We start from the raw sequence: 72,089 nt of genomic DNA on the forward strand, positions 1-72,089 counted from the left end.
CGATCTTCCTGGCATCCGATGCTGCTTCAAGGTCGGAGGCCTCGATGTACAAGAGGAACTTTTGCTTGAAGATTTTCCAATTGGCGCCGAGGTTGCCGGAGATGCGGAGTTGCGAAGGAGGCTGGATGTTTTCCATTTCGCTGGATGGCTGCTTGCTGGTCGATGCTGATTCACTCGAGGTAGGTCCGTCAAGATCAGTATCACTCTGGTACCATGATGTGTTAGGCAGGTAGGTTCGATGTGGACTGCACTCAATGCAGGGAAGCTAGAAACAGACATCTAACACTGGAGAAGATCCAACACTGTTTTATTCAACTAGATGAACTGCTGTACATATTCAGCTGTGGGTCGACACTATATTGAACTGACTGGAGACCTTGTAGTAGCCTGACCAGACTTACTAGCTACCGCATGGTGTTTGTGCATGCTAGCTCGTGGACTCTGACTGTCTCAGTGGCTGGGTCCCGAGAGAGCGGGAAACCTAGTGCCCACTGGCTTTATAGTGGTAGTGTCCTGTCTGGTGATTGGCTGTGTTGTGTTGTGTGCTTACTGGTCATCCTGTGTGTCAATCACTGCCTGTCTGCATCTCATTATATACATGAGTGGATATTATGACAAACACCAGGGCTTGTGGAGTACCTGGCTAGTGAGAACGACGAGGCACCATCAGCAGTGCCCCTAAGTTAGTGTTCTTGCAAAAGGATCCTCCATCCACTCCCACCCCTCCCCCTCCCCACTATCCACTTCCTGACCATGGCTATATTTGCTGCCTGGTAATAGTTCAGCAAATTTGGCAGGACCAGCCCCCCCCCCCCCCCCCCCTCCACTCCCCCCCTTCCACATCAGCGCTCTAGCCGCACCTTCTTCACTTGTGAAGCTTTCCCCACCCACACAAACCCCAAGACCAATGCATTAATTTTCCTAAAAAAAGCCTTTGGAATAAAAATCGGAGAATTCTGGAACAGAATAATTTCCCTGGTGGTCTAATGGTTAGGGTTCGATTCCCGGTCAGGGAATAACATTTTATTGGGCAGCATGGTAACACAGTGATTAGCACTGTCGCTTCACAGCTCCAGGGTCCCAGGTTCGATTCCCAGCTTGGGTCGCTGTCTGTGCGGAGTCTGTACATTCTCCCTGTGTCTGCGTGGGTTTCCTCCGGGTGCTCCAGTTTCCTCCCTCAAGTCCTGAAAGACGTGCTGTTAGGTAATTTGGACATTCTGAATTCTCCCTCTGTGTACCCGAACAGGTGCCGGAATGTGGCGACTAGGGGCTTTTCACAGTAGCTTCATTGCACTGTTAATGTAAGCCAACTTGTGACAATAAAGATTATTATTATTATTACATGAATAAAAAACCTCGGGAGTACCGTCATTTTCACAGACAGCACCCATCCCGCCAACGACAGTGGGAGAACGTCCCACCTCTTTAAATCCCCCTTCATCTGCTCCACCAACTGTGCCAAATTCAATTTATGTAGCTCTTCCCATCTCCACGCCATCTAAATGCCCACCTGAAACCTGCCCCCACCTCCTTAAATGGCAGCTCACCCAGCCTTCTCTCCTGTCCCCTCACCTCGAGCGGGAAGACCTCGCTCTTCTCCATGTTTAACTTATGCCCAGAGAACCGGCCAAATTCCTTCGAAATGCCCATGATACCCCCAATACTTTCCAATGGGTCCTATATGTAAACAGTAAATCGTCCGCATACAGCAAGACCATGTGACCCCCCCCCCCCCCCCCCCCCGCGCTATCCCCTGCCAACCCCTTGACGCTCTAAGCTCCATTGCCAATGGCTCTATCGCCAAGGCAAACTGCAATGGGGAGAGTGGGCATCCTTGCCTCGTCCCATGATGCAGCCTGAAAGACCCCAAACTCCCCCGGTTTGTCCTTACACTCGTTGCAGGCGCCTGATACAACAACTGGACCCAATCCACAAATCCGACCGGCCCCAGTACCTTCCACAAACATTCCCATTCTACCCGTTCAAAGGCCTTTTCCGTGTCCATAGTGACCGCGCACCTCTCCACATTCCATTCCTCCGAGGGCATCATTATAACCTTTAACAAATGCCTAACATTAGCCGACAGCTGCCTCCCCTTTCCAAACACCGTCTGGTCTTCCCTATCACCCCCGACACACAGTCCTCAATCTGTGAGACCAAGATTTTTGCCAACAACTTGGCATCTACATTCAGCAGTGATCTTGGATTGTAGGGCCCACACCCTTGCTTGGATCAGAAAAACCTTGTTCTTCCCCATATTCAGTTTGTACCCCGAGAACCGGCCAAAGTCCTCCAATATACTCATACCGCCCCAGCATCTCACACAAAAAGTCCCACTCCACCCGGTGGAAGTCCTTCTCCGCATCCATGGCGACCTCCACACTTCGTCCCTCCAGCGGCATCATTATAACATTCAACAGCCTCCTGATGTTGGCCGACAGATGCCCCCCCTTAACAAACCCCGCCTGGTCCTCCCCTATCACCCCGACACATAGTCCTAAATCTTTGAGGCCAAGGTCCTGGCCAGTAATTTGGCATCCACATTTGTTTTTAATTATATTAAAACTGCTCACATCAGGGTCTATTTGCTCTCGGCATTTCCTTGGTACATTTCGAATGAGCCTGAATGGCATTTGTTGACAAGAACCTATTTCCTACTTGACCCAATTAAGGATTGTTGTGTTTCACTCTCCTTGTCATCTGTTCCACATGTTATTCTTTCATTAAAGACGTTTCTCCTACATTTCCTTCGATTGTAAATTTTACCTAATGAGCTTACATTATGTACAAGGCCAGTTAGCTCACTTGGATCCAAAATATCCAAACCGACTATCATTTTAAATGCCACTCTCATAGCCCCTTTCAATGTTCCTTTTACAGGCGAGAACATTGAAAGGATTGTCAATCTTTCCTCATAAACTGTTCCCTTGTTTTCTGGGTTCAACTGTACAGCCCATGAGTCCATATCCCACCAGAAGGAATGGGGCGGGGAGGGGGGGGGGGGGGGGTTCTAATCAAGGTGTACAAAATTATGAGGGACATAGATAGGAATAAACATTTCCCATTAGTAGAAGGAATAGTAACAAGGAGGAATAGATTTAAGGTAAGGAGCAGGAGATTTAGAGGGGAATTGAGGAAAGCCCTTTTCACTCAGAGGGTGGTGCAATCCGGAATTCATTGCCTATAAGTTTGGTAGAGGTGGGAAACCTCACAACATTTAAAAAGCATTTAAACACCATAGAATACAAGGCTATGGACCAACTGCTGGAACATGGGATTAGAGTAGATAGCTAGAGGGGCAGCACGGTAGCATAGTGGTTAGCACTGTGGCTTCACAGCACCAGTGTCCCAGGTTCGATTCACTGCTGGGTCACTGTCTGTGTGGAATCTGCACGTTCTCCCCGTGTCTGCGTGGGTTTCCTCTGGGTGCTCCAGTTTCCTCCCACAGTCCAAAGATGTGCTGGTTAGGTGGATTGGTGATAATAAACTGCCCTTCGTGTCCACAAAAAAAAGTTTAGGAGGGGTTATTGGGTTAGGGTGGAAATGAGGGCTTAAGTGAGTTGGTGCAGACTCGATGGGCCGAATGGTCTCTTTCTGCGCTGTATGTTATATGTACAGGGACAGGTAGTATTGAGGAAGCAGGGGGGCTGCCAAAGGACTTAGACAGGCTAGGAGGGTGGGCAAAGAAGTGGCAGATGGAGTACAATATGGAAAAGTGTGAGGTTATGCACTTTGGAAGGAGGAATGGAGGCAAAGACTATTTTCTAAATGGGGAAATGCTTAGGAAATCAGAAGCACAAAGGGACTTGGGAGTCCTTGTTCACGATTCTCTTCAGGTTAACGTGCAGGTTCAGTCGGCAGTTAGGAAGGCAAATGCAATGTTAGTATTCTTGTCGAGAGGGCTAGAGTACAAGACCAGGGATGTACTTCTGAGGCTCTATAAAGGCTCAGGTCAGACCCCATTTGGAGTATTGTGAGCAGTTTTGGGCCCCGTATCTAAGGAAGGATGTGCTGGCCTTGGAAATGATCCAGAGAATGTTCACAAAAATGATCAATGGAATGAAGAGCTAGACGTATGAGGAACGGTTGAGGACTCTGGGTCTGTACTCGTTGGAGTTTAGAAGGATGAGAGGGAATCTTAGTGAAACTTACAGGATACTGCGAGGCCTGGATAGAGTGGACGTGGAGAGGATGTTTCCACTAGTTGGAAAAACTAGAACCAGAGGTCACAATCTCAGACTAAAGGGACGATCCTCTAAAACTGAGATGAGGAGAAATTTCTTCTGCCAGAGGGTGGTGAATCTGTGGAACTCTTTGCCGCAGAAGACTGTGGAGGTCAAATCACTGAGTGCCTTTAAGACAGATAGATAGGTTCTTGATTAATAAGGGGATCAAGGGTTATGGGGAAAAGGCAGGAGAATGGGGATGAGAAAAATATCAGCCATGATTGGAATGGTGGAGCAGACTCGATGGGCCGAGTGGCCTAATTCTGCTCCTATGTCTTATGGTCTTATGGTTTTATGACCAGCACAGACATAAGGGGCCAAAGGGCCTCTTTCTGTGCTGTAAACTCTATGACTCTAAAAATTCTTACAGGGCTCAACAGGGTAGATGCAGGAAGGACGTTTCCCCTGGCTGGGGGTTCCAGAACCAGGGGACACAGTCTCAGAATAGGAGGCAGGTAATTTAGGGTTTCCTTCGGGTGTTCTGGTTTCCTCCCACAGTCCAAAGGTGTGCAGTTAGGTGGACTGGCCATGTTAAATTTCCCCTTCGTGTCCAGGTTAGGTGGGGTTATGGGGATAGGACAGGAAGGTGGGACTAGGTAGGGTTCTTGTTTGGACGGTCAGTGCAGGCTCGATGGGCTGAAACTGCACTGTAGCGATTCAATGACTTAGGATTGAGATTAGGATGTATTTCTTCACTCAGAGGGTGGTGGATCTTTGGCTTTCTCTGCCTCAGAGGGCAGTGGAGACTCAGTCATCGAGTATGTTCAAAGTAGGGATCGATAGATTTCTAGATACCAATTGTATCATGGGATATGGGGATAGTACAGGAAGATAGCGCTGAGGTAGATCAGCCATAATCTACTTAAATGGCAGAGTGGGCTCAAGGGGCCAAATGGCCTACTCCTGCTCTTAGGTTCCTATCACATCCTTTTTAAATGGAGACTAAAATTGCATCAGCAACAATATTGTGCTGATGACTTTAGTGACCTGCCAACTAAAACAGCCAAATGTCTCTCCTACTTATGTCCTCAGGTATATTCCTTGTTTAGAACATAACTCACATCAATCTCCCCACTTCTAAAGCTCATCATTTTATACCTTCCTATATTTAAATTAGGAGATTGGTTAGCTCAGTTGGCTGGGTGATTGGTTTGTGGTGCAGAGTATTGCCAATAGCATGGGTTCAATTCCTGTACCAGCTGAGGTTATCTATGAAGGCCCTGCCTTCTCAGCCTTCTTGCCTGAGGTGTGGTGACCCTGAAGTATGGTGAGCCTATGGTCCTCTGGGACTATGGCGACTTTCATTCTAAATTACTATCTCTCCAACCACTGATCGAGCTTGTTTAGATCCTTGTGAGTTTGTGTGTATTGAACTTTGCACTCACCTTAAATTTGAGTTCACCAAAAATCTGCTGCCCATCTCCTAATTTGCATGCAATTCTGTTCAGGCTTGCCGACCTACATGGGCGTCTGGTCTGGCAACTTCTCAATTATAAAATTCTCACCCTTGTTTTGAAATCCCTCCATTGACCCATTCCTCCTTATCTCCTTTGAGACAACTGAGCCCCCTCCAAAACTAGCCTCTTGTGTATCCCCGATTGTCAAGGTTCCACCATTGGCAACTATTGATCAGACATTAACAATCTGACATTTGCATGCACTTTCTTTTTATAAAATAAATTCAGAGTACCCAATTCACAATTTAGCGTGACCAATCCACCTACCCTGCACATCTTTTTGGGTTGTGGTGAGAAATTAATAAATTCTTTACCCGTCAGTCTGGCCTCAATAAAACTCGAGATGGATTTGTAGGCATAGCATTAGTTATTTTTATTTGACTTGCAAGTCTGACTCGTTTCACACAAACCCAGAACGCAAGCTGCCCCCTGATGTAGGCAGAACAAAGAAATCTCTACCAACACATTCAAATGGCATCAAGTTTAACATACACGATTCCCATAGGTCATCCTATACCCCTCCTGACCTGGCCATACATCCTAATTGGCTCACTTCTCATCCCTTCCCCTGGCCTCTTATTACCCAGCATCCTTTTCTCCTCATACTCTAAACACCCCATCCCCCCCTCCTTTGCCATGCTCTCTGAAATCCTTTGTCTGTGAACTAACATGAATTAAACCGGCCTATATCTACATTACAGTAACTAATATCTTTAAAGTAACTATTTTATATCACATTCGTCATTGGGGGCAAAACCCACACAAACATGGGGAGAATGTGCAAACTCCACACGGACAGTGACCCAGAGCTGGGATTGAACCTGGGACCTCGGCGCCATGAGGCAGCAGTGCTACTGTCTCACTGCGCCACCATGCTGCCCTTGCATGCACTTTCAATTTTCCATTCTAAAATCCTATGACAAGAGTCTTGAAGAGGCTGGCTAGATAAATATGTCACACTATGTATTTCTAGCCCAACCTTTCTATTAACACCATCCTGGCAGATAACATCACAATTTAACATGCACAGTTCTATTCCTGTGGAAATAGGTAGGTAATTACCATAGATACACAAAGGACCATAGGCATTTCTTTCAATTTGAGAGACACAATTGGTTATATAGCATGAGGGCACTACATCAAACATGAGGCAAACTAAGGAGGCAGGCTTCCATGAGCTATCACAACTGGTATGGGAATTGTTGATATTATATTCTGCTCTAGCCATCCAGCTAAAGGAGCTAACCAACCTACTTCCTGCATCCATAGGAGCTTGAAATATAAAATAGCATATGGTTTTAAAACAGATTTTTACATTTATTTTTTTTTGCAGAATATGGGCATTCTCAGACCCATGCTCCTCGTGTGCGATGTGGGAGCTCAGGGACACGTCCACTGTCCCTGGCTCCTTCACGTGCAAGAAGTGTGTCCAGTTGCAGCTCCTGTTAGACTGCTTGACGGCTCTGGAGCTGCGGATGGACTCTCTTTGGAGCATCCGCGATGCTGAGGACGTCGTGGATAGCACGTTTAGCGAATTGGTCACACCGCAGGTGAAAGGTACTGAGGGAGGTAGAAAATGGGTGACCAAAAGACAGAGCAAGAGTAGGAAGGCAGTGCAGGTGTCCTCTGCGGTCATCTCCCTGCAAAACAGATATACCGCTTTGGATACTGTTGAGGGAGATGGCTCACCAGGGGAAGGCAGCAGCAGCCAGGTTCATGGCACCGTGGCTGGCTCTGCTGCGCAGCTGGGCAGGAAGAAGAATGGCAGGGCTATAGTGATAGGGGGCTCAATTGTAAGGGGAATAGACAGGCGGTTCTGCGGACGCAATCGAGACTCCAGGATCGTAAAAAAGGAGGTAGGCAGAAAGCGGGTAATTATAGGCCAGTGAGCTTAACTTTGGTAGTAGGGAAGATGCTGGAATCTATCATCAAGGAAGAAATAGCGAGGCATCTGGATGGAAATTGTCCCATTGGGCAGACGCAGCATGGGTTCATAAAGGGCAGGTCATGCCTAACTAATTTAGTGGAATTTTTTGAGGACATTACCAGTGCGGTAGATAACGGGGAGCCAATGGATGTGGTATTGCAGGGGTTGGTTTAGGACACTGGGCTAAATCGCTGGCTTTTAAAGCAGCCCAAGGCAGGCCAGCAGCACGGTTCAATTCCCATACCAGGCGCCAGAATGTGGCGACTAAGGGCTTTTCACAGTAACTTCATTTGAAGCCTACTTGTGACAATAAGCGATTTTCATTCATTTTTCATTTCATATCTGGATTTCCAGAAAGGCTTTGACAAGGTGCCACACAAAAGGTTGCTGCATAAGATAAAGATGCATGGCATTAAGGGGAAAGTAGTAGCATGGATAGAGGATTGGTTAATTAATAGAAAGCAAAGAGTGGGGATTAATGGGTGTTTCTCTGGTTGGCAATCAGTAGCTAGTGGTGTCCCTCAGGGATCAGTGTTGGGTCCACAATTGTTCACAATTTGCATAGATGATTTGGAGTTGGGGGCCAAGGGCAATGTGTCCAAGTTTGCAGATGACACTAAGATAAGTGGTAAAGCAAAAGTGCGGAGGATACTGGAAGTCTGCAGAAGGATTTGGGTAGGCTAAGTGAATGGGCTAGGGTCTGGCAGATGGAATACAATGTTGACAAATGTGAGGTTATCCATTTTGGTAGGAATAACAGCACAAGGGATTATTATTTAAATGATAAAATATTAAAACATGCTGCTGTGCAGAGAGAACTGGGTGTGCTAGTGCATGAGTCGCAAAAAGTTGGTTTACAGGTGCAACAGGTGATTAAGAAGGCAAATGGAATTTTGTCCTTCATTGCTAGAGGGACGGAGTTTCAGACTAGGGAGGTTATGTTGAAACTGTATAAGGTGTTAATGAGGCCACACCAGGAGTATTGTGTTCAGTTTTGGTCTCCTTACTTGAGAAAGGACGTACTGGCACTGGAGGGTGTGCAGAGGAGATTCACTAGGTTAATCCCAGAGCTGAAGGTGTTGGATTACGAAGAGAGGTTGAGTAGACTGGGACTGTACTCGTTGGAATTTAGAAGGATGAGGGGGGATCTTATAGAAACATATAAAATTATGAAGGGAATAGATAGGATAGATGTGGGCAGGTTGTTTCCACTGGCGGGTGAAAGCAGAACTAGGGGGCATAGCCTCAAAATAAGGGGAAGTAGATTTAGGACTGCGTTTAGGAGGAACGTCTTCACCCAATGGGTTGTGAATCTATGGAATTCCTTGCCCAGTGAAGCAGTAGAGGCTCCTTCATTAAATGTTTTTAAGATAAAGATAGATAGTTTTTTGAAGAATAAAGGGATTAAGGGTTATGGTGTTCGGGCCGGAAAGTGGAGCTGAGTCCACAAAAGATCAGCCAAGATCTCATTGAATGGTGGAGCAGGCTCGAGGGGCCAGATGGCCTACTCCTGCTTCTAGTTCTTATGTTCTTATATTTACTGCCTATCCCTAATTGTTCTTTAGAAAATGATAATAGGCCACTTTCTTGAATTGTTGCAGTCCATGTGGTGAATTTACAGTGTGCCATTAGGTAGAAGTCCCAGGTATTTGACTCAGCGATGATGAAGAAATTGTGATGTATTTCCAAATCAGGATAATGTGTTACTTTGAGGGGAACTTGAAGGTTGTGGTGTTCCCATTTGCCTGCTAGCCTTGTTCTTCTAGATGATAGAGGTTGTGGGTAGGGGAAGTGCTGTTGAAGAAACCATGGCAAGTTGCTGCAGAGCATTTTGCAGATGGTACATGCTGTAACCACCTAGTGTTAGTGGTGGAGGGAATGACGCTGGTGGTTTGGATGTCAAATGGACTGTTTTGTCCTTGATGGTGTCATGCTTATTGTGTTGCTGGAGCTTCATTCATTCAGGCAAGTGGAGAGTATTCCGTCACACTGACTTGTGGCTTATATCAGATGGAAAAGTTTTGCAGAATCAGGTGAGTTATTTGCCACAGACTACTCAGCCATTGACCTGCTTTAATTGCTGAATTATTTATATGGCTGCCCCAGTTAAGTTTCTGGACAATTGCGACTAATAGGTTGTTGATAGTGGGTGATTTCATGAAGGAAATGTTATTTAGTGTTAAGAGGAAATGGTTAGATACTCTCTTGTTGGAAATAGTCTGAATGTTGACGAACATTGTACAGTCATTAATGAACATTCCCATTTCTGACCTTAGGATGGAGGGAAGGTAATTAATGAAACAGCTGAAGATGTTTGAGACGATGAGAATGACCCTAAGAAACTCCTACAGTAATGTTCTGGAACTGAGATGTATGGCTGCAGCAACCACGACTATCTTCCTTTATGCTAGATATGATTCCAACCAGTGGAAAGATTCCCCCAGTTATCATTGATTTGAATTTTACTATGGTTCTTGTGTTCCACACTTGGTCAAATGTTGCCTTGATATCAAGGTTATGACACTCTCATCACATCAGGAGTTCAGCCATTTTGTTAATTTTTGTACCAAGGCTGCAAGAAAGGCTGGGATTTTCTGGTCCTCCCACAGCAGGTTTTGATACTTTGGATACAGCAAGCAATTGGCCACTAGTGGGATCTTTTGGTCCTGCCCATGTCCATTAGCATGGCTTGCCTGCCCCACTGCCGGGAACGCGATAGGTTGACTTCAGCGGGACCAGAAGATCCTGCCGGCGAGAGGGGCTGGAATGTCCTGCCCAAATCATGGAGCCTTTAATTTCCCACTACTGTTCATGCCTGGATGTGGCAGCTTTGACCTGATCGCATAATCAGTTCGCTGAAAAGACTTGCATTTCTACAGCACCTTTCACAACCTCAGAATGAAGTACATTTTGAAGTACTGTCACTGTTGTAATGTACCCATAGCATTCTGTATCTGTTTAGCATGCATGTAGTCCTGTATTGTGGTTTCACCAAGTTGGCACCTTAGATTCAGGAAGAGCTGATGGTGCTCACTTTTACACTCATCATTAAAGTAGGGTCAGCCATCTGGCTGTATGATGAACAACTTGTATTTATCTAGCACCTTTAAATGTAGTAAAATGTTCCAAGGCACTTCACAAGTGTTAAAAAGCAAAACTTGACACCAAGCCATGCAAGACAATGTTCAGTCAGAAAGACAAAAGCATAGTTCAGAGATAGTTTTTAAACAGCCCATAAGGGAGAAAGGAGAGGTAGGCCGAGAGATTAGAGTGAATTCCAAAGTTTGGGACTTAGGTGACTGAAAAAATGAATACCAATTGTGGAGCAATTAACATCAGGTATGCTCAAGAAACCAGAATTAGATGAGCACAGACATCTTGGAGGGTTGCGGGGATGAAAGTGATTAGAGATGGGGAGGGCTAAGAGGAGGGAATTGAAAACAAGGATTTTAGATTGTGATGTTACTTACCTGGGAGCATGTAGATCAATGACCACTGTTATAAAGTAATAGTAGAGTGAGAGGTGTGTCAAGCATCTTGGGCGTCATTCTCCGACCCCCCGCCGGGTTGGAGAATCGCCGGGGGCTCCCGTGAATCCCGCCCCCGCTGGTTGCCGAAGTCTCCAGTACCGGATATTCGGCAGGGGCGGGAATTGGGCCGTGCCGGTTGGCGGGCCCTCCCCGCTCGAATCTCCGGCCTGGATGGGCCGAAGTCCCGCCGATAAATTGCCTGTCCCACCGACGTAAATTAAAGCACCTATTTACCGGCGGGACAAGGCGGTGTGGGCGGGCTCCGGGGTCCTGGGCGGGGCGCGGGGCGGTCTGACCCCGGGGGGTGCCCCCACGGTGGCCTGGCCCGCGATCTGGGCCCACCGATCCGCGGGCCTGTGCCATGGGGGCACTCTTTCCCTTCCGCCTCCGCCACGGTCTCCACCATGGCGGAGGCGGAAGAGACTCCCTCCACTGCGCATGCGCGGGAAACTTTCAGCAGCTGCTGACGCTCCCGCGCATGCGCCGCCCCGGCATATCATTTCCGCGCCAGCTGGGCAACAAAGGCCGTTTCCGCCAGCTGGCGGGGCGGAAATTCTTCCGGCGTCGGCCTAGCCCCTCAATGTTGGGGCTCGGCCCCCAAAGATGCGGAGCATTCCGCACCTTTGGGGCAGCGCGATGCCAGTCTGATTGGCGCCGTTTTGGGCGCCAGTCGGCGGACATCGCGCCGTTTCGGGAGAATTTTGCCCGAGGTTACAGATTGTGGTGGAATACAATTCTGACGGTCCATTGTGCTTCAGATAACCAGTTTTTAAAATGGAATTTACAGTGCAGAAGGAGGCCATTTGGCCCATCGACTCTGCACTGGCCCTTGGAAGGAGCACCCTACTTAAGCCCACGTCTCCACCCTATCCCAGTAATCCCACCTAAGCTTTTGGACACTCAGGGACAATTTATCATGGCCAATCCACCTAACCTGCACATCTTTGGACTGTGGGAGGAAACCCACGCAGACACGGGGAGAAAGTACAAACTCCAGAGTCACCCAAGGCCCAAATTGAACCTGGGACCCAGGAGCTATGAGGCAGCAGTGCTAACCACTGTGCCACTGTGCCTGTATTCTGAATCTATTCCATTTAACATTACCTAATGATGTAGCACGATTGCAAAGGTTTGACAGTGGATAAGGTCAGCAGATTTCCTTCCCTAAAGGACATTAGTGAATCAATTGAGTTTTTAAAACCCAATAACTTCATGCTCACCATTATATTACCAGCCTTTTACTCCAGAGTTATTTAATTAATTGTATTCAAATTCACAAACATGAACTCACACCTCCAGATTATTAACCCAAGCATCAGGGCAGCATGGTGGTGCAGTGGTTCGCATTGCTGCCTCGCGGCGCTGAGGTCCCAGGTTCAATCCTGGCTCTGGGTCACTGTCCATGTGGAGTTTACACGTTCTCCCTGGGTTTCGCCCCCACAACCCAAAGATGTGCAGGGTAGGTGGATTGGCCACGCTAAATTGGCCTTAATTTGAAAAAATGAATTGGGTACTCTAAATTTTTTTTTAAAAAATTAATCCATGCACCTGGATTTCTAGTCCAGCAACATACCACCACAGTGCACCACCTTATTCAGATAATTGTTAAGGTTAAAGGTGACCGTTTGCCCATCTGGGTATTTACATGCAACAAAAACTCACAATTTTACATCAGCATGCCCTTTGCCCCCATCATTGCTGTATTCAGGCCAGTAAATTTTTAAAATTAAACATTTGCTATTGGCCCCTTTACACAGGGGCTGAAGAGTCAAACTCTATTGTGTCTGTGTGGTGCCCTCAATACTTACCCAATAGTTTCAAGCGTGGATATCACTTAGCTCATGTGAACAAAATGACTTCCTGATGAACCCACAAACTCTGATAGGATTAGTTCCAGTGGATGTTGGCAGGTCTGATTCCTAGTTACACTAGAAATATGTCCTGCAAGTTTTAAACGCCATTGTATTCATACAGGTTCAAAAGATGAAGACCAAAGGTGGCTATAATGCTGATAAGCTAGCTTTCATGTTGTTTCTCTAGTGACTGTAAATAAGCAATTTGTTGGCCAATCTTGGTAGTTGCCAAACGCATCACATCGATTGTGCTGGGAAGTCTGTTTCTTTTGGCTATGAATAGGTAGATGTTAACATGTCAAGTCATGTTTCTAATTGCAGACAACTAAGTCATGCAAAAGCTTTGAGATGGTTTAAATGCAGGAAAGTAGTGGTTAGACATTAGTTTAGACGTTGCATTGGCACCATGGTCACACCGTTGTCCTTGAGTCAAAAGTTGTGGGTTCAAGCCTCACTCCAGAGACTGCAGGTTGATAGTACTATACTGAGGGGATGCTGCACTGCCAGAGGTCACATTTTCTGATGGTGCCATCTACTCATGTCATCTAAAGGTCATACAGCAATATTCAAAGAACAGCAGGGCAATTCTCCCAGTATCCTGGCCAATCAACATCTCTAAACCAGATTACCTGAACAGTAAATTAATTACTTCATTGTTATTTGTGGTATGTTGCTGTGCAAAAAATGGCTGCTGCATTTCCCTACCTTGCAGCAGCAATTACGACAATCCAAAGTACTTTCGTGGCAGTGAAATTCTGAGGATATCTGGCGTATCACTACACAAATGCAAGTTCTTTATTTAACTTTGGTCGAGCAAAGCAACTTGTGTATGTGCAGATATCTTCATTATTTATTACTTCGATATGTAACACCGAATAAGCGAACTTGATCATTGAAATGGTTATACATGGTTTTTTTTTAAAACGCATTTTATTCAAACCTGTATCAAAGTAGGTTACAGCAAATAAACACCCCGGGAAACATTCTTCCCAACAATCAACTATACAGTTTGTACAGATTTTCCTCCTTTTTCACCGCTCCCCCCCATCACCCTGCGACGAACAGCTCCTCAAACACGGTCACAAACATCCCCCACCTTTTCTCGAACTCCCCTGCTGAGCCCCTTAACTCATACTTTATCTTCTCTAACCACAGGAAATCGTACAGGTCACCTAACCATGCTGCTACCCCCGGTGGCGATGCCGACCGCCACGCCAGCAAAATTTGTCGCCGTGCAATCAGAGGCGAAGGCCATGAACTCGGCCTTCCTTCTCTCCATGAGCTCCGGCTTCTCTGAAACCCCAAATATCGCCACCAAAGGGTCCGGGTCCACTCCCTCCTCTACTGTCCTGGCTAAGACCGCAAACACTCCCGTCCAGAATCTTCCCAATTTTTCACAACCCCAAAACATGTGCTCATGATTCGCTGGCCCCCGCCCACACCTCTCACACTCATCTGCTGCCCCCTGAAAGAACCCACTCATTCTCGCCCGAGTCATATGGACCCTGCGCATCACCTTAAACTGTATCAGGCTCATCCTTGCACAAGAGGTCCCGTTTACCCTTCGCAGTGCCTCAATCCATACTCCCCAACTGATCTCCACACCCAACTCTGCTTCCTATTTGTCCTTGATCTTCACCACCCGCTCGCCTCCCTGCTCCCCCAGCCACTTATATATATATCCCCAATTCTTTCCTCCCCTTCCATATCCGGTAGCAGCAGTCGCTCCAGTAGGGTGTATCCCGGCAATCTAGGGAACCCCTTCCAGACCTTTCGTGCAAAGTCCCGAACCTATAGATACCTGAACTTACTATCCCTCGGCAGCTCTACCCCCTCCCTTAGCTCCTCCAGACTGGCGAACCCTTCCCCCAAATACAAATCCCTCACCTTGACCAGCCTCACTTCCCTCCACCTCATGTATACACTATCCATCCTCCCCAGCTCAAACCCATGATTCTCGCACAGTGGCGTTAGCAGCAACATCCCTTCCACCCTAAAATGCCTCCTCAGCTGATTCCATATCTTCGCCGTGGACTGCAGCACTGGGCTCCCTGAATACCTACTCGGAGCCATTGGCAATGCTGCCATCACCATAGCCCTCAAACTAGACCCGTTACAAGATTCCTCCTCCATCCTAACCCACTCTACCCCTTCTCCTTCCCACCACCGCCGCACCATATCCACATTCGCCGCCCAATAATAATGAAGCAAGTTTGGCAACGCCATCCCCTCCTGCTGCCTTTGTAGCAGGGTCCTCCCGGACACTCTCGGCACCTTCCCAGTCTATACAAAGTCAGAGATGATTGTGCCCACTTTCCGAAAAAAAGGCCTTTGGTATAAAGATCGGGAGAGCTTGAAAGATAAACAAGAACCTCAGCAGAACATTCATTTTCACCACTTGGACCCTCCCTGCCAACGTTAAGTGCAGTGTATCCCACCTCTTAAGATCCTCCCTGGCCTCCTCCACCAGCTTAGTTAAGTTCCACTTATGGAGCCCGGTCCATTCCCTCGTTACCTGAATCCCCAAGTACCTAAACCTATCCCTCGCTACCGTAAATGGCATCCTCCCTAAATTAGCCCGCTGGTGGTTATACATGGTTAAGACGACTTACAACACCAGGTTAAAGTCCAACAGGTTTGTTTCAAATCACTAGCTTTAGGAGCACTGCTCCTTCTTCAGGTGAATGAAGAGGTAGGTTCCAGAAACATATATATATAGCCAAAGATGCAAGACGATACTTTGAATGCGAGCATTTGCAGGTAATTAAGTCTTTCCAGATCCAGAGAGAGGGGTAACCCCAGGTTAAAGAGGTGTGAATTGTCTCAAGCCAGAACAGTTGGTAGGATTTCTCAAGCCCAGGCCAGATGGTGGGGGGTGAATGTAATGCGACATGAATCCAAGGTCCCAATTGAGGTCGTACTCATGTGTGCGGAACTTGGCTATAAATTTCTGCTCGCTGATTCTGCGTTGTCGCGCGTCCTGAAGGCTGCCTTGGAGAACGCTTATCTGAAGATCAGAGGCCGAATGCCCTTGACTGCTGAAGTGTTCCCCAACTGGAAGGGAACATTCCCGCCTGACGACTGTCACGTGATACCCGTTCATCTGTTGTCGCAGTCAATGTACCATGCTTCGGGACATCCTTTCCTGCAATGTATAAGGTAGACAACATTGTCTGAGTCGCACGAGTATGTACTGCGCACCTGGTGGGTGGTGCTCTCACGTGTAATGATGGTACCCATGTTGATGATCTGGCACGCCTTGCAGATTACCATGGCAGGGTTGTGTGGTGTCGTGGTCGCTGTTCTGATGTGGTGTCATGGTCGCTGTTCTGAAGGTTGGGGAGTTTGCTGCAAACAATTGTTTGTTTGAGGTTGCGCGGTTGTTTGAAGGCAAGTAGTGAGGGTGACCTTGGCAAGATGTTCATCTTATCATAGATTATCATATCATAGAATTTACAGTGCAGAAGGAGGCCATTCGGCCCATCGAGTCTGCACCGGCTCTTGGAAAGAGCACCCTACCCAAGGTCCAAACCTCCACCCTATCCCCATAACCCAGTAACCCCACCCTACACTAAGGGCAATTTTGTACACTATGGGCAATTTAGCACGGCCAATCCACCTAACCCGCACATCTTTGGACTGTGGGAGGAAACCGGAGCACCCGGAGGAAACCCACGCACACACGGGGAGGATGTGCAGACTCCGCACAGACAGTGACCCAAGCCGGAATCGAACCTGGGACCCTGGAGCTGTGAAGCATTTGTGCTATCCACAATGCTACCGTGCTGCCCATGCTTCATCGATGACATGTTGAAGGCTGCGAAGATGTTGTAGTTTCCCCGTTTGTACGAGGGCATCTTTCATCTGTAAATGTCAGTTACGCTCCACCTCGTCCAAGCAGATCCTGTGTATACAGCTTTCTGTGTATTTCTGGAACCTACCTCTTCATTTACCTGAGGAAGGAGCAGTGCTCCAAAAGCTAGTGATTTGAAACAAACCTGTTGAACTTTAACCTGGTGTTGTAAGACTGTGCTCACCCCAGTCCAATGCTGGCGTCTCCACATCATAGTTATACATGGAATAAGGCAGTTTAATAATTCATATCACAAACTGTTGATCGCCCTGCAAAGTAATTGAACAGGCATGCATGGATAGTGATCAAGTTATGGGCAGCACGGTAGCACAGTGGTTAGCACAGTGGTTTCACACCGCCAGGGTCCCAGGTTCGATTCCCAGCTGGGTCACTGTGTGGAGTCTGGACGTTCTCCCTGTGTCTGCGTGGGTTTCCTCCAGTTTCCACCCACAAGTCCCGAAAGATGTGCCATTAGGCAATTTGGACATTCTGAATTCTCCCACTTGTGAACCCGAAAGGTGGCAGAATGTGGCAACTGGGGGCTTTTCACAGTAACTTCATTGCAATATTAATGTAAGCCTACTTGTGGCAATAAAGATTATTATTATTAGTTCAGATCACAAGGAGGGGAGCATTCCAACCCTGGGTTTTGCGTCTAGGCGGCGACCTGCTTCCCCTGAGTTCCATCGCTGGAATCTTTCATTGTTTGGAACCTTGGCCCTGGCTCGGAGTCTGCGCACTTGCTGCCGTGCCCTCTTCGAGCCGGCTTCCCCACTCGGACTGCCAGAGAGACAGTGAGCGCGCGAGTGAGCGGCGGGGCCGTGCAGCGCCGTCTCGCCCAGGACAGCGACACAAAGAGCCAGGCCGGGTGGCGCGCGGTCTCGTGCGATTGGGCGGCTAGCGATCACGTGCCGGCGAGCAGCAGCAGCAGCGGCGGGCGGCCGGCCGCTGCCCGGATTCCCCCCCTCCCCCTCCCCCTCCCTCCCTCACTCACTCTCCGTCCTGCGCCGACCGCCATTTTGTAGCCAAGCAGGAGCAGCAGTCGCGGCGGCGCCAGCTCGGCCGGTTCCCAAGCAAGCAGCCCTCCAACATCCGTATCTCAAAAGTGACCCACCCTTCCCCCTCCGACCGACCGCCCGCCCGCCGGAGGAGAGGAACCGATGGACCCTCAGTACAGTTACAACGCGCCTTCCGCCGGCCTGATGGAGCAGAGCATGGCGGCGACCGACGAGTTCCCCGAAGGAGCTAAAATAAACGCCAGCAAAAACGAGGAGGACGAAGGGTAAGTGAGCAGGAGGTGGCGCCCACCTTTCCCCTCGGCCGCGGAGACAAAGGACTGGCTGGGTGCGGGGCAGGAGGGCGGCTTCCTCCGGCCGGAGAAGCCCTGGGGGGGGGGCGCGTGCTCGGGATACCGGAGCCGGAGCGCGTGCTGACGGCCAAGCCCCGCCCACCCCCGGTTCTGTCTGCTTTCTCTGGCTTTGTGTGTAAATGTGAATAGCACTGGGATTGCCCAGCCGCCCCCGCCTTTAAACACCGTCTCATTCCGCCACTTCCCTTTCCCTCTGCTTTTGTTTGGCTCAGTAACGTGGCGCCGTGACTCGGCTCCGAGCTGCTTGTGACCCACTTTCAGTCTCTTTTCTCCCGCTCTCTCCCTCCCCACCCGTGGCTGTTGCCTCTTTTGCCGTCAGCCCCCCCCCCCCCCCCCCTCCATTCTGGTGCTACATAAAGAATATCAATCAGCCAATATGGCATCGACGCTTCATTCTGAGATCGGGCGCGTCTATTTAATTTTTTTAAAATAAAAGCCAGAAAATGCTACCGATACTCAGCGGGTCAGACAACATCTGGGGCAGGGAGAAACCCAGTTAACGTTTCCGACCTGTGGCCTTTCGTCAGAACTAGGAAAAGTTACAAATGTAATAGGTTTTAGGGAAGGAGGAGAAGAACAAAAGGGAAGGTGGAGCGCAGGGGGGATTGAACAAGAAAAGGTTTAATTGATGCAAGGTGAAAGGAAATGCTGATGGAACAAGTGAAGAAGCAAAATGTATGTCTACAGGAGGTGTGAATATAGGATAGCTGATGTCCAAATGCAAATTAAAGAAATCAACAGGGACAACAAAATGGGGCGGCACAGTGGTTAGTACTGCTGCCTCACAGTGCCAAGGACCCGGGTTCAATTCCAGCCTCTGGTGACTGCATGTGTGGAGTTTGCATTTTCCCCCATGTCTGCGAGGGTTTCCTCCAGGTGCTCCTGGTTCCTCCCACAGTCCAAAGATGTGCGGGTTAGGTGCATTGGCCATGATAAATTGCCCCTTAGTGCCTAAAATGTTAAGTGGGGTTACGGGGATAGGGTGGAGGCTTGGGTTTAAGAAGGGCGTTCTTTCCAAGGGCTGGTGCAGACTCGATGGGCCAAATGGCCCCCATCTGCAATAGATTCTATGAGAGAAGAAATATAGTATATGATACATCGTAGTCATGATCTAAAATTGTTGAAATCAACGGTGTGCCCTGTCGAGCTGAGGCATTGTTTCTCAAGTTTACATTGAGCGTCATCTGCATGTTGGAGCATGGCAAGGGTCAGAGTGGGAGCACCGCAGAGAATTAAAATGACAGGGCGGGGGTATGTTTGGAGGTGCTGGCAATGCCAGCTGAATATAGAGGCAGGTGGGGTGAGCGATGAGGACCAGTGGAACCCTATTGTCTTTTTATAGGTCGCACCACTGTAATTTGATGTTACTTTTTTTTTGTTGATTTTATGACCTGCACGCTTATCTACGCGTGCAGGAGTAGGCCAGCGTCCGCCACTGACATTGGTGTGATGCTGGGTGTGAAAAAACCAAGCAAAAAGAACAGAAAGTAACTGATGGATAAAGCAAAGTGGGGAGTGCCCCAAAACGGCGAGTGGAGCACAGCTCAAAAAGAATGAGAAAAGGAACAAAAACTTATCTAAACCCGTCAAATTAAAGTGTGAAAATTGGGGTCGGTAAGGCAATCCAACCCCTGCGGTGCCCACCGAGCACGGAAGGCCTCGAGTGTGGAACCCTATTGTGGATCTGGGAGGGAGAGGCAGCGGTGAGAAGTTTGGGGTTGTGCTTGTGGACTGAACTGAGGTGTTCCACAGGGCATTGGTCTCCCCAGTTGTACAGGAGATCATATTGAGAGCAGCAAACTTGGTGTACTAACTTAAAAGTACAAGTAAATTGTTGTCTCCTGAAAGGAGCCTTGGACCGTGAGAAGGGAAGAGGTCATTTCCTGCACTTAAATGGAAAGGTACCAAAAGAAAAATTGAGGGGGTGTTTGAATGGACAAGGGTGTTGTGGAGAGAATGGTCCCTTGGGAATACTGTAAAGGGCGGGGGTTTGTTTGGAAGTGGTGGCAATGGCATCCGAATATAGAGGCTGGTGGGGTGAGCGATGAGGACCAGTGGAATCCTATTGTGGATCTGGGAGGGAGAGGAAGCGGTGAGAACAAGTGTGTGTAAAAGAATGGACATGGTCAAGTAAAGTCACCATAGTCCCAGATAACCATAGGCTGCTTTCCTCTTTGAGGGGGGAGAGCTGACTGGTGGTGATTTAATCTGAGGATCGCCACACCTCAGACGAGAGGCACGGTTGAGAAGGTGGGGCCTTCATGAATAACTTCTACTGTTACAGGATTTAAAACCACCCTGTTGGCCTTGTTCTGCATCACAAACCAGCTGTCCAACCAACTGAGCTAAACTGGACATGGTAGGGCCCTGGCAAACACGGTTGAGGGAAATTTTCAGTTGAGGGAGTAAACATATCAGAAGCACCCATATGGAAGGTTGCATTACCTGAACAGATGTGATGGAGGTGGAGAAACAGGGTGAATGGAATAGCGTCCTTGCTGGAAATTGGATTTGAGGAAATGTTATAAAGGTTGCTGTGTGGATCCTTGAATATCGGTCGCTAGCTTATCCACTGAAATGGAGGGAAGCATAAGAGTTGGAGATGAGCATGTGCGGATGATAGAAGGAAGCAAATTCAATGACATTTTCCAGGTCACAGCAAGACAAGGAGGCGGCAGCAATACAGTAGCAGAAAAAAAGCAAGGGAGTAGGACCGAAACAAAGAATGTCCTGTACATCCCACAAGAAGGCAGGCAGAGCTAAGGCCCATGATTCTATTTGGCAGAAGGGAGCAGGGTTAAAGGAGAACTTGTTCAATGTGAGAGCACGTTCAACCAGGTAGAGGAACATGGCAATGGAATGCAACTGGTTGAGCCTCCATTCAAAGAAAAAGCAGTGATATCTCAGACTTTCTTGATGGGGGATGGAGGTGAAGAGAGATTGAATGTCCATGATACAGAGGCAATTAGGAAGAAACATGCAAATTAAAAAAATATATATATCTTTTTATTCAAACAAAATTTTCAATATTACAAAAATAACCCCAACACAACCCATCCAAATCCAGTTTTATACCAAGACAGCTTCCCCCCGTCCCAACATCCCAAGGTGTTCTTTCTTCCCCTCCCCCCAAAGTAGACCCTAATAGACTGACCAACCCCTGCCCCTAAACAGCTGACGGTAACCAGCTCCCTTAAAAAAGACAGTGAACAGCTGACACCTTGAGTAAAACCTGTCCACTGACCCCTTCAACACATACTTGGTCTTCTTAAGGTACAGAAATTGCATCTCTCTCTGTCCTCTTTCTCCCCCCCCCCCCCCCCCCCCCAAAAAGAACCCACTCAGACACGCCCTGGTCAGGTGTGCCCTTGAACTGTATCAGACTTAACCTTAACCTTGCAAACAATGTGAAGGTAACCTTATGAAATGCCTCACTCCGCACATACAAACCCCCCCCCCCCCCCCCCCCCCCCCAAGACCAAACCCAGTTGTCCTCCCATTTCCTCTTCCAGTGATGACTGTTCCATCGCCAACATCTACCCATAAATGTCACAGATCCTTCCCTCCGCTAGCTCGTCCAAGGACAGGACCCTATCCAAAAGTGAGGGCGTCGGTACCAGGGGAAATGAAGGAAGCTCCTTGTGTACAGAATTGTGCACCTGAAAGTACCTGAATACATTCCCTCTAGGGAGCTGGAACTTCTCCAAAATCTCATCTAGACTGGCAAACCTTTAAAAAAAAAAAAAAAAATTTTTTTAGAGTACCCAATTCATTTTTTCCAATTAAGTGGTAATTTAGAGTGGCCAATTCACCTACCCTGCACATCTTTTGGGTTGTGGGGGAGAAACCCACGCAAACACTGGGTGAATGTGCAAACTCCACACGGACAGTGAGCCGGAGCCGGGAGCGAACCTGGGACCTTAGCACCGTGAGGCAGCAGCACTAACCACTGCGCCACCGTGCTGCCCTAGACTGGCAAACCTACCCTTCAGAAACATATCCCTAAACCTCTCCAACCCCTCCCTCTCCCATGCCCTGAACATTGAATCTAAACCAGATGGCGCAAACCTGCGGTTCCTGCAAATCAGCTTCAAAAGCAGCATAGAGACTAATTTAAAGTGTTGTCTAAATTGACTCCGTAAAGAGGCTCAACAAAAATTTTACTTGGGAGAACAGGAATGGACCGGTAAAAAGGGACCTCTGGGCGGCATGTGGCACAGTGGTTAGCAATGCAGCCTACGGCGCTGAGGACCTGGGTTCGAATCCCGGCCCTGGGTCACTGTCCGTGTGGGGTTTGCACATTCTCCCCGTGTCTGCGTGGTTTCACCCCCACAACCCAAAGATGTGCAGGCTAGGTGGATTGGCCATGCTAAATTGCCCCTTAATTGGGAAAAAAAAATAATTGCGTACTCTAAATGTATTTTGTTTAAAAAGGACCTACCGAATCAATCCTATGCACAAAGCCTCTTCCCTCCGCCACCGTATAGAGTCCGGATCCTTAAACCACCCCGCACCTTCTCAATGTTTGCTACCCAGTAATAACACAGCAGCTTAGGTAGTACCAACCCCCTGATTGTCTATTAAAGCAAATTACTACAAATGCTGTCATCTGAAACAGAAAATACTGGACAACCTCAGCAGATATGGCAGCATCTGTGGAGATAGGAGGGAGCTAACGTTTTGAGTCTAAATGACTCTTTGTCAAAGCTGGAAACTAGTCCTTGCCGGACAAAACAGTAACCTCCCCAGATCCACTCCACTCCATGTTGGGTTCAACGAAAAACATTCTCTCTTAACCAAGTTTAGCTTATGCCCTGAAAAGGAGCCAAACACCCTGAGCACCTCCATTGTGTCCCCCACATTGGAGAGTGGGTCCATGACTATAACAGTAAATCATCCGCACGTAAGGACACCCTCTATTCCCGTCCAACTAGTAGGTGATGTCAACACAATGGCTAGTGGCTCAATAGCTAAGGCAAACAACATCAGAGATAATGGGCAAGCCTGCCTTGTACCCCTGTTCAGTTGAATTTTATAAACTGTTTTTGAATATAAATTTAAAGTACCCACCAATTCTTCTTTTCCCAATTAAAGGGCAATTTAGTGTGGCCAATCCATTTACCCTGCACAGCACATCTTTTGAGTTGTGCGGGTGAGACCCACACAAACACAGGGAGAATGTGCAAATGTCACACGGACAGTGACCCAGGATCGAGCCCGAGTTCTCAGCGTCGTGAGGCAGCAGTGCTAACCACTGCGCAACCATGCTACCCTGCACTATTCAGTTGAAAGTACCTCAAGCTCACGGCATTAGTACAGACACTCGCAGAGGGGACCCTATACAAAAGATATAAATTTTGGCCCAAAACCAAACCGCCCCAAAATCTCAGAGAGATACCCCCAATCGACACTGTTGAAAGCTTTTTCTGTATCCATTGAATTACTCACTTCTGGCTCATTCACGGTGGAGGGCGACAACACCACATTCAACAAGTAATGGGGAGAGTGGGCACCCCTGCCCCCCCCCCCCCCCCCCCCCCCCCCCCCGATGCAGCCTGAAGTACCCCAAACTCACTAGGTTTGTCCGCAAATGAAATGAAAATCGCTTATTGTCACAAGTAGGCTTCAAATGAAGTTACTGTGAAAAGCCCCTAGTCGCCACATTCCGGCACCTGTTCGGGGAGGCTGGTACGGGAATTGAACCATGCTACTGGCCTGCCCTGGTCTGCTTTAAAAGCCAGCTATTTAGCCCTGTGCTAAATCATGTGCCCTCACCATCGTTGTTCCCCTGCAAATAAAAACATTTCCTGCTCTGCCTCGCACATCGAAGGATCTTCTCCTTGTCTAGAAAGCAGTGCAATCGTACCACCATTGCCCTCGGCTCACCTGCCTGCGGCCTCCTCATCAGCGCCCTGTGCGCTCGGTCAACCTCCAGGGCAGGTCAAAGGCCCTCTTTCCCCCCCCCCCATCAATTTCTCCAACATTTTTGCCACGTTCACCTCTGCACCTTCGATGACTTATCCCGACAATCCTGAGATTTTGCTTTCTGGAGTGATTCTCTAAATCCTCCATCTTCTCCCTCAGCTCTTTCTGGCTCTCCTGCATTGCTGCCATCTCAATCACCAACTGCTCCTCGTGCTCCCCCACCGCCTCCTCCACGTTCTGGATCGCATGGCCTTGGGACTTCAGCCTCTGCTCCACTCGCTCAATCCCAGATTTAAGCGCTTCCACCACTTTGGCTAGGTCTTCCAGGGCCTCTTCCCTCTCCTACTGAAACTTGGAGTTTCCGGATCAACAGATCTCCGGGTAAGCGTTCTCCAAGGCGGCCTTCAGGACCCGCGACAACGCAGAATCGCCGAGCAGAAACTTATAGCCAAGTTCCGCACACATGAGTGCGGCCTCAACCGGGACCTGGGATTCATGTCGCATTACATTCATCCCCCACCATCTGGCCTGCAAAATCCTACCAACTGTCCTGGCTTGATACAATTCACACCTCTTTAACCTGGGGTTACCCCATCTCTGGATCTGTAAAGATTTAATCACCTGCTAATGCTCACATTCCGAGCATTGTCTGGCATCTTTGAATTTGTCTATATATGTGTTTCTGGAACAGACCTCTGCATTCACCTGAGGAAGGAGCAGCGCTCCGAAAGCTAGTGACATCGAAACAAACCTGTTGGACTTTAACCTGGTGTTGTAAGACTTCGTACTCTACTGAAACTTGTCATTGAGGAACACTGTCAACTGCCCCATCGACCACTGGGCAGACTGCGCAATCCCCTTGCCCTCCATCTTATCCTGTGGCGCACCACGAAGACGCTCCTGATCCAGCAGTTCTTTCCTTCTTGCACCACTCATTGTCAGTGGACTCATCCACCTTCCCCAGACATTCCTGCACCTCTTGCTCTCAAATACTTTGCCCTTCGGGTGGGGGAAAGACCAAAAACATCCACCTTGAGCGGGAGCCACCAAATGTGCAACTGCTCACTCCATGGTCGCATCCGGAAGTCTTGATACTTGATTTTAGGGAACATATTTGGCAGTGAAACCCAATTTTGAAATAATATATTAAGTGTTAATATATAACATTTAAATTTGAAAAAAATATGCATCCAAAAAACTTAGAAACAAGATATGACTACTGTTGAAAATAACCTTGGACAACTTATTTTTAACTTTTATTACGTATTACTAATTGTTTAATTATAAACAGTGCATTACAATATACCAGAATTGTCAGGATCACTTTATAAATATTATTTTTCACAGAAAAATGTTCATTGGGGGTCTTAGCTGGGATACGAGCAAGAAGGATTTGACAGATTACTTGTCCAGGTTCGGTGAAGTACTGGATTGTACCATAAAGATGGATGCAGTGACAGGGCGGTCAAGAGGATTTGGTTTTGTACTATTCAGAGAATCTGCAAGCGTGGACAGGGTAAATCAGCTATCAATATTATTACAAATTACATCAAAATATGTGTGTGCTCTTGCGTGTGCCTTTGAATAAAAGTTGCATTGAGGAATGTTAATAGCTTGTTACAAATAGATATCTGTAAATAATCAACGGTGACTTTCAGAACACAAATTTAACAAAGCTGTAGAACTTTATTTTCCTCATATGATTCCAATGTTTAGTGAAATCAGTAGTTTATTTTATTAAGTATTTTGATGTCCTAGTTCAGATGTGCTGCTCGTCTGGTATTTGATTCAAGCCCTTGTATATGTAACCTCAATAATGTTAATCCATTCTGTGGAAGGGGAGGGGGAGCTTTATTTGTTCCTGGGCTAGCCCATAATCATGGTGGGATGGGGGATGTTCTTGGACAACTTTACATTTTAGAAATCACTTTATGAGTTTTTGGTAGTGACTTTGCAAGAATTAGCTTGCAGAAAGCTGTCTCTGGATATTCATTGGGAGTATGCTACTTCAAATGAGTGCCAGAATGCAGTGATTATACCTAAATTCTTTCCATTATATGCATTATGAACTATAGATTAATTGTGAGAATTATGTACAAAACCCAATCCATTTTTGAAGATATTTGTTGTCAGCAGGGAATGATACCAAGAAGCGTGTAGTTTGTGTTTTTGTGGCACTGACCTCTGCTTTTCACCCCAGGTCATGACTCTAATTGGCAGGAAGCTAGGTGAGTAAAGAGCGGATGTGATCATTTTAAGTACACAAATGTGCTTTTTGTTGTTGATCCCCGCTGGGAAAAATATATTGGATTGAGGTAGGAGCTTGTCCTATGCATCTAAATTAGACCATTGCAGAAGTTTGTACATCTTTATGGTAGAAATTTAATTAAACAAGGGGATTATTTTGATTGCTATTTGACATGATTGTGTAACTGTGAATTTACCAGAAAGTATTATTTGGTCAATCAAGAGGTAGTAAAATGTAAAATTTCAAAGGAACCTTTATTATTACAGAAATGCTTATCGAGCCAGGAGTAGCAGGGGCAGTATTTCTGCTTGTGTTGTAGAGAAGTGAGCACTGAACTCAAGAACTGGGACTTAAAACAGAATGGTTGAACTTCAGAGGTCACAAATTCATTTTCCCTCTCCACGTGTTACTTTATTATCACAAATACTAGAAAACATTCTCTGAAAGTTTTAAAATAAGGTTCAGAGTCGGTTATTATTTTGATATCGAACAAGTATGTATTGTCTCTGAAAATTGTAGTTCTGGTACAGAAACTGTTCGTAAATTCTTGTAGGTTTTGGAACTGAAGGAACACAAGCTGGATGGAAGGCTCATTGACCCTAAAAGAGCAAAGGCTATAAAAGGCAAAGAACCAGCTAAGAAAGTTTTTGTTGGTGGCCTAAGTCCTGATGTACCAGAAGAAATGGTTAAGGATTACTTTGGAGCATATGGAGAGGCAAGTTGTACTTAACCTCAGTGGCTGTAAGATTTTGATGTAAACAGCCACCACTAGTACTAAATATAGCTAGTTTCTATTTTTATGGCCTGTTATAAACCTACACTGTAACTTAGATACTACTTTGCTGACATTCACAGACATACCATGCTTCTTTGCACTTGCATTAATGCATTGAGAAGATGTTTACCCAAGTTTTTCTTCAACATAAATGTTGAAGCTTTACTCAAAAATCAAGACAGTAAGTAAAAGTAATGTGGATACAAAATACATGCTCTACACAGGACTATTATATTACAGATCTATTTTGTTTTGTATGGGTAATGTTACTGGCCTGCAATACAAAACATGCCAGTAGGTCAGCATTTGAAAACAACACAAACATACTGTTTCATTTAAGTTTGAAATGAAAATTCAAAAAGGGTACCCAATTTTATTGTGGAATTGGGAGGAAATATTCCCTTGTAAAGTCACAGCTAAAATTATTTGATCATTCAACCATTTTACAGCACTAAATTACCACTTTATGCTGCTTAATTAAAAAATTTGTGTTAGAAAAAAACATAACATTTTTAGTAGGTTGTAGTTTCTTTAAATAGTGAACTGAACAAGACTGCACAAAATGTGACGTTTGCCTGAACTGTTGGTTTTGTTTATAGATCGAAGGCATTGAACTTCCGATTGACAACAAGACGAACGAACGGAGAGGTTTCTGCTTCATCACGTTTAAGGAGGAAGAACCAGTAAAAAGGCTATTAGAAAACAAGTATCACAACATAGGATCCAGCAAGGTACGTCTAGAAAAGGCATCAATACAATTCAAGGTTTGGAACATTTGGGGGTAGAACCATTTTTTCCAATTAGTGCCCTGTATTTATATAAACGTTTGAATGTGGAGCAAGTTCCAGAATACTTCAGAGAAGTCACCTGCGAGAGCAACAGATTTGGAGACATAGGACGAAATGTTAGAAGAGTGACCAAAACTTGGATCAGAGATTTATTTTAGAGAGGGTGTTCGGAAAGATAGGAAGATGAAAAGAAAAAGAGGGCTTTAGACAGGAAGTTCCAGAGAATGTGGTGGCCGAGTGCACAGTTGCTAATGGTGGAGCAAAGGGAACGGGGTGTGCATCATAATCTGGTCAGGAACTGGCATCTTTAATTTTTCCTTGGGTTGTGAGTGTCACTGGCAAAGCCAGCTTTGTTTCCCATCCTTAATTAGCCTTGAACTGAGTAGCTTTCTAGGCCATTGCAGAGGGCAGCGAAGAGTCAACCACATTGCTATGGGTCTGGAGTCACATGTAGGTGAGACTGGATAAGGACGGCAAATATCCTGCCTTAAAGAACATTAGTGTTCACCATTACTGAGACCAGCTTTAAATTCCAAATTCATTAATTGAATTTAAATTCCATAAATTGGTGAGGTGGGATTTGAACTCGTGTCCCCAGAACATTAATCAGGACCTCTGGATTACTAATCCAGTGAAGTTACCGTCTACTGTCTCTAAAGTTTGGGTGAATGCTGTAGGAGGGTAGAAAAATGGTGGTAGATGAGACAATGGAAGGATTTGAAGAGAGGACAAGAATTTTAAGTAGTTAAAGGGGGAAAGGAAATTGTGTTTTTAGTGTGTATACGATTTGTATGTTGGCTTTCTTAAAAAATGGGTAAGAAGGAAGGAATCACTGCTGGATCTAATAATGGGAAAAGAACCATTGCAAATCACAGAATCACGCAGTGCAGAAGAATTCCTTCGGCCCATCGAGCCTGCACCGACATGTGAAAAACACCTGACTTACCTACCTAATCCCATTCATGGAGAGACAACCTGCCTTCAACCCCCTCTCAGGCAGTGCATTCCAGTTAAGGGAAGTGAGAGGGAAATATTGAAGCAATAAGTCACCACAAAATAAGGCTTAAGCTCACTATTGGGAAGGACATAAGATAAATACCAAAGTACTAGTTTGGAAAAAATCTAATTTTAAAAGGATAAGAATGGCTCTAGGGAAATAAACAGGAAAAGAATATTGACGCCGAGAAAGAACTGAGTCGGAAATATTTAAAATTGTGATCAATAGTGTTCAGAAAATGTATTTTGATCAAAAACAAGGCAAAAGAATCAACTAACCAATAATGTGACACTTTGCGCTGAGGTCAAAATTGAACTTTAAGCAAAGGGCATCCACTAAGTAAAAAGGAAGTCTTGCATTTATATAGTACTTTTCATGACCACTAGAAGACTTAAAATCGCTTTACCCTTTTTGAAGTGCAGTCACAGTTGTAATGTAAGAAATGTGGAAGCTAATTTGCACTCAGCAAATTCACACTTTGGTAGGAAGAATGGAGTCATAAACTATTTTTTAAATGGGAAAGGGCTTAGAAAATCAGAAGCATAAAGGGATTTAGGAGTACTAGTTCAAGATTCTCCATGCAGGTTCAGTCGGCAGTTAGGAAGGTAAATGCAATGTTAGCATTCATGTCGAGAGGGCTAGAGTACAAGGGTAGGGATGTAATTCTGAAGCTGTATAAGGCTTTGGTCAGACCCCATTTGGAGTATTGCAAGCAGTTTGGGCCCCGTATCTAAGGAAGGATGTGCTGACCTTGGAAAGGGTCTAGAGGAGGTTCACAAGAATGATCCCCGGAATGAAGAGCTTGTCATAGGAGCGGTTGAAGACTCTGGGTCTGTACTTGTTGGAGTTTAGAAGGATGAGGGAGGATCTTAATGATACTTCCAAGATACTCCGAGGCTTAGATAGAGTGGACGTGGAGAGGATGTTTCCACTCGTAGAAAAAATTCGCACCCGAGGGCACAGTCTCAGACTGATGGGACGATTCTGTAAAACTGAAGATGATGAGGAATTTGTTCAGCTAGAGGGTGGTGAATGGGTGGAACACTTTACCGCAGAAGGCTGTCGAGGCCAAATCAAGGAGTGTCATTAAGACAGAGATCGATAGGTTCTTGATTCATAAGGGGATCAGGGGTTATGGGGAGAAGGCAGAAGAATGGGATGAGAAACAAATCAGCCATGATTGAATGGGCAGCACGGTAGCACAAGTGGATAGCACTGTGGCTTCACAGCGCCAGGGTCCCAGGTTCGATTCCCCGCTGGGTCACTCACGTTCTCCCCATGTCTGGTTGGGTTTCCTCTGGGTGCTCCGGTTTCCTCCCACAGTCCAAAGACGTACAGGTTAGGTGAATTGGCCATGATAAATTGTCCTTGGAGACAAAAATGGTTAGGAGGGGTTATTGAGTTACGGGGATAGGGTGGAAGTGAGGGCTTAAGTGGGTCGGTGCAGGCTCGATGGGCCGAATGGCCTCCTTCTGCACTCTATGTTCTATGAATGGCGGAGAAGACTCGATGGGCCGAGTGGCCTAATTCTGCTCCTGTGTCTTATGGTCTTAAACAGCAAGGTGATAATGAGCAGATAATCATAGAATCTCTACAGTGCAGAAGGAGGCCATTCGGCCCATTGGGTCTGCACCTACCCTCCGAAAGATCACTCCACCCAAGCCCACTCCCCATCCTATCCCAATAACTTCTTCACTTAACCTACACATCTTTGGACTGTGGGAGGAAACCCATACAGACACTGGGAGAATGTGCAAACTCCACACTCACCCAAGGCTGGTGTTGATCCTGGGTCCCTGGTGCTGTGAGGCTGTTTTTTTTATCTTGATTGAGGCATAAAAAATTTACAGAACACTTGGATAACTCCCCAGCTCTTCTTTGAAAGAGTGGCATGGGCTATTTTTAAATTCATCTTGGTTTGATGTCTCAACTAAGACAGTATCTCTGATACTGTGTACTCTTTCACTACTGCACCGGAGCGTCAGCCTTCAATTTTGTTGTGAAACCTTGCAATGGGACATGAACCTGGATTCTTGTGAGTCAATGGTTAGAGTGTTTTCAACTGAGTCACGCTGGCACTAAATACATGAACAGCAAAAGCAATACAAAATAGTTAAGAAAGAAGTTAAAAAAACAACATTTGAAAGGCAAAGAACCATGAAATTAAACCATAAATGAATATGAAAATATTGTTCTACATGTAAATAATTTGAAAAAAAGAATACATCCACTAAAGAATGTACAGTAAATTCACTTGTGAACCTTATTGAATTCTTGAAGTAAGAGTGAGAGATTTTCAAAAGGCCTTCAATAGGGTACCTCATAGCGGACTCATGGCTTAATGTCAGAGCATACAGAATCCGGACAGACATCAAGATGGATAGCAAGCTGGCTACAAAACAGTGGAGGCTAGAGGTAGCTCCTCAGCCTGACAAAGATAAAAAGTAGTGCTCCATTGAGATTGGTGCTAAGACAAATTTTCACCATTGTCATGGACTTGGAAATTGTTACTCTGTTTACTTGCTATAAAAATGGCGGCTAATAAGGTCGCCTTTCTTAATCCTAATTATGAGTATACTTTCAGAGTCGCCAGGTATCTCTCGATACCGCCACAAGGTTCAACCTGAATACCGATCAAAGAGCCAATACACCAGTTAGTTAGTTCAAAGTCAATGGTATTTATTTACACAGTATGATTTACTCGTGCACAATAACACTACAAGCTAAACTACCTCTATCACTAACACCTATACTTAACTTCGGGTACCCACTTAGGTCAGAGGAACAATGGCCGTTGGGTTCGAAGAGGTAACAGGTGTACAGCTAAGGTCGTCCGTCTGGTAGCGAGCGTTGACCTTGAATTTACTTGCTTCTGGTGATGCTGGTGGAAGGGTCTCTCCGCTTGAGAGCTGAATCCAAGAGAGTGAACCTTTGGCGGGGGTTCCTTTTTATACTTGGAGGGGCTTTGTGCGCTTTTAGGCAGGCCTTAACTTGGTCCAAATTAATTGGGCAGCTTCTTGATCATTGTCATCGATCTAAACCAATAAAGGGGCAGGTGCCTTGATGACTGGGCGTGTCCAAGGTGGCCGTTGGCCTTGCTTTGTGTGGGTCTTTTGGTTGGGATAGTGGCGCCGGAGTGTCTGAGACCGTATCGGCTACCTGAGCAATAGTCCTTTGTTCCTCGGAGATGGGCCATCAATATGTAAATCGACCCAGAGTTTCGATTCCGTCTGCAAACTGCCTTCCAAATATACATTCAGGCTCTGTGCCTGCTTGTTGCTTTGCATTGCCCATATTTCCCTATAGGCTCTGTGAGTATCCATTTTATACACTGAAAGTGGCCATCCAGATGGCTACATTCCCTCCTTGTGCTCCTCAACGCGAAGCGTGAAGGATCATATTGCTGAATTTTCTTCGTTCTCTGCCTAAGTCGAGCACCGCAATCAAGAACAGGTTCTGCTCTACTCTGGCCTATGGAGTGGAATCTTTACCTAAATTGCTTTATGTACATCACATTATTATAAAATCCTAAGGGGCGCAATGACATTCAGGCATGCATTACATTTATTTTTCATTTAAAACAAGGGAACCTCGTACTATTCTTCTCTAAACTATCCTTCGTCAATTAAAAGAATTTACAACAGTATAAACTATACAATAGCAGTATTACATGTCTCTGTATCTTGGCGGTCAAGTACAGAATTTTATTCACATCTTTTATTAGAACAAACAGAAAATTAGTCGACGCACTTTATTTACTTAGAGGGAGTGGGGGATTTGCTGAAGTCCGAAAATAGGAGGTCTGAGGGTATATACCGGAGTGCGGGAGGCTTTCCTTCGCCATTTTCGAAGTCTCAGTGTCTGGATGACACTACAGAGTATCGCTATGACTAACAGTGCTTCCATCATGTATGACGGGGAATACCATTTGATAAATTTGTAACACCAGGTTGGTGTATCAGTGGCTGTCTCTGGGTGTGGTGTATGGCAGGGATGGGAAACATTCACGGCCTGTGGGGTAGGGCTCAGGGGGGGTCGCATCCGCGCGTAACTGTAGTGATCACACGAAGATCCAAATGTAGATCATGATGTCTGTCTTCATGTTGTCTTTTTCCTTCTTGGTCTTCCTTTGTCTTCTGTTGTTCTGGATTTCCTGTGGACACAAGCATAATATCTGTTGTTACCTTGTTTAAGATCTCGTATGTCTGTCTATCCTTTTATTATCAATTGCCCATTAGAATTGTCACCATATGTGACTCCTTCATTTTTTTTTAATAAACCAAATATTTTGGGGACAAGACATGCAAAAGAAAATACTGTCACAGCACGAGCAGTCTCGCAGCTTGTGTGAGCGATGCAGTGAGTGGGCGGACAATCTCTCCGCCCAGCAGTCAAGTGTTCCATCCAAGTGCTTGAGGGTGTAAATAGCATATGGGAGAGCGACCTAAGCGTCGCCGGAAAACAAACAAAACTTGTGGCAAAGAACATTCTTTAAACCACAGACTAAAAGAACAGTAAAAGAGTTTCGAACCAAAAGCTCCGAATGGGGTGCGTGTGGGCCGCGGCGGGGCAAGAATGGGTGGAAACCCCTGGTAGGGCGGTGACCAGTGCCGTAGGTGCATTACCCGAGTGTAGCTGACCAGATGGGAGTCCTCGGGCAGGGCGGGGGTCAGTGCCGTTACTCCACTGCCTGAGCGACTGGACAAGAACAGAAAGAATTTGTGTTCATCGTGGATACTGCCTCTTATGATTACCTTTGAATCAGAAGAGTAGCTATGAATGGGTGTCTGCCGACAAACTTGTTCCTTTAACTGCCACTTGGCGTTAAAAGATTGGTTATGATTATTTCAAGATGTGGCGTGGGGCCATGAATAAACTTTTAAGTGCACAAACAAACATTCAACATTTAAAATTAACAAACTAAAATAACAAAATCGGGCAGGCTCCATCAGAAAGAAGGAGTCGAATGAATCCTGTTCGGAGTCGCTGGGAGTGGGGCCTGGTGCAGAATTGAAATTGTGTGGCGGGTCCATGGGGTCTAATGTATCCGTGCTGTCGCTGTCTGTGCTGGTCGAATGAAGGGAGAGGCAGAGTCATGCCTCTAGAGGTGGAGTGGAAGTGGTGTCTGAGGATGGGCTGGACTGGTTGGGGGAGGGTAGGAATAGGTCGTCCATGGGCGGGGCGTGTTCGTCTGCTGCAGCGAGTGAGATGTGGTGGGAGTGGTTGCTCTGTGTGCCATAAGCCTTAAGCTGGTTTATGTGAAACCATCCTGACTTGCCATTAGGATAAGTGATCTTATATACGGAGGGGCTGACTTTATCTGAAATGGAGTAGGGTCCTGCGAATTTGGGGAAAGAAATGAACTGGGGTTGTACAGGGAGAGCATGACCTGCTGCCCTACTGTGGCGTGTACCATTTTGTCAAAACAAACTTTACTTTGCTTCTTTCGTGTACCAAACCTAACAGCTGCGGTGAGCTGGTCTGCTCTAACGTTATCGACAATCTGCTGAACTGCTTTCTCATGGGTGAGGGCGGTGACTGTGGGGGTGGCCCACAGTTCAAGCCCTAACAAGTATTCTGTTCCCTTCATGGGTCATCCGGTCATGAGGGTGTGGGGGGTGTATCCTGTCGAAGTGGATACCGTGTTCCTTATGAACATTAGTGCAAAGGGGAGAACTGTGTCCCATGTGGTATTGTGCTGTTGCACCATTTTCCTGAGGGTTGCCTTGAGCGTTCTATTCATTCGCTCTACGATTCCGCTTGATTGGGGGTGATAGGCAATATGGAATTTTTGTCGGATGCCGAAAATTGTGAGGCCATTTTTCATGACGCTTCCTGTAAAATGTGAGTCTTGGTCTGACTCTATACTATGGGGAAGTCCCCATCTTGTAAAGATGTGCTGCGTTAGGATCTTGGCTGTTGTTTTAGCCATATTAGTTAGATGGAAAAACTTCCACCCATTTCGCGAAGGTGTCGATTACTACCAACACATACTTAAAACCATTCTTGCAGGGGGAGTAGGGGTCTTCTGTAATCAATCTAAATTCGTCCAGAAGCCATTAACAGGGCAGGTGTGACTGAGCTAACCTTCCTTGCATATCTGTCTGGATTGTTCTGGGTGCAGATTAAACAATTTTCAATGTAATACGTCACATTGGATTTCAAATCGGGCCAGCAGAAGAGAGGTCTGAAGGTGGGCAAGGGTTGCTTCTATCCCTTGGTGTCCATGGTTGTCATGGAATTGGCAGATAATTTGTTTTCTGTCTTGGGTGGGGACCACATAAATACCATCCTTTAAAATGATGTCGTCATGTGTCGTTAAAGTGTTTCTGTACTTATCGTAGGGGGCTGGGAAGTTACTTTTCAAAACCTCCCTGAGCTGTGCGTCTTCCTTTTGGGCCTGAGCTAAATCTTGAATATTGGTCTGTGAGATCTGGACCGCGTGTGCTGGGGCACACTCGGGGGGGGGGGGGAAGAGTGATGATTCCAAAAGTGACCGTGTCTGGAACCTGCCTTTGCTAGGGCGTCTGCCTTAACGTTACTAGGGGGGGGAAGAACGATGGTGGCTACGAACTTTAATGATACCGTATTTACGGTCTTCAGCTGTCCTGAGAATATGCTGGAGTAATGGGGCTGAGGGTAGGGGCTTTCCATCCGTGGAAGCAAAACCTCTTGATTCCCACAGGGGTAGGAATTCCGTTAAACTATTGCAGACATATAGGCTGTCGGAGTATACGTCGGCTGGGGTCGGAAATGAGTCGGGGTGCTCTACAATATATGCTACGGCTACTAATTCTGCGGCCTGCGAACCTAGGTGTCCAGGCAATTTCAGTGATATCTCCTCTAACGCACGTCACTGCGTGTCCTCTACATAAATGCCACAACCAGTAATTCATTTACCGTTCAAAACTGTGGAGGAGCAATCCACATAAATCTTACGGGGTGTGTCTGTGTCTGGGGTCTCTGGGTGTAGTACCTGGTTTCAGGGGAGCTGATTTGGGTACAAAGGGTCCTGTATTGTGCCTGGTGGTGGTGATTTCACACTCGTGTGGGGTGCCTGCGTAATGTAAATTATCTGCGAGGAATGTGTGTGTTTTAGTCCATTTTACTGTAATGTCCCGTCCTTGTAAGAGTAGGGTCCATCGTGCGGTGCAAATTTGTCTTACTGCCTTCCTTTTAGTCTACCGCCTAGTAGAAGTTGGGTTGGGGTGTGCTCCGTTAAAATGGTGACGGGGTTGAGTCCTGTTATGTCGGCGAAGTACTGAACAGCCCAAAAAACTGCGAGCAGGTGCCTTTCGCAGGCAGAAAATTCTTGCTCAACTGTGTCGAGAACTCATGAGTATGCTACGGGGCCTAAACGATCATGTCTTTCCTGGAGGAGCACGGCTGAAAGTGTTTGGTCGGTGGTTGCAACCTCAATTGCGTACGGGGAGAGTGGATCTGGGACCTGTAATGCGGCAGCTGTGCTGAGGGCTCGTTTTAATGCATCCACGGCATCCGTGTGCTATGGAAGCCATTCTCATGGGACTTGCTTTTTTAGGAGTTCGGAAAGAGGGGCTGCCTTTGTGACAAAACCGTCTGTAATTCCTGCAGTAGTCAACCAGTCCTAGAAATGACCGGAGGGCTGTGACATTATGGGGCAAGGGTAGTTTGACAATGGAGTCGATGCGTTTCTGCTTGATATCGCGTTTGCCGTGGGTGATGACTGTGCCTAAATAAATTACCTTTTCTTGTAGAATCTGGGCCTTTTTGGGGTTTACCTCACATCCAATTTCGTGAAGGAGTCCTAATAATTCGGTGAGAAGCGAAATGTGCTCTCCCTTAGTGTCCGTCTGTAGAAGTAAGTCGTCTACATACTGGACAAGGCAATCGGGTCGGGAAAATTTCGCTACTCCATTCGCCAGCTGTCGGTGGAAAATGGAGGGGGTGTTGTGGAAGCCTTGTGGTAGGCACGTCCACGGGTATTGCTGTCCCTGGAAGGTGAAAGCAAATTTATATTGGCACACTTTATCCAATGGAATGGACCAAAAGCTGTTGCTGATGTCCAAAACCGGAAAAAAAATTTGACTGGAGTCCCTGTTTTAGCATTGTCTCGGGACCCGTGGCTACGGTGGGGGCTGCTACTGGGGTTACTTTGTTTAGTTCCCTATAATCGATGGTCAGTCGCCATGAGCCATCAGGTTTCCTGACGGGCCAAATTGGGGCATTGTTCGTTGAGGCTACTGAATGAATGCCTTGGTCAAGCAAACTTTGGATGACCGTTGCAATTTCTCCCGCTGTTTGTTGGGGGAAACCGTACTGTTTTCGGGGTTTGGGGTCGGGTCCTGTAATGTTGACTAAACCTGCTATCTTACCGCTGTCGTGCTTGTGCTGGGCAAAAGAAGTTTTGTGTCGCTGCAAAACGTCTCTAACATCTTTGTCCTGACTAATGGCTCGTGGATCGAACCAGAAGTCTCCTACTGCGCTAATCCGGTGTGCGTAGTCTTCAACTGTGAGCGTGGCGGGGGCTCATGCTGCCTTTGTCATTCTCCAAACACATTTGTTTACGGGGTCGAACAAAAGATTATGGGAGCTCATAAAGTCTATCCCCAAAATGTGTTTGGCTGTCTGGGGTAGATCTACTAAAACAACAGGGTTTGGTTTTAATGTTTCCTATCTGAATCGCAACAGGGGCTGTAATGTGTCCCTGCTGCAAGTGTCCTGTGAAACCGCTGAGGGTAATGGTGTCTGTGGTGGGCCATGTATCCCGTTGGAACATTGTGGAGGAATTGAGTGTGGTGCGGGAACCTCCTGTGTCCCAAAGAAATTCTACGGGGTGTCCCCGGACTGTGCCTGCCACTACCGGGACCGGACTTGTCCCAAAGTGTGTCGCAGACCCAAGCTGGGGAGTCCGAACACCGTCAATGGTGCCGTTCATGTCTGCGTTCTTGGAACGGGCGCTAACACTATGAATGGGCTTGGCTCTACTCTTATTCAGGGTATTTGCCTGCTGGTTTCGCTGTTGTTTCTGGGGGGCATTGCACTCTCGGACGTAATGTCCTAATTGTCCACAATTGTAGCACTCGTGGGATTTAGGCTGCTGTGGGCTATCTCTTCCCTCGTTTACCCATGCGGGATTCTGCCTGCTCTTCCTCTGCTTTGTTCCCAAGCTCGGGATAATCTCTTTAGTACCCATTTCTCATTGTGGATCTCATCTGAGGGGGCATAATTGGCGCAAGCCCTCTGACCAGTTTCGGTCTCGTGAGAGACTAGGATTCAAGTCCATTTGGCCATATTGTCTGGTGTCAAATGGGCGCGGGCTAACTCTCCGAATACTGCTGTGAAATGAATCCAAAGGCGTCCAGCAAACGCTGTTGGGTGCTCGGTCTTTTTTTGCTTACGTTTATTGAGGCCTTCTACGGGGTCTCCCTTATTGTAGCCGATCGCACCTAGGATCGCTGCATGCATTTCTTGGAGGGTGCCTCCGACATTTTGTGGGTTGGGAAGGGCTGCCACGACTGAGGGGTCGAGGCTCAAAACTGTGAGCTTAACTTGCTCTTTTTCATCCAGGCCGTACATGGTCTGTTGTTTAACCATTGCAAAATAATGGTGTGGGTCCGATGTGGGTAGGAACGGTGTTATTTTGTTGCACGCGTCCCTTAATTTAGTGACGGTAAATGGGGTGGTGTACAGAAAATCGGGATCTCTGTTTGTTGTGGCTCTGCGCTGTGGTGACAGGGTTCATGGGATTGTGCTCTGCCTGTGCGGTCGGGTGTGGGGGTGCTTTCCTTTTCTGAGTTTTGTCTGGAGTACATGTTCCATGTACATAGCGGTGGGCAGTTTCATTTAACTCCTGCCAATCGGGGCCATTTTCCTGATCTAACTGGGGTCCAAATGTATCTTGGAAACCGTTTTGTATAGAAAGCAGGGATTGCAGGTCTGCAATTTGCTCTCGGCATTTGGCGTAGTCTACCGAACTCTGCCTTTGTTCCATCGTGGAACTGTGGAGTGCTCGTAGGGCTGCTTTTAAATCGTTACATTGTTTCTTTAATTGCTCGACTTGGTGTTCTGTCTCTTCTCGTACCAACACCGCGTGTTGCGTGTCTTGGTAGGCCTTATCATACTGTGACTGAAAGCTGCTTAGGTGAGCGAGACAAGATTGGTGTGCCCGTTTGACAACAGCCATCTCCTTGTCCTTCGCCGCTAACTGCTCTCTAAGTTGCCTGTTAACCTTTTCCGTACTCGCTAACTATTCTTCACTCTGTCTTCAATCTCTCCGCGGAGCATCCTCACGACTTCCTCTGTGCCTTGCAATTGTGCCAAGCAGGACACGATTGCCATTGGCTTACTAGCTTTTCTTATGAATCTCGGTCAGGTTCTCCCACCAACTATGTCCTATACTTTTGGACCTGTTTTGTCATTTGCACAAAATTCGCTCCCTTTTAGATATTTCTGAATTTCTTCTTCCCATATGGGACACTGCCCTGCTCTATTGGTCGCTGCGACCTCAAATTCCTGGGGGTTCATAAGGCGTTCCATTGCCTTCATTGCCATCTCTACTGTTATCTATGGGTTTCTACCGAATTTGAAACAGGGGGAAATAAAGTGGTGATGTAAACACAGGTACGTCGTACGCTATTTTCCAGCCTACAACACTCCCGACAGTTTTACGCAACAAAGTCTATCAAGTTTACCTTGTATCCCTTGTTAGTACGCATGCAAATAACACTCTTCCGAATCTTGGAGGTTTGATCGATAGTGGTCTTACGCTAGTGGTTTTTACTTTTTCCAATTGGATTTCTAATTCAAATTTGGGTTCTCTCGGAGTGACAAAGCCACTTCTAGGTAGAGTCCCGTCAGATGTCGCCAGTAATGTTGCTCTGTTTACTTGCTATAAATATGGCGGTTAATAAGGTCACCTTTCTTAATCCTAATTATGAGTATACTTTCAGAGTCGCCAGGTATCTCTCGATACCGCCACAAGGTTCAACCCGAATACCGATCAAAGAGCCAATACACCAGTTAGTTAGTTCAAAGTCAATGGTATTTATTTACACAGTATGATTTACTCGTGCACAATAACACTACAAGCTAAACTACCTCTATCACTAACACCTATACTTAACTTCGGGTGCCCATTACGGTCAGGGGAACAATGGCCGTTGTTCGGATCTGAGGCTGTTGGGTTTGAAGAGGTAACAGGAGTACAGCTAAGGTCGTCCGTCTGGTAGCGAGCGTTGACCTTGAACTTACTTGCTTCTGGTGATGCTGGTGGAAGGGTCTCTCCGTTTGAGAGCCGAATCCAAGAGAGTGAACCTTTGGCGGGGGTTCCTTTTTATACTTGGAGGGGCTTTGTGCGCTTTTAGGCGGGCCTTAACTTGGTCCCAATTAATTGGGCCGCTTCTTGATCATTGTCATCGATCTAAACCAATAAAGGGGCGGGTGCCTTGATGGCTGGGCGTGTCCAAAGTGGCTGTTGGCCTTGCTTTGTTTGTGTCTTTTGGTTGGGGTAGTGGCGCCGGAATGTCTGAGACAGTATCGGCTACGTGAGTATTAGTCCTTTGTTCCTCGGAGATGGGCCATCAATATGTAAATCGACCCAGAGTTTTGATTCCGTCTGCAAACTGCCTTCCAAATATCCAGTCAGGCTCTGTGCCTGCTTGTTGTTTTGCATTGTCCATATTTCCCTATAGGCTCTGCGAGTGTCCATTTTATACACTGAAAGTGGCCATCCCAGATGTCTACAAAATCAGAAAACAAATTTTAAAAATTTGGGAACATCAAATTAAGAGGTATAGTTGATACTGAAGAAGACCGACATATATATTTGCAGACTAGGAGTATAATTAACAAATTAATTTCAATATAGATAAGTGTGAGGTCATTGAGGTAGTAGGTTTTGGCAGCCAAGAATGTGGAAACAATCTTCTTCGAAAATAAGTATAATCTGGGTAGAGGTGGGAAGGGAGCTAAACATCATGTTCATAAGATCATATAAATTGTAAACCAAGCACTGGGCTTATTTTCTACAAGGATAGAATTGAAAAACTGAAGTTATGTTAAACTTATGTAGGACCATGGCGGACTCTGCACAGTTCTTTTGTAATAGAAAAAAGTATAAAGGAACCAGAGAAACTGCAAAAACAATTTCAAGAATGATACCGGAAGAAACTATATCTATCAGGAATAGGATGGAGTTCTTTTTGTCAGAAAAGAGAAAACAAGGGTAACCTGGTAGAGTCTTACAGTTATGTAAGCGTTAAATGGCGTGGACTTCTTTCCACCCTTGGAGAGTCAAAACTAGGGATAATAAATAAAGATGGCCGCCAATAAATCCAGTATGAAATTCAGGAAGGACTTCTTTCTCAGTTAGAATGTGGAGCTAATCGAGGCAGGGAGCATAAATACATCTCTTGGAAGGCCATATGAAATGCACAGGAAGAATGGTATAGAAGATTAATAATTGAATGGGAAGGAACTCGTGAAGCATGTAACCGCAGTCCAAATAGCCTATTTCTGTGCTGTACATTCTGTAATTTTATAATTGGGGCTTTGGGAGGGTTGGAAACTAATCTAACAATGCAGATTAGAAAGGATAGAGACGGCTAGGATGGTGCAGGAAAGGATAGAGACAACAACAATTTTGGATGAGCTGAAGTTTATGGAGTCTGCAAAGTTTGAGCATGTCTTGAGTTTTTAATATACCATTCTTTGTTGAAACTCTCCTTTCAGGATCCTTTTCACTTATGTTTTGCAGAGTGCTCCTAAACACAATTAGCAATATTCATTGAGGGTTTTTCAGAAGCTTTTGTTTACTTCCTTCCCCATATAGTTATTTTATACATTTTGAAGAATCTCTTTTCAAGGCTGAAAGGCCTAAAATTCTGTGCCGGCTAAAGGCACCTCTGGGGGAAAAAAATAACAATTCCAGTTTCAAATGGGGAGAGAAATAATGAGGAAAGCCTTTGTTGGGCTTAATCCTGTATCTCCTTGCACATTCTCCCCGTGCCTGTGTTGGTCTCACCCCCACAACCCAAAGATGTGCAGGTTGGGTGGATTGGCCACGCTAAGTTGCCCCTTAATTGGAAAAAAAATAATTGGGTACTCCAAAAAATTTTTTAAATCCAGTATCTCCTGTGTTACTTGCACATCTCCAACTAAATTGCCAGATGCAAGACCAAAATCGCGTTAGCACTATTTGTTAGTAAACACACATTCCTGGTGATGAACCAGTTGTGTCTGAAATTACTGTTTTTGATATTTTTAATTGCAAATCGATCCAGTCACGAGATAAAAGATAGATGAATATTCAGCCTATTTTAGTTCATACATCCAGAGACTCTCAGTCCTTCTATTGTAGCACCCAGTTTCTTAAATTATTCTTAAATTATTTTCAACATCCCATGTGTTGATCACGTCATGTGAAGAGTCGATTCCTTGTAAGAGTTTATTTTACTCGTTTTGTACTCGTGTAACTTGGTTTGAAGTAACTTTAGGATTTGCATTAGTAACACATTACTATCTTGTATAGCACAGATGACTATCTTTTGGTCATCTCTTGCATTTTACCAGTCTTTCTATATAGAATCCTTACTGTGCAGGATAAGGCCATTCGGCCCCATCGAGTCTGCACCAACTCTCCGAAAGAGTACTCTACCTAAACCCACTCCCCTGCCTTATCCCTGTAATCCAGTGCATCGATCATGCTCAATCCACCTAACTGCACATCTTTGGATTTTGGGAGGAAACTGAAGCACCCGGGGGAAATCCACATAGACACCGAGAGAACATGCAAACTCCACACAGTCACCCAAGCCTGGAATCGACCCGGGTCCCTGGCGCTGTGAGGCAGCAGTGCCAACTGTAGTGATATGTATAATGTAGGGAGTGTAAAGGGTTAACAAGATGATGTTCATGTATCTCAACACTAGATGGCACCGCAGAGTAGACATATAAATATACTGTGACTTCTGGGAGAAGGTGTTAATGGCAGGTAAAGATAGGTTGTTCATTATATTAGAGAGAGATTAGACAGCATAGTTGGATATTATAGATTTCTGTAACATTTGTAATAGTTATTTTCTTAGTTATTACTTAGTAAGCTGTGTGAATCATTTAAAGTAATTTAAATAAACAAGCTTTGTTTGAAATACATAGCTTGATGTTCTTTGCCAGCACTACGACTTTTGGCCATCTTGAGGGACTCAACAGAGAACATCACACTTGGCATAGAACTCGAGTTCTAGTGATTAGCCTTATTGGACTGTTTTCAACCTTCTTTCCCTCTATCTCGGTAACCAAAACTAGGACAAATTGTGAGCTAATCAGAACACTATACACTTTTATCATGACTTCCTCAGATATGTATGCTGATCCTTTGATATATAGTCCTGCATTTATTTGGTTTGTTGATGCTATTCTATAATGGCTGAACACGTCATCATCTATTTTTGGGTCCGTTTCAACTTCATCCATAGCTGTTGGCACCTCCAGCGTCCAGTGACAAGCTTATCATGTCTGTCAATGTCTCCCAACTTCTCTAGAGGTTTTGAAATAATTTCTAGTTTTCCTTGGTGGTTTGCACTGGACTCTCTTGTGCATGTCTAGGCTTTCTATGTCATTATTTCTATTTGGATCATTTATATTTAGGGGAGGACATGTTGACTATCTTACTTTGTGAACACTTGTATTAATTCATATTTTCCATTAGCCATCCTATGTTTGCATTTTTTTTGCAAACGTTTATGATTTGCCCATTTCTCAAGTTGCCCTTATTTTCTGTGCTGCTATGATTTTTCAAGTTTCTGCATCTCTGATAACCCGTCTGTATATTCCTATATTTTTCTCCGTTAACGGCACGGTAGCACAGCGGTTAGCACTGTTGCTTCACAACGCCAGGGTCCCAGGTTCGATTCCCGGCTTGGGTCACTGTCTGCGCGGAGTCTGCACGTTCTCCCCATGTCTGCGTGGGTTTGCTCTGGTTTCCTCCCACAAGTCCTGAAAGATGTGCTGTTAGGTGAATTGGGCATTTTGAATTCTCCCTCTGTGTACCCAAACAGGCGCCAACATGTGGCAACTAGGGGATTTTCACAGTAACTTCATTGTGGTGTTAATATAAGCCTACTTGTGACAATAATAAAGATTATGATTATTATTTCCTTTGCCCATGCAGGATTTCTGAGTTTTATTTATTCCTGCTTCATTTAATTGGTCATTTATTAATTTAGGGTCTCATTTGTTTATTCTACATTTGCTGATTCTAATTGTTTCTTATGCAAGCTCAGCATCTTGATTTTAAAGATGCTCAGCTTATCATCTATTAAAGTGTTGGACAAAACTGTTAACCAGTTTGCCTAAACCATTCTCTCGTTATACTGTACCTGGTCCTTGCTGTTTCTGAATTCCAAGTCATACAAGAGTTAGGCCATTATGTTGGTCCTGTGCCTGTGACTTTCCATTTCCTGTATGTTGTCTGGATCACTTAACAATAAACAGGATCAGCTCTGCTGTTCATGGCTTCCCTGGCACTAAATCAGATACTACACAAAATCCAAACTATTTGGGTATCCCCAATTTATATTTGTTAAAATTGTTCATTTAAAATAACCTTCCTGTTACCACGTATCTTTCTAAATCTCAATTTCTAAATCAAAATCCTAAAGCAAATAGCTATTACTTATGGTGAGCGGCGGTGTGCACAAAATGTTTTTGCCTTTTTTGCATTAAACATACTAAACCTCATTAGTTCATTTTGTAATTTTTATTACCTCCCACAGTATCCTTCATAATTAGCCTACTAGTTGTCTCTGTATAGTTACACCACCTTCCTTTCTATTTTCTGATCCCACTATATGAATGTATGCTACATTTATTGCCATGAGCTAGGTTTCTGATATTGTTGCTACATCATAGTTCCCTGCAGAGCCCAATTTTAACATTTTATTCCTAATGCTGTAAGCGTTACTATGTGTATTACCTGAAGTATCACTACTCTTTTACATGGCGGTGAGAAGATGAGAATCTCAATGCCCTGGCCTTTTATTTCTCCCATTCCTTGTAAACAAGCCTTGCAAGATAGGTTTGGTGTACAGCACCAAACCTATCTTGGTATGTTGGAATCCCGGTCCTGGGTCACTGTCCGTGTGGAGTTTGCATATTCTCTCCATATCTGCGTGGATTTTACGCCGACAACCCAAAGATGTGCAGGTTAGGGGGATTGGCCATGCTAAATTGCCCCTTAATTGGAAAATATATCTGGTTCAAATGAGCCTGCCTGTTTTCCCTCTGGCTCAGGTATGCCCGAGTTTAGAACTGAAACTTCATCACCAGATTGCCAGCGAGTTATTTCTATTCTCTATTTTCTTGGTGGACTCCCCTTTTGCAAACAAATAAATTAGAGTGTGACATTTTGCATCCATTATCTTTGAGGTAGTTCTCCCCGTGTCTGTGTGGGTCTCACCCCCACAACCAAAAGATGTGCAGGGTAGGTGGATTGGCCACGCTAAATTGTCCCTTAATTGGGGGAAAAAAAGAATTGGGCACTTTAAATTTATTTTAAAAAATAATCTAGCATAAATGACTGCTAGGGCTTCTATATTCTTTCTATGTTGTTTTGTCCAATGGACTCCCACCACTGGGTGTCTGTTCTCTTCTAATTTTTCATACATGCTGCTCCAGTTCCAGATGGACAATGCTATTCTGTGGATATTGACAGTACGATGCATTCCTCTTTCCTGAAAAGCTCTAACTAATCTGCCTTTCGATCTGCATATTTATATCCGGTATATTCTCTTTTTGTTACCTCCTGAGACTTTGTTTCGATTGGCATTTTTGACGATGCCTGGTATCTGTATTTGCAATCTGAATATCTTCACAGGTTTTCTTGCCTTTCCTGCTGCTTATGACCTTCAGCTGTCTAATATCCAATTTCCTTGATTTTCTGTGTCACTTTTGTCTCTTTCTTGGCACCCTTGTTGTCGTGGTTGTCTTTGGTTCTGATTCCTGATGACTTTTGAGGTCGACTGCCAGCTCAGCCATTTCAGCTGTTGCCACGCTGATGATCCATAAATTGTGACGTTTTAAAGATCTGACTTGCTAACGACTCTATTCAGATAGTTTTCTGTAATTTTTGAGAGGTTTGCAATGCTTTCTGCATCTTGAGTTTTCATGAAATCTATCTATCCTCTTGTAATGCCTTTCCTCTAAGAACTAGCCCTGCTATTTCATTCCTCATGCTAGGTTGGCAGTGGAATTCTTGTGCTTATTCTCTTGTGCAACTTAGCCTGGCGGTTTTGCTGATATGTAGGTCTACGCCTTGGCAGTGCAGCCACCATTGTGGATGATGAACTTGGCACTGTGGTGCAGGCTATTGGTGCTCACTTTGATGAACTGCTAAATATCCTTTCGAGAATAGTGGAAGCGGAGAAGAGAATCCTATTACTCGATGGAGCAATTTCCCTGGTGGGGATTCTCCTTCAGTCCTTGAAAATCCTGCTGCATGGTATGCCGTTCATCCTGACTGACTCCGGGAATTGGGGCAAGACAGAGAGTGTCTGTGTAACCGGTCTCTTGAGGAAAGCAGTTCCCAGCTGAATTTGAGGGTTGGCTACCATGCTTTTGCAATCTCGATTTGAAGGTGGCAATTCAAGTTCGACAGAACACATTGTATCTGGTCTTCGAGGCCTGGGGTCGGTCGGAGACCCTGTGTTGTCTAATCCTCTGCTCGTCGTGAGGTGTTGGAGGAGTCTGGGCACGTTGGATCGTCTCCTGCCAGGCCCTGGGTTTCTTGCTACCTGGGTGTGGGTACGATGCAGTGGTGGAGGTGAAGGCGCTTTCTTTGATGGAACTTGAGGGATTTTGAATCTTGCTTGATGATCCTGCCATGGCTTTGGCCTTTCCAAATCCCATAGACGGTGTTATTATCCTGCAGTTCATAAATAAACCTGAACTTTCGGGGTTGCATGCGGTGCAGTGGTTAGCACTAGGACTACGGCGCTCAGGACCCGTGTTGGAATCCCGGTCCTGGGTCACTGTCCGTGTGGAGTTTGCATATTCTCCCCATATCTGCGTGGATTTCACGCCGACAACCCAAAGATGTGCAGGTTAGGGGGATTGGCCATGCTAAATTGCCCCTTAATTGGAAAAAAAAATAACTGGGTACACTAAAATAAAAATAAAAAACCTGAACTTTATTCCCTTGTGATTATGTCGTTGATTTTAAGTTATTGCCTTTTTTCCCTGACAAGGGTGCATGATATATTGGATATGAATTGGACATTGTGAATTCGCCCATTATGTACCCGAACAGGCAACGGGGTGACTAGGGGGTTTTCACAGTAACTTCATTGCAGTGTTAATGGAAGCCTACTTGTAACAATAAAGATTATTATTATTAAATAAAAGCAGACTGTTTCCAGTAGTTGCAGTACCAAAGATATAGGATTAAATGAAATAGGTTTAGAACAAAGTACAGTAGAGGCAATTTGAACTCTTTCCACCCGTGGCAAGTAAACACTGATACAGACAGATTGGGTTGAAACATCTGTTTCAGTGAATTTCTATGTAGTGACTGTCATCCAGTCTTCGCTTTTTAATAATTGTGAATTTTTCTGAGAATTCTGTATGGATGTGGGCCTGTTTATCCTTGCATTAAATGTTCTATGTTAAATTTCTCACTGATATATGTGACAGGTACACTAAGAATCACACCGTTTTTGTATTCTCCACACATTAAAATAGATTGTTTAGGAACATCTACTTTGTAGATTATTTGAACCAAATGTTTCTGCACTTTTCACAGTGTGAAATTAAAGTGGCACAACCGAAGGAGGTCTACAGGCAACAACAGCAACGAGGAGGCAGAGGTGGAGGTGGGTTTGGTGGAAGAGGTCGTGGTAGAGGGGGTAAGTTAATTTCCTGACGAGTGGGTTTTGAACATAAAATGGTTTCTTTACTGGAACAGTAAAGGAATTCATAGCTAGGTGATTATCGGTTTATCCGGTTAACCTTTTCCCACTTGTTCAATGGGGATTCAGTCTGGTTCTGACTGTTGGGTGGGAAAGAGTTAAAATGCATGGTCTTGAAGAATGGTATGACATTACTTTGTTAAATGTCATAGCTGTGAAGAGGTCTTTACTGCATATCTGTTAGGTAATCTATATAGGATTTTGTTTGCAACTTTTTAGTTGTGGAAGAGTATGTTCAGAGGTGTTGTCTGTACACCAAACCTATCTTGCAAGGCTTGTTTACAAGGAATGGGAGAAATAAAAGGCCAGGGCATTGAGATTCCCATCTTCTCACCGCCATGTAAAAGAGTAGTGATACTTCAGGTAATTGTTATGCCTGTTGGCTATTAACCTGACTTAACTGCAATGATCCTTCCAGTTTTCTATGCATGGCACGACATGTCTCTGGTCTTCACCTATCTATGATTCGGGGGTTTTAGGTCAGTTGGGGATGAAAAGTACAAACAATACAAATTGTAGTTATCTTAAACCTGATTTGTATCCTAGTGGGGTTATTTTTATTTAACAACTTCTGGAGAAACATGTGTAGCTCCTGTTCAGAAACCTTCATCTTTTTAACAATTGGTTAATCATAAGCATTTTCCACAATTCTGTCAAATTGTAATTAAACACTTTTATTTATTGGTCACTCTACAATTTTCAAATACAGTGCAGAAAATATTGCTGGAATTTCATTTTTTTCTCTTCTAGATATTTGTAGCTTAGCCTCTACATTTTTCCTAAATCCAGGAGCTGAGTAAATAGTTAGATGAATATTTGTGAGGTTCTTGTTCTGCCTTGGGAAATATGCCTTCATATCCAAACATTTTAGGATTGATAAATGACACTCATTTATTACATACACAAAATGTCTCTTGTGCAGACTTTCCATTTCTTTGTAGGGAAAACTCCTGCAAATTTTCTAGGGTTTAGCACAGGATAAGTACTGGGTTGCAGGCTTCATCACTCGATGATTTTAGGTCACATATTTCCTCTTGCAGACGTTCCGGGTTGTTGCGTGTCTTCGAACAAACTCCAAATTGTTTGTATTGCTATCTTTTCCTAGGACAAAATCAGAACTGGAACCAGGGATACAACAGCTACTGGAATCAAGGTTATAGTAGTTACAACAATGGCTATAGCAATCCAGGTTACAATGGATATGGAGGTTATGATTACTCTGGGTATAACTACAACAACTACGGATATGCTCCAGAATATGATACCTACAATAGTAAGTTACAGCATTTGGCTAAATGGCTGGTAACAGTTTTTGTGAAGTGGTAAGATATTGCAGACATGTTAATAAGCTGTTGAAAGGCCTCAAATTATATTTATTCTCTGAAAGTGTTGTAACAAAGAAATCAAACATTTTGAACAAGAATCTTTTTATGGGAGAGGTGTTAAAGCTTTGTAGCCCCTCTGATATCTCTTCCATTTCTTAGAGCGGTTGGTTAAGCACCATTTTAGCTTTGCTGTTTATTTAACTACCTGAAGTCTGCATGTTATTTCTGATGACACCACATTGGTGTCCTTCAAGGTGCTTCATCTATAGATAGATTGAATTGGCCAGAAAACATTTGGACCTAAACTTCTGTAAAGGATTAAGGTAGTGGAACCGGCTTGTTTTATGTTTGGAAGCTTTTTGTTATTACCCATGATAAGTGGAGTGTTTAGCCAGCTTTTGTCCAGGTAACAGCGTTTCCATCTTGGAGAGGAGGAAAAACTAACATTACTCATATCTCCTCGTAGCAAATGTGCCTCCTGATGGTCAATCAAGGAGCGGCATTGATGGTCGTGGAGAAGTCTGCGGCCTGGACTGCCTCACCCTCTCTGCTGAAGGAGGCTGTTTAGAGGCAAGTGGCCAGGTGGGTAAAATTATAGGGGTGAAAGAAGAGAATAGGATACGCCGTAAATCAAAATGAGCTATTACCCGTTTTCTGCAACCTGCAGAAAAACAAACTTTGGTACTGAAACTCATATTTCTGTCCAGGTATATTACTAAGTTAGGCCAAAGCTGTTATAATGATTTAAATTAGTAAATGGGCCACTTTTATGTTTTGTAATTTTGTGTATATGTAGACATACAAATTGCATGTTAAACTTGTAAAATCCAATCGCTTTGACAGGTCAGCAGAGCAGCTATGGAAAGGCATCTAGAGGTGCAGGCAGTCACCAGAATAACTACCAACCATACTAAAGAAAAATTGATATAGTTATTTCACTGCAGGTATGTAACAGATCTTGTTGCAGCTAATGGAGGAAAAAAGAACATTTAAATAATTTGCCAGTGTATGTTTTTAATAATGTAAAATGTCAGATTTTTAAAAATAAATTTTGGTTTAAGTATTGAACATCAGGTAACCTTAAGAGTTTTCACTTAAGAGATTTGCAGCTTTTTGTAACAGGTGGTGTTAAAGGTCTGAGGGATTAACACTTTTTAACAAGTCTGTAAATTTAACAGGTAAAGTACTGCTAATGGGTGCAAATAAAGGACCCAGCAAGACGAAAGAAAAAGTTGCCTTCTAACTCTGACATTATACCTTGTTTATACCCGCCAGCGGGAACTTCATTGCAGGACACGTGTCACCCTGACCACACGATTCTCTTGGGGCCGCGCATTGCGGACAGAACGTGAGGTGTGCTCGTGAAAATGCTGCCCTGTGGTATGGTCTCTTCAAACATCATGTATCAACGTTAAAGATAAACTGGAAAACTTCAGCCTTTGTCTTCAGTCATCTTTGCATATATATATATATATATATACATATATATATAACATTGGCTAAACATTTCTTACAGGCATTTTAAAAATGTATAATGACTTCTTACTGCATAATTAATTCAGTACTCTTTATTTGGTAACATCTTGTATTTCAGTTATGGATCTGCAGTGTGGTAATTTTTTTATTTAAAAAGTTAAATGTTAATGCTGTTTTATTTTTCTTTGTAGCTCAGTAGTGAAAACTACAAATGATAACCAAACAACATCAAGCAAGCTGTAGTATATTTTGGTTTGACTGGGTTAAATGTGTCAGACTTGATAAAACCAGGTCTGATGTCATTAGATCTGCTGCAGTAAAATGCTTTCCAGTGCAGCACCTTGAAGTATTGGCCAGTGTGTGTTATAATCTTGTTTGAAACTTTGTGAACTTCTTTCCTGTCCTAAAACATGTTTTTTCTCTCCTAGGTGGAGAAACGGAGGTATAAACATCAATGTAGCAGAACAGCATGTCAAGAGGAAATGTTAAATCTGAAAGCATCGTTGTTTCCCTTTTGGGACTTTTTTTCTACCACATTAGATCTGAAATCAACATCTTTTGTGTCCCAAATGTATATAGCATCTAAACATTTTTTTATGTTGTAGTTACTTTGCTTTGTACAACTTAAGCGCATTCCTTAACTTGTGTACTGTGATAGTATATAATAAAATTGCTACTAACTGGTGATGCAACACTTGTTTGTTGATGTACCCTGTTGTATGTGATACACTGCATCTGTTGCTGAAATAAAATTGAGTATGAATGCTCAAATATTAATTGTTGTTTTCTACATGACCATGTACTTATCTGATTGGACGTTGAGGAAAAATAGTCTGTTGGTTTGCATTACAATGAGATAGGGGTGCAGAGTGTCCTTGATTGTAGATAAAGTAAATACAGATTTCCTATTGAAATTTAGTTGCTCAGATCTCCGTGTATTTAGGCTCATGCTTGTGAAAAAATTTTAAATTTATAATATGAAATGATGTCCTCTAATTTAATTGATATTATTTACCCATTTTCTAAAATACAAACATTGCCAACGTGTGAAAGATCTGAAAGTTAGCTTATTGAGATTGGTTCGTTCTCCTGTATACTTCTCTGCCGCCCTCCCAGAGTAAGTCTTAATTCCATTTAATAATTTGAAGCCCTTTGCAAGGGCTAACATGGAGTTACGTTTGTGGAAACTTGTGCTCTTTTACCCTGTTATTAATAAGTTCATAGTGAGTAAATGCGAGTTGCCAAATTCACTTTCATTGAAATGTTTGCTTAGCAACCTCAATGGAGCTTAAGACTAAAACTATATTATATATTCATAATCAAGCTTCAAACCAAGTAGCTAGTTATCGTGGATGTCACTAATTTATGTCCAAGCATAGACTTCATTTGTGTTAAAAGCAACTTTAGGTAGACTTGAATTTTAAAATGATGGTAAATCATTTGTTCTAATAATTACAAACTGAAGTAGATTGAAGTAACAAGTATACTTCAAATTCCAAGTTGAATATTGCTGAAAAAAAGAGACACGTTGAAGCTTTTAGTCTTGCACTCCTTGGCACTTCACAAGAAATGCAGTATAAGGGGAAAGCAACAATTTAAAAAAAAATAAAAATAAAAAAATTAGAGTACCTAATTTGTTTATTCCAATTAAGGGGCAATTTAGCATAGCCAATCCACCTAGCCTGCACATCTTTGGGTTGTGGGGGCAAAACCCACAGGAGAATGTGCAAACTCCACACGGACAGTGACCCAGAGCCAGGATCGAACCTGGGACCTTGGTGCTGTGATGCAGCAGTGCTAACCACTGCTCCACCGTGCTGCCCCGAAAGCAACAATTTACATTAGGGGAAGAGAGCTGATTGGTTGGCAAATAGACTCTGATTGGTAGAGGTGTTGTCATGAATGCACCAATTGATGACCGACATAACTGCTAAGCATTGTTCGAAATTTAAACCAGGCAGCTTGAGCCTGACTGGTCAAGGCACTGCCGAGGGGAATGATTCAGCGAATGGTTTTCAAATGACAGCCTGGGGAAATGCAGGTCCATTAGTTTGAGATGCTTGAGGGGACCTTAAAAGATGCTTTTTATGATTACTGGGAAAGAAGGGGTTACTGGAAATGGTGTCTTATGAACTTATTTGATTTTTGTTTTAGGTTATTGGGTAAATGGATGAAGTTGACATTGTTTACCTAGATTATTAGAAAACCTTTGATGTGGTGCCTCATATTACATTAGAATTGGTGAATTGAATTGTGTTCAATGAAAATCAAACACGTCTCTGGGTCCCTGGTTAGACTAAATCAAGCGTAGTGGTTTTACTTCTGGTCCCCTCATGATTGGTAATTTGCAGGGCAGCACGGTGGCGCAGTGGTAGCACTGCAGACTCATGGTGCCGAGGTCCCAGGTTCGATCTCGGCTCTGGGTCACTGCCCGTGTGGAGTTTGCACATTCTCCCCCTGTATGCGTGGGTTTTGTCCCCACAACCCAAAGATGTGCAAGGTAGGTGGATTGAACATGCTGAAAATAGCCCATTAATTGGCAAAAATGAATTGGGTACTCTAATTTTTTTTTAAAAAAATCATTGGTTATTTGCTGTGGAAACATCAGAAAAAACAAACCCCATCGTTTTTAAAAATTCATTCTTGAGATCTGAGAACAAAGAAAGCTTATTAAAAGACATAGTGGAGCTTCCCTTGAAGGGCAGCAACAGTGGCTTTAATGATGGAGGAGTTTGTTGCCAATCGCTCAGAATTCTCTTGTCTATCATGCTACAAGTTACCATGCCTCCATGATAAGGCAGAGAGGAAAAAGGAAGCAAATTCTGCGTGCCAAATCCTATTGTCTTGTTGATACCTTGCCCCATAGACCTGCAAGCTGAAAATCTGCCTGTGCACTACTGACAAGGTCATGACTTTCTAATCGAGAGACAGCCGATAATGATAACGCAGCCCATATCCTTCATGAAGGAACCAACTATCTTGTCTGGCTTGTATGTGACTCCAACTGTGCATTAATGTAGTTAACATTTAATTGCCTCTTGAAGTAGCCTAACAAGCCATTCAATTACCATCACCGTCTCAGGGCAATGACCAATGAGCAATTTTTTTTTTAAAAAAGTACATTCGACATCCTTATTGAGGTGATTGTCCTCATCTGACATCCGCACATTTGAACTTGCCAGCTAGCATGTCTAGACAGCAGTCAAAATAGACCCTGTCCTCCGATCACTGCTCTCCACTGGCATAGACCTCACCAGAACCCCCTATCTCAAGCCTGTGGTGAATTCTAGTGTTGAAGTACTAGATTGATGCCTTGATTGAAATCATCTAACTTGCCTGGGAAAGATGGTCTGCACTGCTTATTGTTACACCATGCAGTGACTTTGCCCTCGCGGCCACTATAGCTTTAGATTACACAAGTTAATTATTTTTAAGTGAAAAGAAATGATGCCAAAGTAAAGGAACCCAACTTTATGAACTTTCTCTGACCATTTAAATACTTACATTGAGAACGGCGATTTTTATGTTACAGATTTCCTTAGCAGAACTGGTAGGGTTTGATTATTCGGGCAATGCACTGCCTGTTGTCTGGAAGGATGACTGGAACAGGTGAGAGAGGTAGTTTAATATAGTGGTGAATGGGAAAATGGACAGGATCTTACTGCTGATTGGTCAGGCTGTTGCGTTTGTACTAAAATCAGTGCATGTTAATATTCCTATTAGTGTTTGGATGGTAATGTATTGAGGAAGGATAACCGGATTCACCGATGAGAAGGCCACTGTCTTTGGGGGTTGTTAGATCTTCACTGTCTCCCTGACGTCTCTTGTATGCTCGTGCATGACCATAGAATCCCTATAATGCAGAAGGAGGCCATTCGGCCCAGCTAATCTGTACCGACTCGATGAAAGAGCACCCTACCCAGGTTCACACCCTATCCCATAACCTCACTTAACCTGCACATTCCTGGACACAAATGGACAATTTAGCATAGTCGATCCACTTAACCTGCACATCTTTGGAATGTGGGAGGCAACTGATGCACCCGGAAGAAACCCACGCAGACACTGGGCGAACGTGCAAACTCCACACAGTCACCCAAGGTCGGAATCGAACCTGGGTCCCTGGTGCTTTGAGGCAGCAGTGCTAACCACTGTGCCACCCTAAAGACTAGAATTTGGACCATTGAACATGGTCATTAAGTTCAAGCAACTTTTAATTTGAACACTCCCAAACAGTGAGTTGACAATTAGCTGATCAGTGTAGAACACTGTCAGATGGGGAGAGATAATGTTTTACAACTACAATAGATTTTTAAAATTTGTACCAATCCTTTCTCTAGTCTGTCAGTGCTGTTAAAGAGAAGATTTCAAAGATTTGTCTGCTTCCGTGCTAAGATTTCTTTCATAGTCACACTGCCACAGTTGCACATAACATTTGATTCATTGCTCCTATATTAATTTAATGCCTGAAGGTTTTGTCAAAAATGATTTAAATATATTCTTGACAAGTGTGCTCCGGGACAAAGTGCTCTTTGCTATTTTTAAAGTTTTATTCTTTTCTGATGCTTTGAGAGGATGGCAGTAGGGAAAGAGGCAAAGTGTTCTATATTTTGACAGGATACAGTGCACCGAGTACTGCTGCAGGCTTTGACTAGGTGCACCTAAGTAAAGGTGGTCCCAAAATCCACTGGGAACACAGCATTGAAACATACTGCCTGTCCATGCACTGGGGGCCATTCTGCTATTGCCAAAATGCAAGCGAGTGCTCTAAATAGCCCCTAATTGGGACCTTAACTATAAAACATTGACCTCCATTGAGTGGGCATTCGTTCTGTTTCCCAGGCCATGTCTAGGGGAGTTTCCTGACTGGGAGCTGTCCCAACATGGCTCCCTCTTCCTGCTGCCAAACTCGACACAATGGGGCCAGAAAATCCAGTCCAATATGCTATCTGGGGCTGAAGCAGAGTTTTATAAAAGTTCATCAGAAATTCTTTGCTTTTATACTCTGCCACGATTTATAATACCCAGGATCCGAAATGCTTTATTACCCACTTAATCTGCTATATACACTTTGGAATTGTATCCTTTATTTTACATTACCTTTCCTCCTCATTCTTCCTACTGAACATTATCACTTCACATGTCTGTCCATTCCGCCAGCCTGTCGATATCCTCTTGAAATCTATTACAGTCATCCTCAGTTTGCAAAACTTACATGTTTTGTGTCATCTGCAAATTTTGAAACTGCCCTGTACACTTAAGTCTAACACTTGTCAAATAGATGAAGAAAAATCAGTGGCACTAGTACCCACCACTGGGGAATCCAAATTGTATATTTCTCCAGTCTGTGAAACAACTGGTCATCTTTAATCTCTGTTTCCTGTCACTCAGGCAAATTTGTATCCCCGCCGTCATTTTCCCTGGGCTTCAACTTTGCTACAACCTATTGTGAGACACTTTATCGAAAGCCTTTCGGAAGTCCATGTACACTACAACAACCACATTATCCTCATCCCTCAGTTACCTCAACCAAAAGCTCAATCAAGTTAATTAAACATGATTTGTCTTTAACAAATTCACTGGCTTTCCCTAATTAACTTGTTTAAGTGACTGTTAATCTTGTCCCGGATAATCGTTTCTTTCTCACCACTGAGGTCAAACTGACTGACTTGTACTGGCTAGGTTTATCCATACACCGTTTTTGAACACGAGTGCAACATTTGCAATTCTCCGGTCCTCTGCCACCACCCGTTTCTAAGCAAGGCTGGAAGGTTATGGCCAGTGCCTGTACAATTTCAAGCCTTACTTCCCTCAGTGTCCCCGGATGCATATGATCTGGTGCTGGTGATGTGTCATCCTTTGGTCCGAGCAATCTTTCCAACAGCTTGTCTTTACCAATATTTAGCCAGTCCAGTGTCTCAGCCACCTCTTCTTTCATGATGGTTTCGGAAGAATCTTCTTGATCAATACAGATGCAAAGTATTCATTTAGTACCTCAACTGTGCCCTCTGCCACGAGGTGTAAATCCCCTTTAGTCCTTATATAGAAGACTTCTGGCTACAAAAATGGGAAAGTGGGAACCACTATGGTGGTTCAACACAAGTCTCTGATCACTTTTTAGTGTAAATGAAATGGGAAAACAATTCTGGATATGTACTTGCAGATTAGGAATGGGAGTATTCTCGTTTCAGATTGTCTAGATGTTTTTTTTAATATATATATAAATTTAGAGTACGCAATTATTTTTCCCAATTGAGTGGCAATTTAGCATAGCCAATTCACCTACCCTGCACATCTTTTTGGATTGGGGTGGGGGAGGGGAGGCCCACGCAGACACGGGGAGAATGTGCAAACTCCACACGGTCAGCGGCCCGGGACCGGGATCGCACCCGGGTCCTCGGCACCGTGCTAATCATTGCATCACGCTCAATGTGAGACTGTTATAGTCAGGAAAGATGGTGGTGTAATGGAAATGTCACTGGATGAGCAATTTTCTGGGGACATGGGTTCAAATCCCACCATGGGAGCCGGTGGAATATAAATTGAATTAATAAATCTGGAATTAGAAAGCTAGGCTCAGACATTGTTGTAAAAACCCATCTGCTTCACTAATTTCTTTAGGGAAGGAAACTGCCACCTGAAATATTCAATTCTCGGGCAAATAGGGATGAATAACACACCCACACCCTATGAAAGAATAAAGATGAAAGGAGGATTTCTGCTCTTTACCCAGGCTACTCTGAGTGTCAGGTGAATATCTCCAGCAGTTGCCAAGGGGGTTTTGTGGGGGCCGGTTTAGATCAGTTGGCTGGACAGCTGGTTCATTATGCAGAAGGAGGCCAATAGCACTGATTCCGTTCTCGTACTGGCTGAGGTTTTGCAACCTTCTCAACCTTGCCCCTCGCCTGAGGTGTGGTGATCTTCAGGTTAAATCACCACCAGTGAGCTCGCCCCCTCAAAGGGAAAAGCAGCCTATGGTCATCTGGGATTCTGGTAACTTTACCGTTACTTCACTTTTGTGGTTGGTTCCTCTTCCATCTTCAAATACTTACTGATAGGCTGGAAGGTCAGAAGTCATAGAATTCCTACAATGCAGGAGACCATTTGGACGATCGAATTTGCACCCACCCACTGACACAGCACCCCACCTAGGCCCACACTCCCACCCTATCCCTATAACCCCACCTAACCTGCACTTCTTTGAAAACTAAGGGGCAATTTAGCATAGCCAGTCCACCTACCCTAAACATCTTTGGACTGTGGGGGGAGAAACAGGAGTGGCACGGTGGCACAATGGTTAGCACAGCGCCAGGGACCCAGGTTCAATTCCGGCCTTGGGTGACTGTGGAGTTTGCACTTTCTCCCCACGTCTGCATGGGTTTCCTCCGGGTGCTCCGGTTTCTTCCCACAGTCCAAAGATGTTCAGGTTAGGTGGATTGGCTATGCTAAAATTGCCCCTTTGTCCAAAAGGTTAGGTGAGGTTACACGGATAGGGTGGAGGTGTGGGCCTAGTAGGGTGCTCTTTGAAAAGGCCGGTGCAGACTTATGGGCCAGATGGCCTCCTTCTGCACTGTAGGTATTCTATTGAATTCTAGGTTGTGGGTACGGATCCCACTCCAGAGGTTTGAACATGTATAGTACATGTCAGAAGTGATGGACAGAATCTTACCACTTTAATCCCTGGTGCAATGGCAGGAGTGCTTTTGGGTTTGGAACCTGACTCCTCGCTGTGCTGGTTTTATGGACATTCTTTACAAGAGCAAACTGATTTAAAATCTCACCTCTGAACAGTGTCGGCATTCTGTCAAAGGAGGGATTTCTGATCAAAGTCACGACAGCTGATGAGCACTGGGATTTTTCAGTTTGCAGCAACCAAAGCAGTGGAAATCTAAGAGAGCTGAGTAGGCTGTCCTCACTCTAAACTGGAGGCCGAGTTGAGGGAGGTGAGGGACTGCAGTGAGTTGAGCACTCCCAAGGAAGTCTGCAGCAGCAGATAGTAAAAAGTGGATCCAGGGTAGAAAAGGTGAATATTATAAACATTCTCTCTCAAACCCCACTTTCTAACTGTCCCAGCATTCTCCCGCAGAGCCCTCCTCCAGTCAACAGACCCTGCAGCCTCATTCATCCTTCCCTCTTAAGTGTAACTGATCATAGCCTTTCCAGCTTGTCTGTTCCACTGGAGATACCCTTCCCATTGTGCACTTGACTTGGTGGTCCTGGCAAGTTGCTGACAGGTCAGGAAATACGTTCCGCGGCTGGAAAATTTTGGATTCAGTTAATCCAGCCAATGATTAGCTTTGTAAACTCAGTCGCTTCTTAATTACTTACCCAACAAATCTAAGGTGATTCCCCACTCTCCTTCAACCTCACTCTGGGGAAAACCAGCCGCAATGTAGGATCACACTAGGATCCCAACCAGACATCACTTTCTCAATCTGCCTCCTATGGCCTTAGGAAATTCCTCCCGATTAGTACGAATGGGCTGTTAAACCAGAGCCCTCTATGTGAAGTGATTCATTTTGGTGGGAAGACCGAGGAGAGATGATATAAAATAGATGGTACAATTCAAAAGGGGCTGCAGCAGCACAAGGTCCTGGAGGTATATGTGCTCAAATTATTGAAGGTGGCATGTACGATCAAGAAAGTGATCAAAAAGCATATGGGAACCTGAGCTTTATAAATAGAGGCAGAGTACAAAAACAGGGAAGTTAGGATAAGCCTGTATTAAAAATTGGTTCAACCAAAGATGGAGTATTGCTTCCAGTTCTGGGCGTCACACTTTAGGAAGGATATCGAGGCATTAGATTTGAGAAGGGGTGCCAAAATGAATCACGAGAATGGTTCCAGGGTTGAGGAATCTCAGCTCTCTGGATAGATTGGAGAAGTTGAGACTCTTCTACTTAGAGAACAGATGGCTAAGATTTGATAGAAGTATTTAAAATGAGGAGGGGGCTAGACAAAGTAGATAGGGAGAAACTGTTCCAACTGGTGGAAAGATTGAATATCAGAGTGCACAGATTTAAGATAATTGGGAAAAGAAGCAATGGCAAAATCAGGATAAAACTTTTCATGCAGCAAGTGGGTAGGATCTGGAATGCACTGCCTGAGAGTCTGGTCGATGGGGAACAGGCGGGGGAACGGCACAAGGTTAATTGCCCTTGAAGAGCTATCATAGACACCACAAACCAAATGGCATCCTCCTGTGATATGACCATTCTTTGTTCCATAGACTGGATTTCAGATGACCCTGCCAACGGGTCTGAAGCAGGGTGCAGGACTCCTGACCTGTTTAAAATTTTCCGTAGGATGGGGAGGTACCAGCCGATTCACCCATCTGTCCTTGGATCCTTTGAGGCCTGTAAGTGGCCAAATAATGGCCATTTAAGGACCTCACCCTACGATCACTGGTACTTTACCCACAGAAGGGGAGGCCCACGCAGATCACCCCTCTTTTTAACCCTACCCTACAGCATTGGCACTCCTTCAATCCAGCTCTATGATTCTCTTTCCACTGACTAAAGAACCCAACACTATTCAAAGGGGAACAGACAGGTTTGCCTGCAGTCCAGGCCAATATCAGCCAGCACCACTATAATGATCTTTTCGATCCTTGCTCTTTGAAGGATCGTTGCTCTCAGGGTTTTGTACACAGTTCCCACTTGATAGAGTATTGTTTTATGCATAGTTTTATTCATATGGGTGCTAGTTGAATGCATGTAGCGAAGAGATTAAAAAGTGTCTTGACTGTGGGAATCCAGTCATAGTTTCATTTACTGAATTAACCATTGTGTTCAGCACTAAGAATGCATTGTTCTTTGTCATCAGCTACAGCAAGATCTCTGCCGAGCTGTGTAACATGGAATGTGTGGGAAACATATCCCATAATTTCCCTAAGACTGCGCATGTAGACGCGAAGCCAGATTTGATAGGCACCAGCCAATCTTAAGTAATGTCCAATGTTTGATTAACAAATCATCTTCTAAGTAACAGACATTCATTTGAACAGACTGGGTCTCAATGAGAATGAAAGTAAATGACGGGTTAAACCAGAGATAAGAATTCCCTTAAAAGTAGGACCTCGTGTTTGAGGTCTTTGTTCCTGAATTTCTGAATCATCTATCTGTTTGTTTGTGTTTAAAGTGATTTCCTTTTGTGCTTTCTGCTTATTGCCATGTGTTTGACTTTTTAATGTATTGTTTGATATTTCATTTCTAAGTTTTTATTCAGTTCTTATTCAAATGTATTCAAGTGAATATTTAGCAATAAAGTTGTATTTTGACACCTCCCACCAACCAGACTACCGATTCTTATTAGAAGGTAAAATAAGAGTCCCTACACCACTGTTTACAGCAGCAGGCATGTTGGTGGTAATGATATGACTGCAACATGTGGTGGATCATAAAACATATTTAAGTAACGCCACTAAGTGATGTAGCCATCTGGAATGACCACTTCCAACAAGGTACAGAGAAAGTCGCAAAGTCTGGCGGGTAAAATGGACAAGCCAAGAGTCAGGCAAGCTCAGAGCCTGAAATGCATATTCGTAAGCCAGACGGTATTGAAACTCCGTCCAATTAGCATTGTAATGGGGCCGATTAGCATTTGATGGCCCATCTTCACCAAAACAAAGGACTGGTACTCAAGCAACCGGGACAGTCCCAGACATTTCGGCGCCACTCCCTGGTCAAGGGAAACGCAAACAACAGGGTCAGTGACCGCTTGGACATGCCCAGCCATCCAGATCCCTGCCCACTTATTGGCTAAGGAATCGAACAGAGCGATCAGGGATCACCCCATTAGTAAGGCCCAAATTAAAGGACCGCCCAAAAGAGTGCAAACCCCCCGCCCGCCCCCTCCCCCCGAGTATAAGAAGAAGAGTTTGCCATATGTTCGCTCTCTCTTGGTACCCCGGTCACGGCCATCGGCAAGTGCAGCACCAGAGGCAAGTCCAAGTTCAACTCTCACTACCAGACGGATGAGCCTAGCTGAGCAGCAGTTACTCCTTCGAATCCGATAGATCCAGAAGCGAACAGCGGCTACTGTTTTCTGACCTAAGCCGGGTGCCCGAAGTTAAGTACAGGTTGTCTTAGTCGATAGGTGTAGTTAACTAGTAGTGTTTATGTTGCATGACTAATTGTGTGTAAATAAAGTACCCTTGACCTTGAACTAACTAGCTGGTGTTTGGCTCTTTGATCGATAGCCGGTTGAAATGTGTGGTGGTATCTTTTGATGCCTGGCGACTCTAAGCATTAAGACATAGATAACACAGAAAGAAAGGCAAACTCACTGATTCCATAATTGGATCAGAGCCACAGAAAAGACAAAGTAAAAGAAAAGGCAACAGTTATTGGCGACATCTGTTGGGACTCGACCCCGAAGTGACCATGTCACTCCGAGAGAACCCACCTAAAGCATTTGAATTAGAATCCAAATTGGCAAAATAAAAGAAACCACAAGCGAAACCAGTATCGATCAGACCTCCAGAATTCAGAAGTGTGTAATTTGCATGCGCACTAACAAAGGGATATAAGGTGAACTCGATAGACTTTGTTGCGTGAAACTTTCGGGAGTTGCGTAAACCGGAAAATAGCTTGAGCCATACCGTGTTTGCACCACCGCTTTATTCCCCTTGTCCCAAATTTCCGGGAGACAGAAGTATTTGTAGGGATGGCAATGAAGGCAATGGAACGCCTTATGCATCCACAAGAGACAGAGGTCGCAGCGACCAGTAGATCAGAACAGTGTCCCGTATGGGAAGAAGAGATTAGGAGATACCTAAAGGGGAAAGGATGGCCCCTATGGTCTGAGTTTTGCACGAATGAAGAGACAGGTCCTGGCAGCATAGGAGAGACATGGTGGGACAGCCTGACCGAGATCCATAAGAAGAGTTTGACTAAGGTTCGTAAGCCGTGGCACAATTGCGAGGCACAGAGGAGGTCGTGAGGACGCTCCGCAAGCAGCTTGAGGAGAAGGAGAGAAGTAGAGAGGGAGATATCAGTGAAAGCGAGAGATTAAATGTGCAGCTCCAGGAGCAGTTAGCGGCGAAGGACAAGGAAATGGATGATGTCAAGAATGCACATCAATCCTGTCTCGCCCACCTTAGCAGCTTCCAAATCCAGTACGATAAGGCCTACCAGGACACACAATGTGCTGTACTGGTAAGAGAAGCGATAGAGAATCAGGTACAGCAGTTAAAGAAACAGTGCGATGATCTAAAGGCAGCCCTCCGAGCACTCCACAGTTCCACCACGGAACAGAGGCAGAGTTCGGTGGATCATGCCAAGTGCAGGCAGCAAATTGTAAGGTTGCAATCCCTGCTATCAGTTCAATATGGGTTTAGAGACACCTTTGGCCCACAGCTAGGCCAGGAAGACGGCCTCGATTGACAGGAACTCAGTGAAACGGCCCAACGGTACGTAAGCGAGATCGAGAATCAAAATAGAGCCCCCCCAGCCCCGAAAAGAAAAGCACCCGCACCCCACCGACTGCAGAGGCAGCACCCAACCCAATGAACCTCATTACCACACAGCGCAGGGTTACCACGGAAGGCCAACCCGATTTTGTGTACACCACACCATTATCGATCACCCAGTTACGAGATGCCCGCAAGAAGATAGATACTTTCCACCCCACATCGGACCCACATCACTTTTTCGAGTTAGTAAAACAACAAACCCTGATGTATGGTTTAGACGAGCCGGAGCAAGTAAAGCTCATAGTTATGTGCTTAGACCCCTCAAGTTAGTTCAGCCCTTTCCTACAAAATGTAGGAGGTAGCCTCCAAGAAATGAAAACGGCCATTTTAGACGCCATAGAATATCATAGAGGAGATCCGGTAGACGGACTCAACCGGTGCAGGCAGAAAAAGGGAGAGCATCCAACAGCGTTTGCTGGATGCCTTTGGATCCATTTTACTGCTGTATTTGGTGAGTTAGCCCGCGCACATTTATCAGCAGACAATACGGCGAAATGGACCCGTAGGTTGGTATCCCATGCCACAGAGGCAGGACAGAAGGCATGTGCCAGTTACGACCCCTCAGACCTAGCACACAATGAAGTGTGGGTTCTGAAACGATTGTCCAGAGCTCGGGAACAGTCGATATAGAAAAAGACAGAGCATGAGAGAGTAGACACCACAATGAACGCAGTAAGGGCACACCAAGATCCCGCATGGGTAAATGAAGGCAGAGGTAAGGCGCAACACCCCAAGACACAGGAATGCTATAATTGTGGACACGAAGGACATTACGCTCGAGAATGCAATGCCTCCCCGAAGCAGCAAAGGAATCAGCAGCCAAACGCCCCCCCCCCCCCCCAAGAAACAATACCCGACCCATTCACAGCGTTAGCGCCAGACCAGATAATTTGGCCATGAATGGCACTGATTGACGGTGTTCGGGCTCCCCAACTTGGGTCTGCGATACCCTTTGGGATAAGTCCGGAAGACCGGTCGTTGCAGGCACAGTCCGGGAACACCCCGTGGAGTTCCTTTGGGACACAGGAGGGTCCCGAACCACGTTAAACTCCTCCATCATGTACCAGAAAGAGATACGGACCACTACGGATGCCATTACCCTTAGTGGCTTTACAGGTCACCTCCAGCAGGGACACATCACAGCCCCTGTGGACGTACAGCTTGGTAATATTAGGACAAAACACTCGGTTGTTTTAGTCGACTTGCCCCAGGCAGCTGAACACATCCTAGGCATAGATTTTATGAGTACACACAACCTCTCATTTGACCCAGTTAACCGATGCATATGGAAAATGGCTAGAGCAGCGCGAGCCCCCGCCACGCTCACAGTAGGAGATTATGCCCATAGAATCAGCTCAGTAGGAGAGTACTGGTTTGAACCACAAACCATTACCACAGACAAAGCGGTTAGAGAGGTCTTGAAAGGACATAAGGCAGCATTTGCCCAGCACAAGCACAACTGCGGCAAAATCCCAGGTGTAGTCAACATTACAGGTCCCGGTCCCAAGCCCCAGAAACAGCACGGCTTCCCCCAGCAAGCCGAGGGAGAGATAGCCAAGGCAATTCAAAGTTTATTGAATCAAGGCGTGATTCGACCCGTTGCATCGACAAATAATGCCCCGATTTGGCCCGTAAGAAAACCCGATGGATCATGGCGACTGACCATCGACTACAGAGAATTGAACAAAGTGACTCCCCTAGCAGCCCCCACCATTGCCACGAGTCCCGAGACCATGTTGAGACAGGGACTCCAGTCAAAATTTTTTACGGTGTTAGATATCAGTAATGGCTTTTGGTCCATACCACTAGACAAAGCATGCCAGTATAAATTTGCGTTCACCTTCCAGGGACAGCAGTACACGTGGACGTGCCTTCCACAACTCCCCTCCATTTTTCACAGACAATTGGCAAACGGATTATCTAAATTTTCCCGCCCTGAATGCCTTGTTCAGTATGTGGATGACTTGCTCCTCCAGACTGACACCAAGGAAGAGCACATTTCACTTCTTTCTGAATTATTAGAACTGCTCACACCGATTGGATGCAAAATTAACTCCAAGAAAGCCCAAATTCTTAAGGAAAAAAAATCACATATTTAGGTACGGTCATCACGCATGGGAAGCGCGAGATAGAACTCAAACGCATTGATTCCATTGTAAATTTGCCCTTGCCCCAAAATGTTACAGCACTCCAGTCATTTTTAGGACTGGTTGGATATTGTCGGAACCATATAGACGGAATCGCCACAAAAGCAGCCCCACTTTCCGAGCTCCTAAAGAAACAGGCCCCATGGAAATGGCTTTCACAGCACACGGATGCCGTGGATGCATTGAAACGCACCCAGAGCACAGCCCCCGCTTTGCAAGCCCCAGATCCACACTGCCCATACGCGATAGAGGTAGCGACCACAGATCGCACCCTTTCGGCCGTACTCCTGCAGGGAAGACACGATCGTCTCGGACCCGTAGCCTATGTCGCTTAGATCCAGTAGAACAAGGATTTTCAGCCTGCGAGAGGCACCTGTTAGCAGTTTTCTGGGCGGTACAGTACTTCTCATACATAAGCGGAGTCAACCCAGTAACCATTTTGACCAAGCACACCCCGACCCAGCTTTTATTGGACGGCAGACTAAATGATGGCACAGTAAGCCAAATTCGAGCAGCGGAAAGGACCCTACTCCTATAGGAATGTGTCATCACTGTAAAACGGACAAAAACTCACACGTTTCTGGCCGAAAATTTGCATTATGCAGGAACCCCACATGAGTGCGGGATCACAGCCCCCAAGCACAGCACAGGCCTCTTTGTTCCCAAGTTGGTAGCAAGAAAGACAGGTATCGGACCCAAGCCCACAAAGCACTGAGAATTTACATAGATGGCTCCACCACAGTCCTTGAGGGGAAAAAGGATAACAGGCTGTGGTATTTATGTCGAGGGCCGCAAGGACGCGCATTAGAATAGATAGCTTTAAAGTTGCCTGGGTGCTTAGGTTCGCAGGCAGCCAAGTTAGCAGCCATCGCTCACATTGTCCAGCACCCCGATTCGTTCCCGATCCCTGCAGACATATATTCGGACAGTTTATATGTCTGCAACAGCCTAACAGAATTTCTACCCCTGTGGGAATGGAGAGGATTTATTTCCGCTGACGGAAAACCTCTACCCTCAACACCGCTGCTCAAACATATCCTTCAGACAGCTAAAGGCAGGAAATATGGCATTGTTAAAGTAAGAAGTCACCATTGTTCCTCCCCACGGTAACGTGAAAGCTGACGCCCGAGCGAAGGCAGGCTCACGACATGGCCACTTTTGGCAACCCCCCGAGAGTGCCCCAGTACACGCAGTTCAGGTCTCACAGACCAACATCCAAGACCTAGCCCAGGCACAAAAGGAAGACGAGGCATTAAAAGAAATTTTAAAAGGAAACTTCCCAGCTCCCTATGAAAAGTTTAGGAATTCTTTGACGGTCCATGAGGGAATAGTTTTAAAAGATGGAATTTATGTAGTCCCCACCCAGGACAGGAATGAGATAATTTGTAAGTTCCATGACGGACATGGACACCAAGGGATTGAATTCACCCCTGCCCACCTCAGACCCCTCTGCTGGTGGCATGATTTGAAAACCGACGTGTCCCATTACATCGAAAACCGTTTAATTTGTGCTCAAAACAGCCCCGATAGGTACACAAAAAGCTCAGCTACGCCACACCCGCCCTGTAAATGGCCCGTGGACAATCCTTCAATTATTGGCCCCCTCCCCCCGCTGCAGAAACGGATACAAGTATGTGTTAGTGGTGATAGACACATTTACGAAATGGGTCGAAGCTTTCCCCTCGAGAACAAATACAGCCAAGTCCACGGTGCAGATCTTAACAGAGCAAATTTTTATGAGATGGGGTTTTTATTGAGTTGGACCAAGGTTCCCACTTTACGGGAAGGGTCCATGAAAAATGTGATGATGATATTTGGGATGAAACAAAAGTTCCACATTGCCTATCACCCGCAGTCCAGCGGCATTGTGGAGCGCATGAATCGGACGCTAAAGGCCACACTTAGAAAAATGGTGCAGCAGCACAACACAACATGGGACACAGTGCTCCCATTCGCACTGATGTTTATTAGGAACACAGTGTCGAGCTCTACAGGATATACCCCCCATACCCTCATGACCGGACGACCCATGAAGGGTACCGAATACTTATTCTAACTTGATTTGGCCAGCCCCGCAGTCACCACCCTGACACATGAGAAAGCAGTCCAGCACATGGTAGAGAATATTAAAGCAGCACAACTCGCTGCAGCTGTTCGACTAGGCGCTAAACGAAAGCAGAGTAAGGCCTGCTTTGATAAAACAGTACACCCGACGGAGTATACAGTCGGACAGCAAGTAATGATCACCTTGTACAACCCTAACTCATTCCTCTCCCCTTAATTTGCAGGACCCTATTCAATTTCAGACAAAGTAAGCCCCTCGGTTTATAAAATCACTTTTCCAAACGGAAAATCAGGATGGTCCCTTATAAATCAGCTTAAGGTTTATGGAACGCAGTGCAGCCACTTGCATCACCTCTCATTGGCGATGGCAGACAATGAGGACCCGCCCACTGACAACCAGAGTTCCCCCTCCTCCAGCAACAGCAGCGTGTCCACAGACACAACCTCGACCACGCCCACAGAATCAAATTTCACCCTGACGCTTGATTCGGCTGCTAGCGACATCGACAGTGACAGCACTACTGATGCCCCTGAGAGACCTGAACAAAGCTCCCACGATCCAGGCCCCAGTCACTACAGGCCCATAGACCCCGACCACGATATGCTCAGCCTCTTTGAAACGATTTATTTGCCCACACCGGAACCTGACCCGCTACCCAACGATACCGACAGCCCCCTTGCAACCTCCCTACGGAACATGAAACACTGGCACCATGATAATTCCTGTCGTCTTGACTAGGAATGGTGAAATGGATCCCACATCGGCACACGCCACGTTGCCACGCAAACTCCATGAACGAGTTTGGCACCCGGGAGATGGCGACAACTCTGAGTCTGACTCCCACCATGGTAACCCCTTCAAAAATCTTTTCGGAATGGAACCTTGAGGTGTCCAGATGATGAGAGTCAGGAACCGATTGAGATTTACGGTGTCCTGTACCCTGATGGAACCTGCCCACTTTTATGTTTAGTTTGTGTTTAAATGTTGTTTGTTCTCTCTTGTACAATTTTGTGTGTCGTCCTCACGGATACTTTCTTGATGCAGTCATAACTACTCTTCCGATGCCACATGGCAGTTAGTGAAACAAGTTTGTCTTGGGCCCATATAGTTACAAATTCTTACCGCTCTTGAAAGGTCACTCAAGCTGTTGAGTAACGGCACTTATCCCCGCCCTGCCTGAGGATCCCCTATACATTTGGTTAGCCAAGTTCGGGTAGTGGAGCAACGGCACTGATCACCGCCCTACCCAGGGATCCCACCCATTCTTGCCCTGCCGCGGACCATATGCACCACCCCATTCGGATAATTGTTTTCAAAACTCTTTTGCTGTTCTTTTTCTTCCCTGTGGTTTAAAGAACAACTTTTGCCCTTTCCTACAACCCTTCGGTTGCTATCCCCCACATACTATTTACATGTCAGAAACACTTGGTTAGAAAAACAAGTTCGCAGAGGACGAAGAAATTGTCCACCCACTCAGCTCATCGACCAGAGGCTGTGAGAGTGCTCGCACTGTGACACAGAATTTTTTCAGATGTCTTGTCTCCGGAAATGGTTTGTTTTTAAAAAAAAAAATGAGGAGTCACATATGGTGACGATTCTAAAGGGACACTGACGTTAAGGAGAGACAGACAGACATACGAGATGTTAAACAACACGATGATAGCAGATACTATGCTTGTTCCCTTAGAAAGATACGAAGATACTCGAAGGCGAAGGAAAACCCAAACAAAATGAAGATGACCCTGATGATCGGCATCATGACCGTCGCTGGAACAGTCCAGTTGCGCGTGTTACCCACCTCTACCCCCCTCACCACACAGGCCGCGAACACGACTACCCAACACAACATCCCAACCCGGACACTACACCACACAGACACTGATACCGCCACATGGTGTGAGAATCTCGTTAAGTGGTATTCACTGCCCTACACAGTGGAAGCCTTACTAGTAATAACCATATTGTACAGTGTCATCCAGACAATTAGATTGCGGAAATGGAGACGGTGAGCCTCCCGCCCCCCAGGATACACATTTAGAGCCCCTTTCCTCGGACTCCAGCAAACCCCACACTCCTTCTGAACCTTTCTCCTTAATAAATTCCGCGGTTGTTGTTTGTTAATAAAGTTTATTTTTCTGTATGTGAATGTTAGTGATAGGAAGAAATGTGGTGCTCCTATCGGATATTTTTTGTATTGCAAGATAAGTTCTTTGATTGTTAAATAGCAGCATGAGTGTAGTCTAGTTAGAGACAGTTAGAGGTTCCTCTTTTACTGAATGTTAAATGGCCCCTCAGAAATTATTAGATATGTGTTGTTTAAGGACAATTAGGTAAATGTTTTTGACCCATAGGGCAGAGTAGAGTAGAACCTGTCCTTGGTTAACGGTACCCGGCATTTCAGAGAACAAAGAAGACCCAGTATTGTGATCCTTCACGCTTCGCAAAGCCTTGCGGGTAAGATGGACAAGCAAAGACTCAGGCAGGCTCAGAGCCTGAAATGCATATTCGTAAGCCAGAAGTCCAGACGGTATTGAAAGTCCATCCAATTAGCATTGTAATGGGGCCGATTAGCATTTGATGGCCCATCTTCACCAAAACAAAGGACTGGTACTCAAGCAACCGGGACAGTCCCAGACATTTCGACGCCACTCCCTGGTCAAGGGAAACGCAAACAACAGGGTCAGTGACCGCTTGGGACATGCCCAGCCATCCAGATCCCCACCCACTTATTGGCTAAGAAATCGAACGGAGTGATCAGGGATCACCCAATTAGTAAGGCCCAAATCGAAGGACCGCCCAAAAGAGCGTGAACCCCCCCCCCTCCCGAGTATAAGAAGAAGAGTTCGCCATATGTTCGTCCTCTCTTGGACCTGGTACCCCGATCACGGCCATCGCCAAGTGCAGCAACACCAGAGGCAAGTCCAAGTTCAATGCTCGCTACCAGACGGATGAGCCTAGCTGAGCAGTAGTTACTCCTTTGAACCCGATAGATCCAGAAGCGAACAGCGGCTACTGTTTTCTGACCTAAGCCGGGTACCCAAAGTTAAGTACAGCTTGTCTTAGTCGATAGGTGTAGTTAACTAATAGTGTTTATGTTGCATGACTAATTGTGTGTAAATAAAGTACCCTTGACCTTGAACTAACTAACTGGTGTTTGGCTCTTTGATCGATAGCTGGTTGAAACTTGTGGTGGTATCATTTGATACCTGGCGACTCTAAGCATTAAGACATAGATAACACAGAAAGAAAGGCAAACTCACTGATTGCCATAATTGGATCAGAGCCACAAAAAAGACAAAGTAAAAGAAAAGGCAACTGTGACTGCCTCACACTATTCTTCTGATTGGCCAATGTGATGACACTGGGTCAAATAAATGTAATTTAACAAATGTGTACCCCTTTTCTTTCAAAGGGGCATAAAACAATAAACATAAAAATTTGTAATAAAACATTATAAATAAAAAGGGAACACAACTAATTAAATTAAATCATATCTTCTGTGTCCACAATGTACTCCAGTGTCCACTAGCCATGGAAAACATTCTTCAAATTGTTAGAAGTTGTGTCCAGAGGGCGGACGGTGGCACAGTGGTTAGCACTGCTGCCTCATGGTAACGCGGACCCGGTTCAATCCCGGCCCTGGGTCATTGGCCGTGCGGAGTTTGTACATTCTCCCCGTGTCTGCGTGGGTCTCATCCCCACAAACCAAAGGTGTGCAAGGTAGGTGGATTGGCTTAACTAAGTGTGAACAGCTGTCTGATAGAGTTCAAATAAGGTAAAATTGGAAGTAAAAACAAAGTTTTACCAATGTAGGCATTTGCAGAGGATAGGTGACTATCCAGAAATCTGGGTGTTCTGGTATGTAGGGACATTGAGAAATTAGAAAAGCTAATATAATGTTATAGTTTATTGTGAGCGGAATTGAATACAAAAGTAGGGCGGTTATGCTTCAGTTGTACAGGTATTAATCTGCACAACTGAGACTAACATATTGAATCTTATATCAAACTACCTGAGTTCAGGAAACAGAATACTGACCACAGGTCAATCATGCTAAGATAACTTGGATTTATTTGTATTTTAAGAATCCTCATATCTAAGATTAATTACTATTAATTATTTATAATTGATATGAAAAAGAAAATGCTGGAAAATCTCAGCAGGTCTGGCAGCATCTGTAGGGAGAGAAAAGAGCTAAGGTTTCGAGTCCAATGACATTTTGTCAAAGCTAACAGACAGAGAAAGTGGGAAATATTTATACTGCGGAGTGAGATTGAGAGATGAGTCATAGCCACAGAATTCCAGGGAAACCGGGTGCTAATGGCCACAGAAACCAAGGGGAAAGAGTGCTAATGGCAGTCCCCAGAGAGAACAAAAGATGTGAAAGGTCAAACAGCAGGGAAACTAACATCAGAGGATGAACTGTAGATGTGGGGGGAGGGGAAGGGGGAAGCAAAGAGGAGAAAGGTGAAGGAAAGGTGGATAAGATTGGGGGGGGGGGATTAAATATATATTAAGACAGAAAGAAATGGTAAAAGACAGTTAAAATGAAATGGGATGAAAACAAATGGGCCGAGGTGGAGTAGAGCTGATCATCTGAAGTAGTTGAATTCCATGTTCAGGTCGGAAGGCTGTAGCGTGCCTAACCGGAAGATGAGATATTGTTCCTCCAGTTTGCGTCAAGTTCACTGGAACATTGCAGCAGGCCA

The 72,089-nt window shown here is 45.1% G+C and overlaps 1 protein-coding gene across 6 annotated transcripts; it reads left to right on the top strand.

Annotated features, from left to right (window-relative positions):
* Window positions 1–17,824: 17,824 nt before the first annotated feature.
* hnrnpdl (heterogeneous nuclear ribonucleoprotein D-like) lies at window positions 17,825–51,470 on the top strand. Of its 6 annotated transcripts, XR_011940184.1 has the most exons (10): window positions 17,825–18,128; window positions 25,488–25,656; window positions 26,942–27,103; window positions 27,763–27,894; window positions 47,727–47,829; window positions 48,998–49,165; window positions 49,684–49,799; window positions 50,061–50,161; window positions 50,493–50,597; window positions 51,122–51,470. XR_011940184.1 is itself a non-coding variant. In XM_072496363.1 (9 exons), exons 1-8 carry the CDS (start codon window positions 18,007–18,009, stop codon window positions 50,145–50,147), a joined length of 1,059 nt encoding a protein of 352 aa, XP_072352464.1. In that variant the 5' UTR covers window positions 17,825–18,006; the 3' UTR covers window positions 50,148–50,161; window positions 51,122–51,470. The 6 variants fall into 6 exon arrangements, 4 of the variants coding, with proteins under 4 accessions (XP_072352464.1, XP_072352465.1, XP_072352468.1 ...); XM_072496363.1 differs by lacking the exon at window positions 50,493–50,597; XM_072496364.1 differs by lacking the exon at window positions 50,493–50,597 and having other exon boundaries at window positions 17,828–18,128; window positions 47,727–47,796.
* Window positions 51,471–72,089: the final 20,619 nt, after the last annotated feature.

This window comes from Scyliorhinus torazame, chromosome 3 (assembly GCF_047496885.1).
Source record: "Scyliorhinus torazame isolate Kashiwa2021f chromosome 3, sScyTor2.1, whole genome shotgun sequence".
Taxonomy (NCBI): domain Eukaryota; kingdom Metazoa; phylum Chordata; class Chondrichthyes; order Carcharhiniformes; family Scyliorhinidae; genus Scyliorhinus; species Scyliorhinus torazame.

Bases quoted from the DNA above. Each gene is read 5' to 3' on its own strand.
- hnrnpdl (XM_072496363.1), top strand. From the start codon at position 18,007: ATGGACCCTCAGTACAGTTACAACGCGCCTTCCGCCGGCCTGATGGAG. The intron at 27,104-27,762 runs GCAAGTTGTACT...TTTTGTTTATAG, and splicing joins ACTTTGGAGCATATGGAGAG to ATCGAAGGCATTGAACTTCC. The intron at 47,830-48,997 runs GTAAGTTAATTT...ATCTTTTCCTAG, and splicing joins AAGAGGTCGTGGTAGAGGGG to GACAAAATCAGAACTGGAAC.